Source organism: Taudactylus pleione, unplaced genomic scaffold (genome assembly GCF_031769625.1).
Source record: "Taudactylus pleione unplaced genomic scaffold, aTauple2 ptg000825l, whole genome shotgun sequence".
Lineage (NCBI taxonomy): Eukaryota > Metazoa > Chordata > Amphibia > Anura > Myobatrachidae > Taudactylus > Taudactylus pleione.
In genome coordinates, this window is record NW_028285227.1 from 385,990 (window position 1) to 458,078 (window position 72,089).

At 50.9% G+C, this 72,089-nt stretch overlaps 2 protein-coding genes across 3 annotated transcripts; one reads left to right on the forward strand and one right to left on the reverse strand.

The window, feature by feature from the left end:
- Positions 1–219: 219 nt before the first annotated feature.
- On the reverse strand, positions 220–23,761 carry LOC148474629 (putative deoxyribonuclease tatdn3-B). Of its 2 annotated transcripts, none has more exons than XM_088458327.1 (10): positions 23,506–23,761; positions 13,815–13,847; positions 13,588–13,661; positions 12,598–12,676; positions 10,795–10,857; positions 10,142–10,251; positions 9,128–9,183; positions 8,544–8,656; positions 7,163–7,243; positions 220–2,135 (listed from the first exon to the last, which is right to left on the reverse strand). In XM_088458327.1, the coding sequence occupies exons 1-10, from the start codon at positions 23,677–23,679 to the stop codon at positions 1,995–1,997; spliced, it is 924 nt and encodes a 307-aa protein (XP_088314453.1). In that variant the 5' UTR covers positions 23,680–23,761; the 3' UTR covers positions 220–1,994. The 2 variants fall into 2 exon arrangements, with proteins under 2 accessions (XP_088314453.1, XP_088314454.1); XM_088458328.1 differs by having other exon boundaries at positions 221–2,135; positions 7,163–7,240; positions 23,506–23,756.
- Positions 23,762–23,850: 89 nt separating this feature from the next.
- Positions 23,851–50,345, forward strand: NSL1 (NSL1 component of MIS12 kinetochore complex). Its single transcript, XM_088458325.1, has 6 exons — positions 23,851–25,419; positions 28,732–28,813; positions 42,517–42,647; positions 44,214–44,268; positions 45,503–45,570; positions 48,349–50,345. Exons 1-6 carry the CDS (start codon positions 24,109–24,111, stop codon positions 48,628–48,630), a joined length of 1,929 nt encoding a protein of 642 aa, XP_088314451.1. The 5' UTR covers positions 23,851–24,108; the 3' UTR covers positions 48,631–50,345.
- Positions 50,346–72,089: the final 21,744 nt, after the last annotated feature.

A 72,089-nucleotide genomic window follows, 5' to 3' on the forward strand; every position in this document is an offset into this window, starting at 1 on the left:
TCAGATTACAACTGATGCAGGTCTGGGCATTTCCAAGACGTCACAGTACGGTGTTGCCACCTACGGTTATCTTTACATACTACTATCCTGTGACTTTTGGCACTTCAATGTATACACACACATTAACTTTTCATTCACTCAGAAAGATACATTGTGGAAGCTAATTTTTAAGGTTTGCAGTAAAGTAGAGGACACATTGTTTATTTTAATTTAGGACTGTTACAACTTTGAAAATGAAGCACCCTTAATTACGCTTCACGCTTCACCCCTCTGCAACTTCTCCCCGACACTGTGAAAATAACCTTAGAATTACATATAACTACGTTTTGGAGTGACTTACCCAATTATAATGTTCTTATGGAAGTATGTTTCATGGCGTTACTATTTATACATTTTGTCCAAATATCAGCTTCAGAGAACGGATTTCATATTACGCAGGTTCAGTTCCAAGTTTTCTCCAGGACTCCTGCGACCTATTGAGCACGAGTTCTGCGGCTACTGGGGGAGATCATCCTTCTGTCAGATAGTTATTGGATGGTGTAAACGGAATAAAATAATCTTATTGCAAACGCAGACATCTATTATTACACAACTGTTGTCTGATAAATTAATGTCGCTGCTTATGCGTGTATAACACAACTAATGTGCATCCCGGCTCCTGCAGCACGCGCCATGAACGCTTCAGCCGCCATGACAGGACAGACGACCACACGGAGAAGATAACATGGAGTAAGTATAAAGGAGGGGGCCCAAGGTCAATTTTCCAGTGGGTGTAGGTACAGTAGGTAGATACCGTATTGTGTTAGTTTGTTCAAAAATGCTTCTGAATTTTTTTCTTGCTAAAATATTTTTTTATTCTTTTGAAACATTCCCAGTAACAATTTAAGTGATTTTACTACTAAATATTTGATGGTCAAAAATACAGAGAGAGAAGTTCCGCCATGTTATCCTTTAAGGCGTGAAGGTTTATTTGATGGTGAAATATTACTGATCAATAAACCACTGGCCTATGTCCTATTATGTGTCCCTGTGTTATATATATATATACCAAATACAACAGGCCTACACACTATCAACTTTTTCCTTGTTCTAAGTATGAAAGTGGCCTAATGACTGTTTAATGTGGACTCTTCTATAGTAAAGATGTCTCAGATTCTCCTTCCAGCTCGCCCAGAGCTCCCGGGAGGTTTGTTATAAGAAATAAATAAATGGTGGTTTCATATTTGCCAATAATAAAACTCCAACCAGAACTAAAATTGCAACGTAACAGCCCTTATTCCTAACAAGCAGAACTGAAGGGGCCTAACCCAAGCTAGGGCAGCTGTCACTTCTGCTACCAAAATAACCGAGCATGGAAAGACCTATGAAAGCATTGACGAAGGGACAAGGAAATCCAAATTACAGGTCAACATGTATACAAAGAATAATCATCTTTTTTACACCATTTTCTACAAACTACAAAGTATCCCCAAAGTATCAGCAATGAGAGGTGACAGCACGTTGTCCGTGTCACATATTATGGGCAGACGCGTTCCTCGGATTAGTTACCAATAAAGAAACATTTTCTAGGTGTTCCAGGAAGACAGATCCCTCATTCACTGGGTTTATGGGCCTGGCTGCCATTCAGGAAACCCTGCGAATAAAGGAGATAAGTTCTCCCGAGACTGGAATAGATCTGGACATAAACAGGAACATACAAAACTGGCGTTAGGCTAGAACACGTCTAATCAGTTGTGCCAATGTGGGCACTCCATCCGGGGTGGCTCCAGACGTAAAAGGGAACGCAATGTGCCATCTTCTTCCTCTGTACCTCAAGTGGTGTTGGCGAGGTAACGGAGTGCCTACACCCAGACAAGTGGGGCACTTGCCCTGCCATCAGACCAGCTCCATGCAGCTTGCGTAGGAGCAGTTACTGTGGCAGCCTGTGCCCAGTAGATTTCTGAGCTGGAACCACTTGCGATAGATAAGCCCACACACCGATAAAAGCGTTCTCTTTATTTGTGGACATGTAGCAGCCTAGGGAACAGTCTGAGTGCGTTCTTCGTCGTGACGTCAATCACCGTTTCCAAAGAGACCCCTTTGACTTTGGCGATGTACTCCGCAGAAAAAGTGATGTTTTTAGGTTCATTTCTCACCTGCGAGACAAAGGGAATGAAAGGAACATTTTAGTAAAATTGTCGTCTTTGAATCTGATTTGAAGAGAAAATATATTTATTACTAGCTGGGATACCCGGGGTTGCACGGGTTGAAGACTGGACCCTGAAGTACCCCCTGCAGCCTTTACTTACATTGTCCTCGCCTAGAACCCCATTTCAGTGATCATGAAAAGGATCCCGCTGTTTGCTAACATGCATTCAAACAATGGCGTACCTAACGTGGGTGCAAGGGGTGCGGTTACTATGGTGCCCGAGCTGCCTCTGTGGCCCGCTGCAACCAGTCACGCACATCAGATGGGCCGGACCAGTCAGGGCCGCCGAGGGGGGCCCGGGTGTCAGCAGTGTTGATTTGGTGCCGGCCCACCAGCTGAGTGCCTGCCGGCGCAGTCATGGAGAGACAGCGCCGACGTTCGTGAGGCAATCAGAGTTTGCGGACCGGCAGCCAATCAGCAGTGGCTGCTAGTCCGCACGCTCCGAGCGGCTCCAGATTCAAACTGCGCTGATGGCCCGGCCCCAAATCCTCACTTGCAGGCTGCTGATAACCTTCTGGCTGCGAAGCTGCAAAACACCAGACACAGAGCCCGCCATGGTCCAGAGCCGCCTGAGGAGAAAGTACAGTTGTACAGGTCCTGCGCAATACTAAAGCACCCCCCCATCCCTGGGTGATTTACCTGTGGAAGACATTGACAGCAAGCCAGGGCTGTCCACGTTTGTCTGTATTAGACAACGTGTAAAACGTTTTTTTTTGGGAAATTTTTGCAAATTTAATAAAAAAAACCAACTAAGAAATCACATGCACATAAGTAGTCACAGCCTTTGCTGAATACTTTGTTGATGCACCTTTGGCAGCAATTACAGCCTCAAGTCTTTTTGAATATGATGCCACAAGCTTGGCACACCTATCTCTGGGCAGTTTCGCCCATTCCTCTTTGCAGCACCTCTCATGCTCCATCAGGTTGGATGGGAAGCGTCGGGGCACAGCCATTTTCAGATCTCTCCAGATATGTTCAATCGTATTCAAGTCTGGGCCACAGCGTTGTCCTGAAGCCACTCCTTTCATATCTTGGCTGTGTGCTTAGGGTCGTTGACCTGCTGGAAGATGAACCGTCGCCCCAGTCTGAGGTCAAGAGCGCTCTGGAGCAGGTTTTCATCCAGGATGTCTCTGCACATTGCTGCATTCATCTTTTCCTCTATCCTGACTAGTCTCCCAGCTCCTGCCGCTGAAAAACATCCCCACAGCATGATGCTGCCACCACCATGCTTCACTATAGGGATGGTATTGGCCTGGTGATGATCGGTGCCTGGTGTCCTCCAAACATAACACCTGCCATTGACGCCAAAGAGTTCAATCTTTGTCTCTCATGGTCTAAGAGTCCTTCAGGTGCATTTTGGCAAACTACAGGCGAGCTGCCATGTGCTTTTTACTAAGGAGTGGCTTCCATCTGGCCACTCTACCATACAGGCCTGATTGGTGGATTGCTGCAGAGATGGTTGTCCTTCTGGAAGGTTCTCCTCTGTACACAAAGGAATGCTGTAGCTCTCACAGAGCGATCATCGGGTTCTTGGTCACCTCCCTGACTACGGCCCTTCCCCCCCGATTGCCCAGTTTAGACGGCCGGCCAACTTTAGGAAGAGACCTGGTGGTTCCAAACTTCTTCCATTTACAGATGATAAAGGCCACTTTGCTTATTGGGACCTTCAAAGCAGCAGATATTTTTCTGTACCCTTCCCCAGATTTGTGCCTCGAGACAATCCTGTCTCGGAGGTCTACAGACAATTCCTTGGACTTCATGCTTGGTTTGTGCTCTGACATGCACTGTCAAGTGTGGGACCTTATATAGACAGGTGTACGCCTTTCAAAATCATGTCCAATCAACTGAATTTACCACAGATGGACTAGAAATTAAGCTGTAGGAACATCTCAAGGATGATCAGTGGAAACAGGATGCACCTGAGCTCAATTTTGAGCTTCATGGCAAAGGCTGTGAATACTTATATACATGTGATTTCTTAGTGTTTTGTTTTTTTTTGTTATTCAATTTGCAAAAATCTCAAAAGAAACTTTTACACTTTATCACTATGGGGTATTGTGTGCAGAGTTTTGAGGACAAAAATTAATTTATTCCATTTTGGAATAAGGCTGTAGCATAACAAAATGTGGAAAAAGTGAAGCACTGTGAATACTTTCCGGATTCACTGTATAATCAAATGTACCTTTCAGCCATCTGAATGCCTAAAAGTGGCCATAAAACATTGTTGACATATATAAGTAAAACTTTACCCTCCGGCCAGGCTGCCGTGAATTACTTTGCAATGCAAACTATCCACATGGAAATCATCAGTATCTGCATTACTAGATCAGTGACCCTGTGTCCGCTTCATAGCGCAGAACAGCGAGGGACAGACGAAATCTCACAGGAGTAATCTCAGCCTGGCTCAGTCCCCAGACAGACGGCAAATGAAATAAATAAAAGTGACGAGAGATGAAAATAGTTATAATAGAGCTCACTTGTAGGGGGGACAAGGAGCACAATGTAGGGGGGACAAGGAGCCCAATGTAGGGGGGACAAGGAGCACAATGTAGGGGGGACAAGGAGCCCAATGTAGGGGGGACAAGGAGCCCAATGTAGTGGGGACAAGGAGCACAATGTAGGGGGGACAAGGAGCACAATGCAGGGGAGACAAGGAGCACAATGCAGGGGAGACAAGGAGCACAATGCGGGGGGGACAAGGAGCACAATGCGGGGGTGACAAGGAGCACAATGTAGGGGGGACAAGGAGCCCAATGCGGGGGTGACAAGGAGCACAATGCGGGGGTGACAAGGAGCACAATGTAGGGGGGACAAGGAGCCCAATGCGGGGGGGACAAGGAGCACAATGCGGGGGTGACAAGGAGCACAATGCGGGGGTGACAAGGAGCACAATGCGGGGGTGACAAGGAGCACAATGCGGGGGTGACAAGGAGCACAATGCGGGGGTGACAAGGAGCACAATGCGGGGGTGACAAGGAGCACAATGCGGGGGTGACAAGGAGCACAATGCGGGGGTGACAAGGAGCACAATGCGGGGGTGACAAGGAGCACAATGCGGGGGTGACAAGGAGCACAATGCGGGGGTGACAAGGAGCACAATGCAGGGGTGACAAGGAGCACAATGTAGGGGTGACAAGGAGCACAATGTAGGGGTGACAAGGAGCACAATGTAGGGGTGACAAGGAGCACAATGTAGGGGTGACAAGGAGCACAATGTAGGGGGGACAAGGAGCACAATGTAGGGGTGACAAGGAGCACTATGTAGTGGTGACAAGGAGCACTATGTAGTGGTGACAAGGAGCACAATGTAGGGGGGACAAGGAGCACAATGTAGGGGGGACAAGGAGCACAATGTAGGGGGGACAAGGAGCACAATGCGGGGGTGACAAGGAGCACAATGTAGGGGGGACAAGGAGCACAATGTAGGGGGGACAAGGAGCACAATGTAGGGGGGACAAGGAGCACAATGTAGGGGTGACAAGGAGCACAATGTAGGGGTGACAAGGAGCACAATGTAGGGGTGACAAGGAGCACTATGTAGTGGTGACAAGGAGCCCAATGTAGGGGTGACAAGGAGCCCAATGTAGGGGGGACAAGGAGCACAATGTAGGGGTGACAAGGAGCACAATGTAGGGGGGACAAGGAGCACAATGTAGGGGGGACAAGGAGCACTATGTAGGGGGGACAAGGAGCACTATGTAGGGGTGACAAGGAGCACTATGTAGTGGTGACAAGGAGCACAATGTAGGGGTGACAAGGAGCCCAATGTAGGGGGGACAAGGAGCACAATGTAGGGGTGACAAGGAGCACAATGTAGGGGTGACAAGGAGCACAATGTAGGGGGGACAAGGAGCACAATGTAGGGGGGACAAGGAGCACTATGTAGTGGTGACAAGGAGCACTATGTAGTGGTGACAAGGAGCACAATGTAGTGGTGACAAGGAGCACAATGTAGGGGGGACAAGGAGCACAATGTAGGGGTGACAAGGAGCACAATGTAGGGGTGACAAGGAGCACTATGTAGTGGTGACAAGGAGCACAATGTAGGGGCTGTGATATCACTGGACTTGCCCCTGTGTATGAATACCGCTGAATAGCAAGCCTTACTAGCTGTCAGTCACACCATGCCTGCTTAGATAGAGAAGCACCTCCCTCCTAACATGGCAGCCTGCTGCTGAGGAGCGACTGGGAGGATGGCGGATAGATTTAGGAATGTTTAAACGCTTCAGTAATGTACAGAGTATAATACATATCAAAGTGAAATAATGGTAGTGCTCCAGGATGAAATGAAATATTAAATCAGAACTCAGACTCCAAATACAAAATTGCCCCATTGGGATCCAACTGGTACATTGTTATTATAATAATTATTAGACTTTATTTATAGCGCGCCACAAGTGGCCCGCAGCGCTGTACAGAGTGTAAAACAATAAGACAGTACAGTACAGTAGACAAATAACAAATAGCGCTACAATTCTTAACACAATGCATTGAACCAAGGGGTCTATGCACTAAGCCCTGACCAGGGACAAAGCACCAACCAGACAGCTCCCAACCGTAATCTCTCAATCAAACACAGGGGTCTATTCATCAGACCCTGGACAGAGACAAAGCACCAGCCTACCAGCTCCCAACTGCCATGTCACCGGCTGTGCCTGAAAAATGACAGTTAGGAGCCGATTGGCTGGTGCTTTGCCTGTGGGAATGATTATTTTGTGCTCTAGAAGAAACCCCGTATTTTCATAATTCATTTCTATATAGCAGTATTGGGTCAGGCCCTACAATAGGACCGACAGGGGGAGAGAAGAGGAGTATGGGATAATAGGACAAGGGCACTCTACTGAATGGAGGAAAACTTATAGAAGCCTCAGAAATGATGCCAGCAAGCATATATGTATACATGTATATCCCAATAGCCACACCAGACCGCTATACAGGGAAATAACAATCGGGGTCAGACGGCCTCCACCGTACCTGCTTCTCTGGCCCCAGCGCTGGGGAGTCCGTTTCCAGGCACATGTGGTCTAGCGGCAGCTGCTTCACTAGTTTCTGCTTCTTAAACAAGAGGAGAATGAATCACATATTTATTTGTATGAAACTGATGCTTTGGTTGGAGTTCTCCTTACCCTAAAATACTCTACCCCAGGATTCCACGGCCCGGAGGGCCCCCTGCCCACTGACTGAGGCAGGATGACAGGTGTCGGGCCCCCCTGCCCACTGACTGAGGCAGGATGACAGGTGTCGGGCCCCCCTGCCCACTGACTGAAGCAGGATGACAGGTGTCAGGCCCCCCTGCCCACTGACTGAGGCAGGATGACAGGTGTCGGCCCCCCTGCCCACTGACTGAGGCAGGATGACAGGTGTCGGGCCCCCCTGCCCACTGACTGAGGCAGGATGACAGGTGTCGGGCCCCCCTGCCCACTGACTGAGGCAGGATGACAGGTGTCGGGCCCCCTGCCCACTGACTGAGGCAGGATGACAGGTGTCGGGCCCTTCCTCTGTAGATTTACCATTATGCTTTGTTGGGACTGCAGCGCTGTTGAGGGCAGGGAATTGTCACACCGAAGGCCAGTTACTGTGTATATTATGTTAGTGAACTCTAAATGCTATTTGTATGGAAGGGATAGAATGAGAGGTAACGACAGATGTCTGCAAAACCCTTTACTAGTTTATTTATAGCACAACAATTATCTATAATGAATTCACAAGTCGCTCAGTGCCGCTGGTGGGGGCCAATCAATGCGGTAACCCAGCGCTGTTACCTATAGTAAGCCGGCCACGCATTGGATCACACCTGCTGAGCAAAGAGATCACGTTCCAATATGGCCACATACGTCAAAAGTCAAATGCCATGACCTACGGGGGTTTCCACTCATGCGAAATGGACAACAGTTCCGTAAACACACAGGAGCCGGTTAGTGGTGTAACAAAATGGCCGCACTAAAAGGATGAGGATGATAGCAGCCATTTTCTGGCTGCATTTTAATCACAATACAATTGGGAAACCCGCTCATGTGGGGGCCGCACACAGAAATGGCACAAAGCCGCCTCTCAGACCAGAGACAGATCTTTTCAGACATCCCTGAGACTTGCATAGGGCACCCGGAAAGTGACCGCGCCCATATACCAACCTGTCGCATTAACCAACATGTCCGACATTTACCCAATGGACTCTCACCAGATTATTATAGAGAATGTGGTTTATTTTAAGAGCAGGTGCTGGAATATCGGACCAGTTGCCTGTCATCACCTTGTGTGGCCAATCCCATGTACCGGAACGCGCCATTCTATACCGCAATGATGAAACTCATAGCAGTGTCCAATATGGACGCCTCACACACCTTATACACGTTACCTGCTCACTCCGGATAATGGAGGGAGGGATGGAGAAGAAGAAGCCGGCTTTAACACCTTCCATGGCCACTGATGGCTTCCCATCAAAAGCGTGGAGGAGCACGTTTCCAGCACCTATGATAACCAGCAAGAAAGTACATTGTTCACCATATAGGGAGGCAACCACTTTGTGGGTTAAACCAATATATAAGAGAATGCAACCTATCGATTCACAACTAACTGCTGCCCTGAATGAGACATTTTGTGAAGCACAAGGAAAGCAGCCATTTTGTGCATGAAAACAGTATGCTAATGGCCTAGTGACATCATGGTGCGTCAGTAAGCCTAACAGAACGGCGTCATCTGTATACGTTATAAGGTCCCGCGGTAATGTCAGTGGTTTCTCATGTATGAATAGGCTGCATTCTAAGGAACATTCGGCCAGAGAACCAAATGGTTGTTTTTAGGAGACATTTTTATTTAAGCCCTGAAAGTACAATGTACTCTGTAAATCCAAATGACTGAATAAGGTGGTTTATACAATCCTCAGATAAATACCCCAAACAGGGATGAATTAGAAAACCGATATGTATAAGAAAATTATACCCTGTTCTTTCAGCAGATTGATAGTTGGTCGTCCAGCTGAACGCGAGTGGACATTTCTGGTAGGGAGAAAAAGTGATAATAATAATGTACAAATACTGTATAGAAGGGGTCACTGCCATTAAAACGTTAAACATGAGGTAAACAACATACATTTGCTGTAACCTATAGCAACCAGAGACCAGATTGGGTCAGTTTAGTGCAAATTACACTTTTGAAAGCAATAGTACAACTGGACCAGAACATGTTGTTCCCTGTGATGCGACTTATTGTTAAAATTGCCCTTGGAAAATATGGTAAAGCACAACTGAATATGCTGGTGCTATATAAGTAACTGATAATAAATGATAAAGTCACCAAACCAAGATTATTCCAATTTCCCACAGACTAGTGAGGCCTATGGAGTTTATCATGGAAAATCTATTGTAAGTGGTTTTCATTATAAAAAGCATAAACCATGGATATCTCTGGGGAGCCTTGAGGACCGTGATTGGGAATCTCTGGTCTAGGGGGGTATATTTACTAATGTAAGAGTTTTTAGAAGTAAGGATGTTGCCCATAGCAACCAATCAGCTATTATCTTCTAGAAGGTGCTAGTTAAATGTTAAGTAGAATCTGATTGGTTGCTATGGGCCACATCTCCATTTCTAAAAACTGTCACTTCAGTAAATATACCCCTTGGCATGTTGGGCCGGCTCGCACACAGAGCTGTGATGTGCAGGGGGAGTCGGCTTGGGAGCTAGCACTCTACTCCGACAGCTAGACTGATCTTTTGGGAAGGGCTTCCTCTATGCCTAATAGTCTTCATAGGTGTAGGGCCAATCATGGCCCAGCGAATTAAAGGTTTTCCTTGGTATATCATAGGATGTGGTGAGCGGCGCTCTGTAAATACCTATATTGCTGCATTCAGAGTATATGGCATAGGGGCGGAACATGACCTAATCATTTTAAGGCATTGGAGCCGCATTTGCACTTTACGTCTCATGAGCCATGATGGATACTGAGCTCAGGTCTTACAATGGCAGATCCAGCCGTTTGGCCAGTTGTATCTGTCTGATAAACACTTGTCGCTGCTCCTCCTTCTGGTCCTCTGTGCTCGCTATCCGCGGAGTGAAATCCAGCCCAACCTATGGCGAGAAAAAACGCCAATATTACCCCCAGACACTGAAGCAATGTCTATTATTATCCCTCCAGGCAGATTAACTGCAAAAGCTTCATACAAATCACCTACAGATCACAGAGGTCATATCTAGCAAATAAACCAGTGAGAAGTGCGGCTACCGACCGCCGCCACCCTGCTCGTCACGCGGTGTACACGGCGGTTTCTACCAACCCGTTAGGCTTCACTACGGCTAAATCTGCAGATTTTAATTGGTAAAACTATGAATTATGTGATTAAATGATCAGTTAGATTTACACCTTAATAAAGTAACCCACTAGACGTGGCGGCAGAATAGTGGCGCACTCCGAGCACCGGATCTGAGACACGAGGGTGATAAGTTTCTCTCTCCTGGCTTATATCCAGGCATCTTCTTTGTGTGCGCGCAGGGTCCATGCAGGTGACTGACGTACAGCTTAATACTGGGCTAGTGGGGTTGTGCGATTATTTCCTTCACCACTTAGCGACATGTGATCAGAGGGGAACACACAGCAGGTGACGCATTCAGTACCTCGCCAATAGCCACCAAGTCTTTCTTGTAGCGCTCAATCAGAGGCAAAGCATCTTCTAAGTCCTGGGAATATGAAAAATCACTGTTATCAGATGTTTAGTAATCATTCTAGCTCCCTGCTCCTGCCACAACCCATACAGTACCTCTATCCTGCCTGGGGTGTCGCTCGCTGCTCTGGTGCTTCTAGCACACACAGCTGATGCAACAAACTGATGAGATTCAGCAGTTTGTGTGCTAGAAGCACCAGAGAAGAGAGTGACACCCCAGGCAGGATAGAGGTACTACACGGGTTTTATCTGGTGCAGAGTGCTAGACTGAACACTAGCTGTTAATATACATGGTTTGCATTTACACTTTACCATTAATATATAATACAAAATATAAAGTTATATAAACATAAATAATGACCTGAATGCCCAATAATCCTATTGAAACTGAGCTGATCATTATTGAACACTGGCAAGTCCAGAGGGACGATGACCGATAATACTGGCAAGTCCAGAGGGACGATGACCGATAACTGCTGTCCACTGCCAACACCACCAACAGGCCTCCGTTAAGCAATGAGTGATTCATCCCAATCTCACCATATTAGCCTTATGCTTGTGGGTCACACAGGTTATATTCTCCGCCGATCTACCCAGGTGCTGCCTGTGCCCGGCTTCTTCAGCAGAGCTTCCATTTGTGACGGATGCAGTGAGTGAGCCCACTCGTTACAACTAATCAGACAGGCTGCATTCTTATCAATACTGGTGCAGCGCAGAACATGTCTGCCCGCACTGCGTGCGGCTGACCGGTGCCATGTCTGCCTGCACTGCGTGCGGCTGACCGGTGCCATGTCTACCTGCACTGCGTGTGGCTCACCGGTGCCATGTCTGCCCGCACTGCGTGTGGCTCACCGGTGCCATGTCTGCCCGCACTGCGTGTGGCTGACCGGTGCCATGTCTGCCTGCACTGCGTGTGGCTGACCGGTGCAAGTTTAGGGCTCGATCACATATAGGGGGAGATGTATCAAACCACCTAAGGAGAAATAGCAACCAATCAGCTTCTAGTAATCTTCATTCTAGCACCCTGCACCTGTCACAGCCTGTGCAGTTCCTCTTTTCTGCCTGGGGTGTCGCTCTCTGCTTGGGTGCTTCTAGCACACTGTCTGTATTTCAGCAGTTTGTTGCATCAGCTGAGTGTGCTAGAAGCACCAGAGCAGAGAGCGACACCCCAGGCAGGAAAGAGAAACTGCAAGGGATGTAAGAGGTGCAGGGTGCTAGAATGAACACTATACTAGCTATCATTTATCTTACTCAGCCTATAAAATGACAGTTAGAAGCTGATTGGTTACATTAAGTAACTTCTCCACTTGCTCTCTCTGTCAGGGGGCACTACATCCCCCCCCACACACACACACACTGTAAGGAAATTGGATAAAAATGCATGAAAACTAATGTATGCGTCTTAGCGATATCTTATTAACGTATTTCCAAGCATCATACATTTACTGGTTACATATCTTGTAGAGGTACAGCCACGTGTTACTGTAGCAGGTACGGGTTGTGCCACATTCTAAACGTGGCACTAAAATACTAAAAAGCAACGGTGAGAACATGCCCATGAGAAGCCATTCATCCAACGTCTAATGCGCGCTCCAGGCGTCAAAAGCTGAAAATCCAATTAACAGAGACTGGTAGTGACCAAACCTAAGTCAATGCTACAGGGTTTATGTAACGACAGCCACGCACTACAATTATGACCGACCACAGATCAGAGATTCGGAACGGCTGGAGATAGAGACTGTAGAACCGGCCTTACCTTAAGAGTTGCGCTGCGCTGTTGTTCTGCGCCTTGGACAGGGTGCACGCCTAAACACGGAAACACCAGCCCCGGAAACCTGCGTTTGGTCATGTTACACTGATTAAGCCACTGACGTAATCATGGAGGCACATTGATGCGATTTCCCAGCCACAGACATGAAGACATTTCTATACTAAACAGCAGAAAATGAGATCAGGATCGTTTGAACTGGGCTGGGAATACAGACACATACATGTGCACAGAAGCACCCGTGTGGGTTGGGTCCTGTAATGTAAACAGAGCTGTTATTACACTGGGTGGGAAAACTAGGGGCCCGATTCAGACCCGCTCGCTAGATGCGTTCGCACGCAGCTGTCAAAGTATGCAAATCCGGCGATCGCGCGGCAAGGAATTAGCACGCCGACTATGTCTTGGCGTGCAATCACAGTGTGTATATAGACGCCAACCAGCCTGTCATAAGACAACCACTTTCCCTTAGTAATACACATCATCTCCAGGAAGTGTATTCAATAATCGGTAACATCGGACCAATACCCTACTGCAAGCACTGCGAGTGCTGCTGTGTGTAACTCAGCCATGTCACGTGTATTATGACGCTGCGTCTTAATTATGCATGCCTCTGAAACGGCGTTAAGATGCACAGACACACCTGCGTTTGCACCACCACGCCCCGTTTCCAGGCGGCTATGTGCAACATGTGAACGCTTCCTGATCGCATGGACTAATTAGCGCACACGCACTGCATCTTATACGCATGCGCACATTGCAAACATCGAGCGGGTCAGAATCGTGCCCTAGGTTTCAAGTAGAGTTGTGCATCAAACCTCAGCTCCAGGCCCCTGGATTGCTGGATGGCTCTGGCCATTCACAGAGTATCAGATTCCCACTGCATGGTCCCAGCACTGGAACTGTTGAATAGTTGTAACTGTCCGTCCACCAATCACACACATGTATGACAGCCATACAGACGCCACGCATTCAGCTCACCTCCGAGAAAGATGCATTAATTTGTCAAACTCTGCCGAGTGCTCAGCGACTGCCACCAACGCCTGGACCCCGACCTGAAACCAGGAAACAAATGACGCAGCGGGGGAGGGGAGGGGGCGTCAGAAAGAACGGTCAGCTAAAATACAGGCTGCTAACACATGAAAGCGAAATGTAACACAGCACCATAAAAGCATCAGAAACATGGCATAGGTTATTACAGCACTTACTGCCTTTGCTTCTTCTACAACGGTATCGATGTCCTGTGTAAGATAAAATAATAAGCGCAATAAGTATTTTACTGTTACCTGCGGAGAAAACGATGGCAGCCAACAGCCGAACCCATGCACCCGTGGCACGGTGCGGGCAGCCAAGTTACAGGGAACTAGTGCCATCACCAAGGGATGAGGCGCTCTGGCACTGACGAGTATAGTAGGTCTCTGTGACCCCACATCGCGACCTCGAATTGAATTGATTAAATGTAAAAAACTAACAATTCAAAACAAAGATATACAGGGAAACTCTACAGCAAGCCAGGCCAACCTGTGGATCTCCAGCTGTTGAGAAACTACAAGTCCCAACATGCCTTGCCACAGTTTTGCTTTTAGGAAATACTAAAACAGTAACAGGGAATGATGGGACTTGTAGTTTCACAACAGCTGGCGAGCCACAGGTTGGCCAGGCCTGCTCTACAGCAAGAGATCCATAACTGGAAGATTGGATGTCCCTCCGCCCAGACTAACTTTATCTCCCGACCATTAGTAATTGTTATTGATAACTTTTTGTTGCCTGGGGTGATTGCTAGAGGACAGAGGTCTGTAGTGACTTCAGCAGATTAGAGAACACAACCACAGATGTACAATAAGACGCTATGGGCCCAATTCTCGTGTGCGTCCTTTGCCGGTCACATGTCTGCGACTTTACGCTAATACAGCTACAAGGCCTTCCCGATTCTGCATCCATGCAGATCAATGTGCAATCATGCTTAGTGCGGCTGCACCATAACGACCTGTCATACACCAGCCCTATGCAGGGAGGAAGCTATGGGTTTTGTTCCCCCGAGGAGCGCACATAGGGCCTGATTCAGAGCCGGACGCTATTTGTGCTCGCTCGTTCAGAAAAAGGGGCCGGATATTTAAATAGAGCGCTCGCTCTTTGCGGTCTGTTGACGCCTCTATGTCTGAACGAGCGAACGAAACATGCGCTCGCTATTTTGTAAAGACGCCCCCTGGCCGCTCGCATCATACGTCATCTCCGCTATTTATTAGATTAATCGAGTACATCGAAAGGCGTATGAACTGCTCGCTATTCTTGTGGTAGCATTTTCCTACCGCAATCATGCGAGCAGTTCAGGCTAAAAGACAACCAAGTGACGTGGTCGATGACGCTGCTTTGTTAATTATGCACACCCTTAAAACGCCTGTTTTGACCGTTTGGCACGCCTGCGTTCGGATCTCCACGCCCTGTTTTCAAGCACCTTCCCCTGTTACCACCCACAAACGCCTCATTCTGTCACTCAAATTAGCAGGCACTCGCTGTTTTGCGAGCACACGATTTCCGACCGCACTGACTGGTTGGCGCATGCGCATTACAACCCATACGCATGCGCAGATGTGCGAACATCGCTCGGAGCGAACGAGCGGCCACTGACGAGCGGCTATGAATCAGGCCCATAGACCCCCCTTCCTCCCTGATTGCCTCCCTGCAGTGTTCATTTTGACAAGGAATTGAAATTTTGTTTTAGTCTTAGGGGTCAAATTGCGAGGTGCTATTTTCTCTTCGAATTTGTACAGCGAATTCATTTTGCCATCCAATTAGCAACGTACACTGATCAGTCAGACTGAATTCGCATGTTTCCATTTGCACCTCCCTGAGGGTGAGAGATGGGAAGGAAAATCTTTATTTTAAGGTTAAAATGTCGAGAAACTGTGCTGAACCCCTTGGACACCCCCCGAATGACTAATTAGGCAATTGGAAGTTTCCAGTTAGCTTAATTAGTCCAATAATGACATTTTGGGGCTAAAAATTATAAATTGTCCTCAAATTACCCCAAAAATCAACTTTTCGTTAGGTTAGGGACCCCTAATTTAATTGTAATATTTTTTTAATTGAAAAATAATTGTTTTGTTTATTATCATTTATTTTACAATTTTTTAAGGTGCCCTCAAAGTACCCCAAAATCACCTTTTTTCCAACTTTTTTTTTTGCGTCTTTCGTTTAATTAGTTTGGGATTAACTGAAAAATGTTTTGCTTTTTATCATTTTTTAGGTATTTCACACCATTTAAAAACCTGCTATACCTTCCTATTGCCCACAAACAGCCTTCTATATGGTCCTGCTAACAAAATTATCAATTTTGGGGTGTCCAAGACGGTCTCCCCACTTTTTCATGCACTTCTCTCACATCTCATTTGGCAGTCAATTCGCAAATCTCCGCTGCGAGGACCGCGAATAGGCATTTTTAACTGGATTGGAGAGTTCTCGGGAGCGCGCATCAATGCGAAGTCTGCGAGTTTCAAGAAACAAACTCGCAATTCGCACCTACAGTAATTGGATTGCCCCTTAGTCACTTATTAAAAATTTAACACAGATTTTGTTGTCATTTTCGTTATTAAAATGTTTATATTATTGTTACAATTTAGTCCTGAAAAAAATGTGATTGATTATTACTTTTAGTCAAAACTTTGCAGTGTGCAGAGCCGCAGGGTCACACGGGACACAGGTACAGGGGGCAGGGCTGCAGGGTCACACGGGACACAGGTACAGGGGGCAGAGCCGCAGGGTCACATGGGACACAGGTACAGGGGGCAGAGCCGCGGGGTCACATGGGACACAGGTACAGGGGGCAGAGCCGCGGGGTCACACGGGACACAGGTACAGGGGGCAGAGCCGCGGGGTCACACGGGACACAGGTACAGGGGGCAGAGCCGCAGGGTCACACGGGACACAGGTACAGGGGGCAGAGCCGCAGGGTCACACGGGACACAGGTACAGGGGGCAGGGCTGCAGGGTCACACGGGACACAGGTACAGGGGGCAGGGCTGCAGGGTCAAACGGGACACAGGTACAGGGGGCAGAGCCGCAGGGTCACACGGGACACAGGGGGCAGGGCTGCAGGGTCAAACGGGACACAGGTACAGGGGGCAGAGCCGCAGGGTCACACGGGACACAGGTACAGGGGGCAGGGCTGCAGGGTCAAACGGGACACAGGTACAGGGGGCAGAGCCGCAGGGTCACACGGGACACAGGTACAGGGGGCAGGGCTGCAGGGTCAAACGGGACACAGGTACAGGGGGCAGAGCCGCAGGGTCACACGGGACACAGGTACAGGGGGCAGAGCCGCAGGGTCACACGGGACACAGGTACAGGGGGCAGAGCCGCAGGGTCACACGGGACACAGGTACAGGGGGCAGAGCCGCAGGGTCACACGGGACACAGGTACAGGGGGCAGAGCCGCAGGGTCACACGGGACACAGGTACAGGGGGCAGAGCCGCAGGGTCACACGGGACACAGGTACAGGGGGCAGAGCCGCAGGGTCACACGGGACACAGGTACAGGGGGCAGAGCCGCGGGGTCACACGGGACACAGGTACAGGGGGCAGAGCCGCGGGGTCACACGGGACACAGGTACAGGGGGCAGAGCCGCGGGGTCACACGGGACACAGGTACAGGGGGCAGAGCCGCGGGGTCACAGGGGACACAGGTACAGGGGGCAGAGCCGCGGGGTCACAGGGGACACAGGTACAGGGGGCAGAGCCGCGGGTCACACGGGACACAGGTACAGGGGGCAGAGCCGCGGGGTCACACGGGACACAGGTACAGGGGGCAGAGCTGCGGGGTCACACGGGACACAGGTACAGGGGGCAGAGCTGCGGGGTCACACGGGACACAGGTACAGGTACAGGGGGCAGAGCTGCAGGGTCACACGGGACACAGGTACAGGGGGCAGAGCCGCAGGGTCACACGGGACACAGGTACAGGGGGCAGAGCCGCAGGGTCACACGGGACACAGGTACAGGGGGCAGAGCCGCAGGGTCACACGGGACACAGGTACAGGGGGCAGAGCCGCAGGGTCACACGGGACACAGGTACAGGGGGCAGAGCCGCAGGGTCACACGGGACACAGGTACAGGGGGCAGAGCCGCAGGGTCACACGGGACACAGGTACAGGGGGCAGAGCCGCAGGGTCACACGGGACACAGGTACAGGGGGCAGAGCCGCAGGGTCACACGGGACACAGGTACAGGGGGCAGAGCCGCAGGGTCACACGGGACACAGGTACAGGGGGCAGAGCCGCAGGGTCACACGGGACACAGGTACAGGGGGCAGAGCCGCAGGGTCACACGGGACACAGGTACAGGGGGCAGAGCCGCAGGGTCACACGGGACACAGGTACAGGGGGCAGAGCCGCAGGGTCACACGGGACACAGGTACAGGGGGCAGAGCCGCAGGGTCACACGGGACACAGGTACAGGGGGCAGAGCCGCAGGGTCACACGGGACACAGGTACAGGGGGCAGAGCCGCAGGGTCACACGGGACACAGGTACAGGGGGCAGAGCCGCAGGGTCACACGGGACACAGGTACAGGGGGCAGAGCCGCAGGGTCACACGGGACACAGGTACAGGGGGCAGAGCCGCAGGGTCACAGGTACAGGGGGCAGAGCCGCGGGGTCACACGGGACACAGGTACAGGGGGCAGAGCCGCGGGTCACACGGGACACAGGTACAGGGGGCAGAGCTGCGGGGTCACACGGGACACAGGTACAGGGGGCAGAGCTGCGGGGTCACACGGGACACAGGTACAGGTACAGGGGGCAGAGCCGCAGGGTCACACGTGACACAGGTACAGGGGGCAGAGCTGCAGGGTCACACGGGACACAGGTACAGGGGGCAGAGCCGCGGGGTCACACGGGACACAGGTACAGGGGGCAGAGCCGCGGGTCACACGGGACACAGGTACAGGGGGCAGAGCTGCGGGGTCACACGGGACACAGGTACAGGGGGCAGAGCTGCGGGGTCACACGGGACACAGGTACAGGTACAGGGGGCAGAGCCGCAGGGTCACACGGGACACAGGTACAGGGGGCAGAGCCGCAGGGTCACACGGGACACAGGTACAGGGGGCAGAGCCGCAGGGTCACACGGGACACAGGTACAGGGGGCAGAGCCGCAGGGTCACACGGGACACAGGTACAGGGGGCAGAGCCGCAGGGTCACACGGGACACAGGTACAGGGGGCAGAGCCGCAGGGTCACACGGGACACAGGTACAGGGGGCAGAGCCGCAGGGTCACACGGGACACAGGTACAGGGGGCAGAGCCGCAGGGTCACACGGGACACAGGTACAGGGGGCAGAGCCGCGGGGTCACAGGGGACACAGGTACAGGGGGCAGAGCCGCGGGGTCACACGGGACACAGGTACAGGGGGCAGAGCCGCGGGTCACACGGGACACAGGTACAGGGGGCAGAGCTGCGGGGTCACACGGGACACAGGTACAGGTACAGGGGGCAGAGCCGCAGGGTCACACGTGACACAGGTACAGGGGGCAGAGCCGCGGGTCACACGGGACACAGGTACAGGGGGCAGAGCCGCAGGGTCACACGGGACACAGGTACAGGGGGCAGAGCCGCAGGGTCACACGGGACACAGGTACAGGGGGCAGAGCCGCAGGGTCACACGGGACACAGGTACAGGGGGCAGAGCCGCAGGGTCACACGGGACACAGGTACAGGGGGCAGAGCCGCAGGGTCACACGGGACACAGGTACAGGGGGCAGAGCCGCAGGGTCACACGGGACACAGGTACAGGGGGCAGAGCCGCAGGGTCACACGGGACACAGGTACAGGGGGCAGAGCCGCAGGGTCACACGGGACACAGGTACAGGGGGCAGAGCCGCAGGGTCACACGGGACACAGGTACAGGGGGCAGAGCCGCAGGGTCACACGGGACACAGGTACAGGGGGCAGAGCCGCAGGGTCACACGGGACACAGGTACAGGGGGCAGAGCCGCAGGGTCACACGGGACACAGGTACAGGGGGCAGAGCCGCAGGGTCACAGGTACAGGGGGCAGAGCCGCGGGGTCACACGGGACACAGGTACAGGGGGCAGAGCCGCGGGTCACACGGGACACAGGTACAGGGGGCAGAGCTGCGAGGTCACACGGGACACAGGTACAGGGGGCAGAGCTGCGGGGTCACACGGGACACAGGTACAGGTACAGGGGGCAGAGCCGCAGGGTCACACGTGACACAGGTACAGGGGGCAGAGCTGCAGGGTCACACGGGACACAGGTACAGGGGGCAGAGCCGCGGGGTCACACGGGACACAGGTACAGGGGGCAGAGCCGCGGGTCACACGGGACACAGGTACAGGGGGCAGAGCTGCGGGGTCACACGGGACACAGGTACAGGGGGCAGAGCTGCGGGGTCACACGGGACACAGGTACAGGGGGCAGAGCCGCAGGGTCACACGGGACACAGGTACAGGGGGCAGAGCCGCAGGGTCACACGGGACACAGGTACAGGGGGCAGAGCCGCAGGGTCACACGGGACACAGGTACAGGGGGCAGAGCCGCAGGGTCACACGGGACACAGGTACAGGGGGCAGAGCCGCAGGGTCACACGGGACACAGGTACAGGGGGCAGAGCCGCAGGGTCACACGGGACACAGGTACAGGGGGCAGAGCCGCAGGGTCACACGGGACACAGGTACAGGGGGCAGAGCCGCAGGGTCACACGGGACACAGGTACAGGGGGCAGAGCCGCAGGGTCACACGGGACACAGGTACAGGGGGCAGAGCCGCGGGGTCACAGGGGACACAGGTACAGGGGGCAGAGCCGCGGGGTCACACGGGACACAGGTACAGGGGGCAGAGCCGCAGGGTCACACGGGACACAGGTACAGGGGGCAGAGCTGCAGGGTCACACGGGACACAGGTACAGGGGGCAGAGCCGCGGGGTCACACGGGACACAGGTACAGGGGGCAGAGCCGCGGGTCACACGGGACACAGGTACAGGGGGCAGAGCTGCGGGGTCACACGGGACACAGGTACAGGGGGCAGAGCTGCGGGGTCACACGGGACACAGGTACAGGTACAGGGGGCAGAGCCGCAGGGTCACACGGGACACAGGTACAGGGGGCAGAGCCGCAGGGTCACACGGGACACAGGTACAGGGGGCAGAGCCGCAGGGTCACACGGGACACAGGTACAGGGGGCAGAGCCGCAGGGTCACACGGGACACAGGTACAGGGGGCAGAGCCGCAGGGTCACACGGGACACAGGTACAGGGGGCAGAGCCGCAGGGTCACACGGGACACAGGTACAGGGGGCAGAGCCGCAGGGTCACACGGGACACAGGTACAGGGGGCAGAGCCGCAGGGTCACACGGGACACAGGTACAGGGGGCAGAGCCGCAGGGTCACACGGGACACAGGTACAGGGGGCAGAGCCGCAGGGTCACACGGGACACAGGTACAGGGGGCAGAGCCGCGGGGTCACAGGGGACACAGGTACAGGGGGCAGAGCCGCGGGGTCACACGGGACACAGGTACAGGGGGCAGAGCCGCGGGGTCACACGGGACACAGGTACAGGGGGCAGAGCCGCGGGGTCACACGGGACACAGGTACAGGGGGCAGAGCCGCGGGGTCACACGGGACACAGGTACAGGGGGCAGAGCTGCAGGGTCACACGGGACACAGGTACAGGGGGCAGAGCCGCGGGGTCACACGGGACACAGGTACAGGGGGCAGAGCCGCGGGTCACACGGGACACAGGTACAGGGGGCAGAGCCGCAGGGTCACACGGGACACAGGTACAGGGGGCAGAGCCGCAGGGTCACACGGGACACAGGTACAGGGGGCAGAGCCGCAGGGTCACACGGGACACAGGTACAGGGGGCAGAGCCGCAGGGTCACACGGGACACAGGTACAGGGGGCAGAGCCGCAGGGTCACACGGGACACAGGTACAGGGGGCAGAGCCGCAGGGTCACACGGGACACAGGTACAGGGGGCAGAGCCGCAGGGTCACACGGGACACAGGTACAGGGGGCAGAGCCGCGGGGTCACAGGGGACACAGGTACAGGGGGCAGAGCCGCGGGGTCACACGGGACACAGGTACAGGGGGCAGAGCTGCGGGGTCACACGGGACACAGGTACAGGGGGCAGAGCCGCGGGGTCACACGGGACACAGGTACAGGGGGCAGAGCCGCGGGTCACACGGGACACAGGTACAGGGGGCAGAGCCGCGGGGTCACAGGGGACACAGGTACAGGGGGCAGAGCCGCGGGGTCACACGGGACACAGGTACAGGGGGCAGAGCTGCGGGGTCACACGGGACACAGGTACAGGGGGCAGAGCCGCAGGGTCACACGGGACACAGGTACAGGGGGCAGAGCCGCGGGGTCACAGGGGACACAGGTACAGGGGGCAGAGCCGCGGGGTCACACGGGACACAGGTACAGGGGGCAGAGCCGCGGGGTCACACGGGACACAGGTACAGGGGGCAGAGCTGCAGGGTCACACGGGACACAGGTACAGGGGGCAGAGCCGCGGGGTCACACGGGACACAGGTACAGGGGGCAGAGCCGCGGGTCACACGGGACACAGGTACAGGGGGCAGAGCCGCAGGGTCACACGGGACACAGGTACAGGGGGCAGAGCCGCAGGGTCACACGGGACACAGGTACAGGGGGCAGAGCCGCAGGGTCACACGGGACACAGGTACAGGGGGCAGAGCCGCAGGGTCACACGGGACACAGGTACAGGGGGCAGAGCCGCAGGGTCACACGGGACACAGGTACAGGGGGCAGAGCCGCAGGGTCACAGGTACAGGGGGCAGAGCCGCGGGGTCACACGGGACACAGGTACAGGGGGCAGAGCCGCGGGTCACACGGGACACAGGTACAGGGGGCAGAGCTGCGAGGTCACACGGGACACAGGTACAGGGGGCAGAGCTGCGGGGTCACACGGGACACAGGTACAGGTACAGGGGGCAGAGCCGCAGGGTCACACGTGACACAAGTACAGGGGGCAGAGCTGCAGGGTCACACGGGACACAGGTACAGGGGGCAGAGCCGCGGGGTCACACGGGACACAGGTACAGGGGGCAGAGCCGCGGGTCACACGGGACACAGGTACAGGGGGCAGAGCTGCGGGGTCACACGGGACACAGGTACAGGGGGCAGAGCTGCGGGGTCACACGGGACACAGGTACAGGTACAGGGGGCAGAGCCGCAGGGTCACACGGGACACAGGTACAGGGGGCAGAGCCGCAGGGTCACACGGGACACAGGTACAGGGGGCAGAGCCGCAGGGTCACACGGGACACAGGTACAGGGGGCAGAGCCGCAGGGTCACACGGGACACAGGTACAGGGGGCAGAGCCGCAGGGTCACACGGGACACAGGTACAGGGGGCAGAGCCGCAGGGTCACACGGGACACAGGTACAGGGGGCAGAGCCGCAGGGTCACACGGGACACAGGTACAGGGGGCAGAGCCGCAGGGTCACACGGGACACAGGTACAGGGGGCAGAGCCGCAGGGTCACACGGGACACAGGTACAGGGGGCAGAGCCGCAGGGTCACACGGGACACAGGTACAGGGGGCAGAGCCGCAGGGTCACACGGGACACAGGTACAGGGGGCAGAGCCGCGGGGTCACAGGGGACACAGGTACAGGGGGCAGAGCCGCGGGGTCACACGGGACACAGGTACAGGGGGCAGAGCCGCAGGGTCACACGGGACACAGGTACAGGGGGCAGAGCTGCAGGGTCACACGGGACACAGGTACAGGGGGCAGAGCCGCGGGGTCACACGGGACACAGGTACAGGGGGCAGAGCCGCGGGTCACACGGGACACAGGTACAGGGGGCATGTAGACACACACAGGGGAGCACAGGGCCTGAGGACTCTTACATGGCTGAAGTCAGCAGCAGAGAGGTGGCAGTGACAGTCCACAAGAGCCCCCCTGGGCCAGTCCATGGTGACCCCGCTGCTGCTGGTGGTCCCCTGTATGGCTGTATCCAGTCCTGACAGCTGGGCTGAGGAGGCGGCGCTCTCACTGCGCATGCGCAGAGGCCTCCCCGCCATCTTACTACACCCACACCTACAAGCCAGCGTTGGTAACTGAACGCTCAGTGGCAGATAACTAGACTGCTAATAGAAGCTATAGAACAAATGGCTCACACATCGGAAATGTAGAACAATTCCTCTCCTGAGTGCCGCAAGACTGATATGAACAAGTCTTGGGAGTAGCAAGATGGCGGCGCTGTGACTTCCGGTGTGCAGTTCTGTGGTCCGAAACCTGGGTGTTCTTCTCGGTGTCACCGGGTGATGCAGCACTGTGAGACGCTGGTAGATGGCAGCCACAGGGTCGGGCCATGGGAAAGACATCCATAGTCCCAGACACACGTCCCCCGCTTGCGGAACCAATGTGCGGTGTTCGATGTGCCCGGGGGACTGGATTCCGTGTGACACTTCCGGTTGGGTAGCCGCGGCTTCCCCGGGAGTTTTTTGAATATGGCGGCAAGTGTTGACACCCCGAGACGGAGGAGTCCCCGGCTGGCGCTAGAGGGCGGGGCCGCTGACAACGCCCCAGCGACACCCGATGCCCGGGCCCTGGGGCCCCGCACCCGGCTGTCTGAGGGCAGCAGGAGCCTGAGGTCCTCCGCACAAAAGAGCGGGGTCAGGTCCCCTAGGAGAGTGTCAAACGGGTCCGGGGGGCGGGGGAAGTGGAGCCCCTCCACCAGGAGCAGGACCCGGGGTCACTCAGGAGATGGGCCCCCAGGGGTGAGGGGCCCGCCTTCAGGACCCTCCCAGGGGCCCGTCAGAGCTGGACACCCCACTGAGATCATGACCCAGAGCCCGTCGGCCGCTAGCGAGAACCCAAATTCTGTTCATAATGTCGCTGTAAAGCCAAGAAGAAGCCGGGAGTGCTCCCAGGTCAATGGCGGAGCGAGCTGCGGGGACGCCGGCTCACCCATTAGCGGATCAGTCCTTGGGAAGGCAGCGCCCTCCACCGTGGCCAAAGGAACAGATAATTTGGGACCTGGACCCTACACTGTGGCCAAAGGAACAGATCATTCGGGACTTGGACCCTCCACCGTGGCCAAAGGAACAAGTCCTGTAGGACGTGGACCCTCCACCTTGGCCAAAGAAACAGATAATTTTGGATCTGGACCCTCTACCGTCCCCAAAGGAACAAGTCATGTAGGACCTGGACCCTCCACCGTCCCCAAAGGAACAAGTCATGTAGGACCTGGACCCTCCACTGTGCCCAAAGGAACAAGTCATGTAGGACCTGAACCCTCCACCGTGACCAAAGCTACAGATAATGTGAGGACTGAACCATTCATGGTAGCTAAAAGAACAGATCATGTGCTACCGGGACCCTCCACTGAAAGAAAAGGAACAAATCCTGAGGGACCTGGACCTTCAACTCTGGCCAAAGAAATGGACTACAGAATGCCAGTCACGCAGAGCGGGAGAGTGGGGCTTTTCACGGGGACCACAGTAAAAGATCTTGAAAAGGCTGGCCCCTCAAGTCACCGCAAGAGTAAGAAAACGGGTCCCTCCAGGCTGAATGCTTCAAGGGAGAAGTTAAAGGCTGACCAGTCTGCTCACTGTAGTCCTGTAAAACATAAAAACCTGCCACCGGCTGGCGCTACATCAGGCCCTGCTTTTCCAAGAAACCACAAGGTGCACTGTGGCTCTAAGAAGTGGTTGCAGCAGGTTTTGGCAAGGTGCACTGAAATCGGCAGAGAGGTTCTGGAGAGCCAACAACAGCTGAGCCAGGAGCGGAGGCAGCTGGAGCACAGGAACTTTGTCCGGGTGAGCACTGTGTGGACAAGGAAATAGATCGCTAGCTTTGCCAAAGATTCTGTAGATCACTGCTTGTTAGTTGCCCAAGCTGGCGGACACTTGCATAGGGATTCTCTAATGGCACACATCCACTTGCAGACATCAAAACGACTGAACGATTGCGACTTTGTAATCGTGCAGTCGTTTGTCAGTCTGTGCTGTGCCTACACTGGCACATCTACCATCCACTACCATGCTGAACCTGACCTTTGCGTCAGGTTGTACATTTTTTTAGTGCGATGATTGATGTCGGAAACGACCGGCGGGAGCGCGCATCGCTGGTCGTTTCCGACATAAGTGCACGACTACTGGGCGATTGCACGATTACGATATTGTAAACGCGCAATCGCTCAGTATTATGGATAAGTGGATTTGTGCCTTAAGGGGTTCAGCATTACCATTAATGAGACTAAATAAATTAAAATGCATTTACAGTGTAAGATAACAAATCTGGCAGAGTAAGAATACCGCGCCGGTATGGGTTCCTTTATCTGTAATATCGTAATCCCGCAAGTTGTGAAAAGCATCTGAAGAGCAAGGTTACATAATTGCTGCTGCTCAGTGATCGTTACACCCACAGACATTCTCAGGAAGCACTTCCTCCTGGCGTCACTGCGAGGAGCACTGCTAAAAATGTTCTAATGAGGATGGTACTGCCAAGGCAGCGTAGGCAAAGATTCAGTTTAATACATTTTATGGATGGTCACACTAATACCTCTTTTCCACCAAAAACCCAGGTCCGACCTGGGTTTTTGGACATGGTTCCAACCCTGGTCAGACCCATTTACACTGCACCTTTGATCTGGGTTACTCCCAGGTCAGCCCTGTTCACACTGAACTCAGGTCTGCCATGCTAAACCTGTGAGGTCATAAAAAGTGGGAGGTGAATGCTCCACAACCACCAATCCTCTCATTTTAGGCATGATCCAGGTCAGATAACCTGGGTTGCACCGTTTACACTGCACCATTACCTGGGTCCAACCCTGGTAGCTACCTGGGTTGGATTGCAGGGTCACTTGACCCAGGTTATTTTTCAGAGACCCTTTTACACTGAGCTGCGACCCGGGTAGACCCAGAAAAAACCCAGGTTTTTGCTCTGTGTAAAAGGGGTATTAGTCGCATATTTACCAGAAAACAGATTCCATACAAGTTACAGCGGCACTAGGTTATTGACCGATCCCTGGAGAAATTGCCATACACATAGGGACATATCCAATTAGGTGCGAGTTTACCAAAAATCTCGCACCTGCTGGGGTTTCCCCTCAGGTGTGAGATTTTTGGTATTTAATGGGGTGTGGGGTTTTGATTTCTCTTTTATTTTTGAGCGCCTCCAGAGCACGTCCAACATCCAATTTTACCAAAAGTCTATATTTTTAAGGAAAAATTGCCGACACTTGCTGAGGAACCCTTTGGGCACCAACACTAATGACTAATTAATCAATTAGAAGTTTCAAATTGGCTTAGTCCCTAATTACTAGGCTGAGTAAAAGGAAAAAAAAAAAAATTCCCTCCCGCAGGATTTCATCTGCAAAAAAACACTGCAACCAAGTAATTTTTTTATACTGTTATCAGGAGCGTGCATCCCCAAGGTAATCCAATATTGGTCGCAAATGCAACAAAGCAAGTAACTTTGCACCCGGACAAACTATGCAGCAATACAAAGGGGGTAAATACATTTATTATATTGCTGTCAGGGTAAATACTGGCTGCTGTTGCAAGTGGCACACAAGTGCCGGAACAGCTTTATTCTTACACTGGAATTTAGATCTGAAGTTGGACACGCCCCTCCCAAATGTATATCTCTCTGTACATTGTACATCGGTAAGGTATATTTCCTCTTCTGATTTTGTACCTGGAAGTGACGTGAGTTAGAGCGGAAGTGCAGTTTTCTACCCATACTGCCCCTAAAAAGAAGAAAGTTGTCCCCTCGCGGGCTCGCCACAAGAATCTGTTCCCCCTCTATGCCCACGTGGATGGTAGGGAATGATGTTGGACAGTATTGTAAAAAGTTGTATTTGCTATAATACCAGCCCTTGCTGGCTATTTTTACACCGTTTTCAAAAAATGTAAAAAGTAACCATTGGCACCATATAACTGCCTCCAGTACTTGCTTATGGCCACTAACAGCCTTTGACACTGCCCTGCTATGTTCTTTGCTGCTATTTGGGGATTCAGAATGACTGCCCCACTTCACATAGGTCACGCACTGTAGAAATAACGTGCACCATCGATGCGATGTCCACAGATTGTCATTTACAATTGATTAACGTCATTGCACGCTTTAAGAGTGTGCGCGGTCTCTAAGCCGTGATTTTACAGTATGGAATTAGTTTCTTACTGAGCTGAGCACTGAGAGCAGGTAACGCAGTTCGGGAACCTGATACGCAGGCAGCCTTTCTCCGACACACGCCTTCTGGCTGCGACAATTCTCTATAGTGCCTCATAGATGTCACTAATTCCTAGTTAGGCTTTTTTTTCTTCTAAACATTCAGAATATTACAGTATCATGAAATAACGGAACGTTGTGTACAGTATACAGGGAATATTACGGTATCCTGAAATAACGGAACGTTGTGTACAGTATACAGGGAATATTACGGTATCCTGAAATAACGGAACGTTGTGTACAGTATACAGGGAATATTACGGTATCCTGAAATAACGGAACGTTGTGTACAGTATACAGGGAATATTACGGTATCCTGAAATAACGGAACGTTGTGTACAGTATACAGGGAATATTACGGTATCCTGAAATAACGGAACGTTGTGTACAGTATACAGGGAATATTACGGTATCCTGAAATAACGGAACGTTGTGTACAGTATACAGGGAATATTACGGTATCCTGAAATAACGGAACGTTGTGTACAGTATACAGGGAATATTACGGTATCCTGAAATAACGGAACGTTGTGTACAGTATACAGGGAATATTACGGTATCCTGAAATAACGGAACGTTGTGTACAGTATACAGGGAATATTACGGTATCCTGAAATAACGGAACGTTGTGTACAGTATACATCGAATATTGCGGTATCCTGAAATAACGGAACGTTGTGTACAGTATACAGGGAATATTGCGGTATCCTGAAATAACGGAACGTTGTGTACAGTATACAGGGAATATTGCGGTATCCTGAAATAACGGAACGTTGTGTACAGTATACAGGGAATATTACGGTATCCTGAAATAACGGAACGTTGTGTACAGTATACAGGGAATAGTACGGTATCCTGAAAGTAACCGATTGGTGTTTGACTGTGTTTAATTTCAGGATTTTGAAACAGCCTTTCAGGAGAACATCAGTATTAATGGACAGTCCTGGCATGAAGCCCCAGACCCAGACGAAAAGGCTGGTAAGAAATTCATTCTAGTGCAGGTCTGGACGGATCCAGAAGTTAGGGCCCAACAATGTTGTAATGAACAATGTGTGAGCATCATAACTTCAGTGATCAGCGTCGGCCTGCACGGTAATCCGCCAAATGCCCAGGCTATTATATGCCCTGTACCTGTAATGGAATTGGTATGATTTACCACCGAACCCCTGGTCGGTGGTTCAATTCCCGACAGCGGCTGCCCGAACAGGATGAAAATCCGATCGTCCCCAGGTAAGTATTCACTAACCTATTCCCCCTACCCTAACCCTCCTTTGGGGTGCCTAACCCTAACCTTCCCCCCTCCAGTGCCTAACCCTAATCCCCCCTTCCTAATAAGTGTCTAATCCTAACACCCCCCCCCCCCCCCCCTTCCCCGCCGCCTCCACCTAAGTCCCCCGGTGGGTGCCTAACCCTAAATCCCTCCCGGGGGTCCTTAATCCTAACCCTCCCTCCCCTAGCCTAACCCTAACCTCCCAGGGGGGGTGCCTAACCCTAAGTCCTCCCCCGGGAGCCCTAAACCTAATTTCTACTTCAGGGTCCATAAGGGGTCCACAGGGTTGACCTTGGGGTATAGCTGGATCTGGATCCACGGGCACCACGCAGTTAAAGCTTTGCTGCTCCCAGGATGCACTTGGGTCCGTCCTCCTCTATACCCCGCCCCCGGCCACAGGCACCTCAGTTTTAGTTGGTGCCCGGCCGGAGTCGGGTCACCCTGCGCAGTGGAGCTGCATAAGCAGCCCCTAAGCTTTATTTATTTATTTAAAAAAAAAAAAAAGAAGATAGAAGATTTATTATTATTTTTTTTTTTTACTCTTCAGAGCGGCAGCAAGGGACTGTCCATCTGGACGTCCACACTGCCGCTCCACCAAGCCCCGCTGGCGCTGCGACGCCGGTACTGATACGGGGATCGCAGCGGGACCCCGGAGTCAGTACAAGCGTGGCTCCGGGACCTCCCAAGGACTGCTGCCGGACTGAAGGGGCCAGGTAAGCCGCGCTTGCGTTGTGTGCGGGGATTATGCAGTCTTGTAGCCGCCGGCCTCTGGGGACAGACCGGCGGCGCTAGTAGCGGCGGCGGGTTCCCCCCTCTGTGGAATATCCCGCGTGTCTGCTGACCTCCAGGGTGTAAGACCAGCGGGGAACCGGCTTCCCTGGGGGTTTCATACTAGCAGGGGAGGCAGCCTTCCCTGCTCCTCCCCTCAGCCCAGCGCGCCTTCTCTCAAGCGTGCTGGCGTCGCTGGGCTGTGCTCTCCTGGCCACTCCTCCTCTGTGCTCTCCGGCGGCCATCTTCAGGCAGCATCGCAGAGCTCCCAGGCAGGCTTACAGTGGACCGGTCCGCCTGCGTACCTCTCCCCTGATCAGGACAGTGTTCGCAGCGCTATAGCCCTCCCAGACACTGAATCTGGGAGGTTGATTGTAGCGGAAGGTGCAATGAGTATATCTTCCTGCATGGTATGTGACTATTGCTAGTGCTGCTGTCTGTGCTTATTTCTACTTACTGTCAGCTGTTTACCTATCCCTTTCCTTCTCTTACGGCCCGCAGGTGCGTGGGGGAGGGGTGTTCTTTCTGTGTAACCTCACTTATATAAATCTACGTATTTGTGAGGTCCGTCACATACTGCGGTGTGCTCCTCAGTACCATATTGTGGGCTGTTTGGGTTGCATACTTGGGAGTGCGTGGGTGTTTTACGCCTTACCTCGTTTTGGTGATACGCTTTTATTGCGAAAAGTTTGTGTCCTGTCTGATGAGAATGTGCGCTCCGAGGCTCCTGTGCTTTTTTCCTGCCGACGCTGTTCGGCAGGGGTTGACAGGGCAGATTTGTCTCAAGACGGTCTGTGCGGGCGGTGCCAGCTGGTACCTGATCCCTCTAAACCCCCGGTGGCGCAGGATCCTCCGTGGGCGATGTTTACGCAAGTCCTGGCATCGATCGCGGACCGGCTTGCGGTCCCGGCTGCGGCCCCTTCTAGGGCGTTGCCCCAGCCTACCATCCCCCGTTCCCCGGGTGTGACGCGTCTGGTGCAGTCTCCTCCCGGGTCTCAGACTGTGGGTCCTTATGCGGGTTTGCCTGTATACGTGCAATCCCCTACGGTGCCGCAGCAGTCGATGGTACCTTTTCAGGGGTATCCTCAGGCGGCACCCCCTCCTTGGGTGGACGTTCTCTCCAGCTCCGTTCAGAGCCTGGCGGCTTCGTCATCGGACTTTCAATCTATGTTGCACAGTGATTTGCCCCCACGGGCGTCCAAGCGACCCGTTCCGGCTTCACTGGCGACTCTGTACACGGACGTGTCTTCGGATGACGGGGAGATCCATGAAGACTCTGACTCGGATGCCGGGGCCCAGGAGGTGGAGGCTAAGTCCTCCATCAATGTGCCGGCGTTGGTTCGGGCAGTGCGGGCCATCCTTCATATTGAGGAGGATGTGCCGGCTCCCAGGTCGAAGTACCCTAACTTTAAGAAGGCCAAGGTGACTTCGACGGTTTTTCCCCTGTCTGACCAGTTAACTGATCATATGGCAGGGGCCTGGCAGTTGCCCAGCAAGAGGTTCCAACCGCAGAAGCGGTTGGCTTCCAACTATCCGTTTCCGGAGGCTCATTGCAGGAAGTGGGAAACTCCGCCTGCGGTGGATTCCCACGTTACCCGCTTGATTAAAAGCGCTACTCTGCCTTTGCCGTCGATCTCCTCCCTGAAAGATCCCACGGACAGGAAAGTGGAGACTTGTTTAAAGTCTATCTACTCTCTCTCGGGGGCAGTGGCCCGTCCGTCCATGGCCATCTCTTGGGTGGCTAAGGCCATCGAGAGCTGGGCCAATGCTTTGGAGGATACCTTTCCGGAGGATTCTCCGGAGATCCAGAGAGCGTTGATAGGCCAAATGAGGGATGCGGCTTCCTATATTGGAGAAGCATTGTTAGATGCAAGCCTGCTGACCTCTCGGGTGTCGGCTGCAGCGGTGTCGGCACGTCGGTCCTTGTGGCTGAGATCTTGGAGAGCTGACGCTGATTCCAAGAAGGGACTGGAGGCCTTACCTTTTAATGGGGAGTTGCTTTTTGGTCCAGACTTGGACAAAATTGTAGACACTCTGGCTAAGTCTAAGTCAGCCTTTCTCCCTTCGGCTTCTGCACCTACCAAGGTACGGAGCTCTGCCTTTCGGTCCTTTCGGGTTCAGGGCAAGGCCAAAGGTCAGTCCTTCCCGAGGCAGTCGACGTCCAAGGCCGCTTCTAAGCCCAAGAAGCAGGCCTGGAGTGCCAGGCGTCCTTCTTCCAAACAGGAGGATAAACCTTCTGCCTGATGGGACGGGTCTCCCTCTGGGGGACCCCAGAGTGGGAGGCCGACTTCTTCTATTTGCCCAGTGCTGGCACAATACCACCACGGATGCCTGGGTTCGAGAAGTGGTCTCCCAGGGGTACGCCCTGTCTTTTCGGCACAGACCGCCCCACCAGTTTTTCTGCGCGAGTCCTTCTCAGGATACGACCAAGTCTTTTACAGATTCAGGAAGCTATACAGTCCTTGCTGACAGCAGGGGTCATTGTTCCCATTCCTCAATTACAACGAGGGACGGGGTACTATTCTTCTCTGTTTCTGGTGCGGAAACCCAATGGTTCTCATCGCCCTATCCTCAACTTGAAGTCTCTGAACAAATTCCTCAGAGTTCCCAAGTTCAGGATGGAAACATTACGTTCCATCATTCTGGCGATGGAACCGGGGGATTACATGGTGTCCCTGGATATCCAGGACGCCTACCTCCATGTTCCGATAGCACCTTTGCACCAGCGGTATCTGAGGTTCGCTATCCTTCAACACCATTACCAGTTCCGGGCGCTACCCTTTGGTCTCTCCACGGCACCGAGGGTGTTCCCGAAGATTATGGCGTTCATGGCCGCACATCTTCGGAACCAGAATGTACGGCTACTACCGTATCTGGACGACCTCCTGTTGCTGGCGAGTTCCCCGGAGGTACTGCTTCAACATCTCCACTTGACGGTTGCTTGCCTGCAAGCGCACGGGTGGCTGATAAATTGGAAAAAGTCCTCCCTGATTCCATCTCAGCGGGTGGTTCATTTGGGAGCCCTGCTGGATTCTCGTCAGCAAAGGATCTTCCTGACCCCGGAGAAGGTCTCCTCCCTGCAGCTGAGGATACACAGTTGCCTGAGCAGTTGCCGCTTGTCGGTCCATTCGGCTATGAGGGTTTTGGGCTCCATGGTGTCAACATTCGACATGGTGGAATTTGCCCAGTTCCATTCCCGGCCCCTGCAGGGGGCTGATTCTATCGGAATGGAACAGGTTACCTCACCGGATCCGCTCTCAGCTGCTGGTGTTGTCCCCGGAGGTTCGGCAGTCTTTGGCTTGGTGGCTTCAGACAGCTCATCTGGTCGAGGGGCGCCCCTTTTGGATCCCGGACTGGGTCCTGCTCACGACGGATGCCAGTCTTCGGGGTTGGGGGGCAGTGACCGGCTTGTTGTCACTTCAGGGTCGTTGGTCTGCGGAAGAAGCTCTTCTTCCCATCAACATTCTGGAACTGCGGGCAGTTTATTGGGCCCTGCAGTCGTCCGGTCCCGCTCTTCACGGTTCAGGTGCAGTCCGACAACGCCACCACGGTGGCGTATATCAACCACCAAGGAGGAACTCGCAGTCGGGCAGCAATGTCGGAGGTGTCTCGCATCCTTGCTTGGGCGGAGTGTCACATGCCAGCGATCTCGGCAGTCTTCATTCCCGGAGTCCTCAATTGGGAGGCGGACTTCCTCAGCCGTCACGACATGCATCACGGGGAATGGTCGCTTCACCCAGAGGTGTTTCAGCTACTCGTAGACAGGTGGGGGCTGCCGGAGCTGGACTTGATGGCCTCCCGTCACAATCACAAGTTGCCCGTTTACGGGTCAAGGACAAGAGACGCAGGCGCCAGTCTGGTAGACGCGCTGTCGGTGAAATGGACGTTTCACCTGGCGTATCTGTTTCCTCCGATATCCTTACTTCCTCGGGTTCTGCGGAAATTCAAGCAGGACGGCGGCAGGCTCGTGCTGGTTGCTCCGGCGTGGCCCAGACGTCCTTGGTACTCCGATCTGAGGTGTCTCTCCATCGACGCTCCGTACCTTCTTCCTCAGCGTCGGGACCTGTTGTCTCAAGGGCCCTGCCTTTACCCGGATCTGGGTCGGCTGTCTTTGACGGCGTGGCTCTTGAGACAGCCGTCTTGAGGTCTAGGGATTTCTCCAGTTCGGTCATTGGTACCAAGCTTAGGGCACGCAAGCCTGCCTACGCACGGATTTACCACAGGGTGTGGCGCACTTTCAGTGGTGTGAATCTAGAAACTATGATCCTCAGGTGTTCCGGGTTTCCAGAATCTTGGAGTTCCTTCAATCAGGTTTGGACCTCGGCTTACGCCTGGCCTCTCTGAAGGTTCATGTGTCTGCTTTGTCCGTGTGGTTTCAGCGACGGATTGCTACACTACCGGATGTTCACACCTTTTTCCAGGGTGTTCTCAGGATCCAGCCTCCCTTCGTGCCTCCTGTGGCTCCTTGGGACTTGGCGGTGGTGCTATGGGTCTTGCAGGGTCCTCCTTTTGAGCCTCTTGGGGTGGTGGACGTTCAAGACCGTTTTTCTCCTAGCAATTGCTTCTGCCAGGAGGGTGTCAGAGTTGGGGGCACTTTCCTGTCGCCCCCCCTTTTCTGATTTTTCATCAGGACAGAGCGGTGCTCCGCACTCGTCCTGAGTTTTTGCCCAAAGTGGTCTCAAAGTTCCACATTAATCAGGAACTTGTTGTGCCAGCTTTTCAGTCACCTGATCTTTCAGCTGGTGAGGCTTCCTTAGATGTAGTCCGGACACTTAGAATCTATGTGGATCGGACTGCTTCGGTTAGGAAGTCGGATTCTTTGTTTGTCCTCTTCGGTTTTCACAAGAGGGGTTGGCCTGCCAACAAGCAAACGTTAGCCCGTTGGCTTCGTTCTGTTATTTGTGAGGCTTATGCACAGGAGGGTTTACCTGTGCCTGCCTCTGTTAAGGCTCATTCCACTCGTTCTGTGGGTCCCTCTTGGGCTGCTAGACGTGGCGCCTCCGCTGTTCAGCTGTGTAAGGCGGCCACTTGGTCTTCAATTCAAACGTTTTTGAGGTTCTATGCGTTTGACACCTTCGCCTCTCAGGATGCATCCTTTGGGCGCCGGGTACTCCTTTCAGCACAGGAGCGTCCCCGCCCTTAGTTGAACTGCTTTGGGACATCCCCAAGGTCAACCCTGTGGACCCCCTATGGACCCTGAAGTAGAAAACAAGAGATATGGTAAGAACTTACCTTTGTTATCTCTGTTTCTACGAAGTCCATAGGGTCCACAGGGCGCCCGCCCTGACGCACCTGGCTTCAAATGGGCTGTGTGGCTGGTCACCGGTTTTCCGTCTCCCATTTCTGTGAGTATGGTTTCTTGTGTGTTCCAGTCTTCCTTCTCTCTGTTTAGTCTCCTCCTCCGGCCTTAGCTGCTTACCAACTGAGGTGCCTGTGGCCGGGGGCGGGGTATAGAGGAGGAGGGACCCAAGTGCATCCTGGGAGCAGCAAAGCTTTAACTGCGTGGTGCCCGTGGATCCAGATCCAGCTATACCCCAAGGTCAACCCTGTGGACTTCGTAGAAACAGAGATAACAAACGTAAGTTCTTACCATATCTCTTGTTGTTCCTGGGTTACACCAGGAGAGCACAGTAGTATATGTTAGGAAAAATATGAGATATGGTAAGAACTTACCCTTGTTATCTCTATTTCTACGAAGTCCATAGGGTTCCACAGGATACCTTGGGGTATAGGTGTGACGTCAGTCGCAGGGCACCAAAGAGTTAAGCTTTCAGCCTCCCAGGATGCACTAGGTCCCCCTCCTATACCCCGCCCCCGGGCCAAGGCACCTCAGTTAGTTACCAAGCCATAGGCCGGAGGAGGAGAAGGAAGAGAGAGAACAAAGATCTGGACACATACAAGAATCACATTCTCACCAGAGGGAGACGGAAAACCGGTGACCAGAGCAAAGCCCATCTGCAGCACAGGTGCGACAGGGCGGGAGTCCTGTGGAACCCTATGGACTTCGTAGAAATAGAGATAACAAGGGTAAGTTCTTACCATATCTCATATTTTCTACTTCAGGGTCCATAGGGTATCCACAGGATACCTTGGGGATGTCCCAAAGCAGTATCCTTTAAGGGTGGGGACGCTCCTGTGCAGAAAGGAGAATCCGCCGCCCGAAGGAAGCATCCTGAGAGGCGAAGGTGTCAAACCTGTAATACCTCACGAAGGTATGGACAGAAGACCACGTAGCAGCCTTGCAGATCTGAACTGCCGAGGCACCACGTCGAGCTGCCCACGAAGGACCCACAGACCTAGTGGAATGAGCCTTCAGAGAAGGAGGGACCGGTAGGCCTTCATGAAGATAAGCTTCAGAAATAGCCATACGGATCCAGGCTGCCAAAGTTTGCTTTGAAGCAGGCCAACCCTTTTTACGGAAGCCATAGAGGACAAACAAAGCGTCCGACTTCCTAAACGAAGAAGTGCGGTCAACATAAGTCCTTAAGGCCCGCACAACATCCAAAGAGGCCTCACCCACGGAAAGACCCGGTGAGTTAAAGGCCGGAACAACTATTTCCTCGTTAACATGAAACTGGGAAACAACTTTGGGAAGAAACTCGGGCCGAGTGCGGAGCACTGCCCTGTTCCCATGAAAAACCAAGAAAGGGGGTCTACAAAAAAGAGCCCCTAACTCAGAAACACGTCTGGCCGAAGCAATGGCCAGAAGGAAAACAGTCTTAGCTGTTAGCCATTTAATATCCACTGAGCCCAGTGGTTCAAACGGTGGTCCTTGGAGAGCCCTCAGGACCACAGCCAAATCCCAAGGCGCCACAGGTGGAACAAAGGGCGGCTGAATACGGAGAACACCTTGCATAAAGGTGCGCACATCCGGGATTGTAGCAATCCTACGGTGAAACCAGACAGATAGGGCCGAAACCTGTACCTTCAAAGAAGCAAGGCGAAGCCCATGATCTAGTCCCGCTTGCAGGAAGGCGAGAATCCGAGACAGACGAAACTCCCGTGGTGCATAACCTCTCGGTCGACACCACTGGAAGAACGTATGCCACACGCGATGGTATATCCTCGCGGAAGACGGTTTCCGAGCTCGTAACATGGTACGCACCACAGAGCTAGAAAACCCCCGGGACCTCAGCATGGTCGTCTCAACAGCCACGCCGTCAAAGACAGCCGAGTCAGGTCCGGGTGAAGACAAGGACCCTGAGACAGAAGGTCCGGTCGTAGCGGCAACCGCAGAGGACTGTCCACGGACAGACCCTGAAGGTCTGAGAACCAGTGCCGTCTGGGCCACGCGGGAGCTATCAACAGGAGCGTCCCTCCTTCCTGTTTGAATTTCCGGATTACCCATGGAAGAAGGGAGACCGGAGGGAACAGGTATGCGAACCGGAACGTCCACCGGACGGACAGAGCATCCACCAGAGACGCCCCTTCGTCTCCTGTGCGAGACCCGTACACCGGCAACCTGTTGTTGTGCCGGGACGCCATGAGGTCGATTTCTGGAAGACCCCACCTGTCCACCAGTAGTTGAAAAACGTCCAGGTGCAGGGACCATTCCCCTTGATGAACGTCCTGGCGACTTAGAAAGTCCGCCTCCCAATTTAGCACTCCCGGGATGAAGACCGCTGATATGGCCGGAAGATTGCGCTCCGCCCAAACCAGGATCCGAGAGACCTCTACGAGAGCCGCCCGACTGCGAGTTCCTCCTTGCTTGTTTATGTAGGCCACTGTGGTAGCATTGTCCGACTGGATCTGCACCGGGTGACCCTGGAGAAACCGCTGTGCCTGCAGGAGAGCATTGAAGACCGCACGGAGTTCCAAGATATTTATTGGAAACTCCGCTTCTGTCGGCGTCCACCTGCCCTGGAACAAGTGTGGACCCGAAACTGCTCACCAGCCCCGAAGACTGGCGTCCGTTGTCAACAGGACCCAATTTGGAACCCAGAACGGACATCCCTTGTTGAGGTGGGTCGTGTTTAACCACCACGCAAGGGACAGGCGAACCTCCGGGGTGAGCACAATCGTCTGGGACTTCAGAGACTGAGGCAGCCCGTTCCACTTGGACAGGATCAGGTGCTGCAGAGGTCTGGAGTGAAACTGGGCGTATTCCACCATGTCGAACACCGACACCATGGAGCCCAGTAACCTCATCGCCGAGTGTAAGGACACCCGGCGGCTGTGCAGACAACTGCGCACCCTTGACTGTAAAGCAGAGATCTTGTCCTCCGTCACGAAGATCCTTTGCTGTCCCGAGTCCAATAAGGCTCCAAGATGCCGAATCCTCCGAGACGGGATTAGAGTGGACTTCTGCCAGTTGATTAGCCAGCCGTGCCGTTGCAGCCGTGCAATGGTCAGGTCCAAGTGGTGTAACAGGAGCTCTGGAGATCCTGCCACCAATAACAGGTCGTCCAAGTACGGCAATATGCGGACTCCTTGCAGCCGCAGAGAAGCCGCCATGACCGCCATCACCTTGGTGAAAACACGTGGTGCTGTCGCCAGGCCAAAAGGTAACGCCCGAAACTGGAAGTGGTCGCTGCGGATTGCAAACCGAAGGAACTCTTGATGGCGCAAAAGAATAGGGACATGCAGGTAAGCGTCCTGTATGTCCAATGACACCATGTAGTCCCCAGGTTCCAGCGCCAGAATGATGGACCGTAGGGTCTCCATCCGAAACTTCGGGACCCGCAAAGACTTGTTGAGTGCTTTGAGGTTGAGAATCGGACGATATGACCCATTGGGTTTCTGTACCAAAAATAGATTTAAATAGAAACCCTGGCCCCTCTGGGAGAATGGAACAGACACTATAACTCCAGCCTGGAGCATAGTGTGCAATACATTCCGCAGCTCCGTAGCCTTGTTCCGGTCTGATGGTAGACCCATGGTGAAGAATCGAGCCGGGGGTCTGTGCCGGAAGGAGAGGGCGTACCCGTGGGAGACCACCTCCAGAACCCAAGTGTCTGTCGTAGTGAACGACCAACACCGGGAGAACTGCAGCAGGCGGCCTCCCACCCTGGGATCCCCCAAGGGGAGACCCGGACCGTCAGGCCGCAGGCTTGTCATCTGGCTTGGGGGCCGGACGTCTAGTACTCCATGCCTGTTTCCGGGGCTTGACCGATTTCTTAGGGCCAGCCTGTCGAGGAAACGACTGTGGTTTGGGCCTGCCCTGGGCCCTAGATGACCGAAAGGACGATGGTCCAGAACCAGAAGGAGCAGCGGCCGACGGAAGACAAGCAGATTTGGCTGCCGCCAGCGTGGCCACAATCTTATCCAGATCCGGACCGAAGAGAACTTCTCCGGTAAACGGCAACGCTTCCAGACCTTTCTTGGAATCTGCGTCCGCCTTCCAGGATCGCAGCCACAAGGTGCGACGAGCAGCTACCGCTGCTGAAGAAATTCTAGACACCAGAGTACTAATGTCTAGAGCCGCCTCGTTGATGTAGGTGGCCGAATCACGGAGATTGCCAATCAACTCTGCCTGTTCGGCCGGACAGTCGGATTCAAAAGAAGCCTCTAATGAATCCGCCCAGCGCTCCATCGCTCTGGCAACCCAGCAAATGGCCATAGCCGGCCGTGCTGCCCCCCCTGCAAGGGAATAAGTGGACTTCAGGCAGATTTCTACCTTGCGGTCCGTAGCATCCTTAAGGGAGGACATGGATGGCATCGGCAATGTGGCACTACGGACAAGACGGGTCACGTTAGAATCCACCTGTGGAGGGGATTCCCACTTAGCAAAATAATTATCCGCGAACGGATAAGCCACCGCCAGGCGTCTCTGCGGCTGGTATCTTTTGCCAGGTTGTTTCCACGCCTCCTCTAAATGGTCCACTAACTGACCCGAAAGAGGAAAGACTGTGGCATCGCCCTTCACATCTTTGAAAAAGGCATACTTAGATTTAGCCGCTGGGGGAACTTCGTCCTCAATCACCAAGGCCCGAATAAGTCCAGGAATATATACTTTGGACTTAGCATCAGCGTCCTTAGTATGGAGAGGTTCCTGATCGTAAGGATCCAGAATCTCCCCATCATCAGACGTCCCTTCGTCATCCTCATAAGGAGCGGACAGAGACGCCACCGGCCTTTTATGAGGCCGCATCACAGACTCCCCTTGCAACACATCCGACAAGTGCTGTACTGAACTCGTCAGGGAGTTAACCCACGCCGGCTCCTGAGAACCCGGGAGCGGGGAAATAGGGAGACTGTGGGGTACCACCAATTGTCGTGGGAACCCCTGCATGGGTGACGACACCACAGACTGCTGGGACAAACCCATCGGAGTAAACGCGGGCTGCGGAGCTAACTGGCCCACTAAAGCTGTTAACGCCTGAGCGAAACAAGCCCAGGGCGGCTCCTGTACCGGTGCTGTAACCGTAATAGGCCGCACCATGGACAAACACTGCCGGCAAAGGCCCTCCGCGCTTCCCTCCCCCTCCGCTAACGGTACTTTGCACGTGGTACACTGTAGCCGGAGGGGAAAATCACTTTCAGACATGATGGCACCACGTATGTGACCTCTCTCACCAATTAAGTATTAAATAGGCGAGAGACCACCCTGCAGCACCGCACCGCAAGGGCTTTAGCAGAAAGAACAGGGACAGTAATAAAGCTGACAGTTTAGAGAAGAAAAGTTACAGGCAGCGCTAGCACAGTCACATACAATGCAGAGAAATAACAATTCCTGCACTAACAGCGCTGATCACTCAACTACACAGACACAGGGCCTGGTAGGACACAGCGCTGCATACACAGACCTGAGCCACAGCGGAGGAGAGGTATGCGGGGGGACCCAGACCACGATGCTTCCTTCCAGACTTCCAGCAGCGTTCACCATGCGTTGCAGAGAAGATGGCCGCCGAGGAGCAGAGAGAAGCTGGCCTGGGGGAGGAGCGCTGACACAGGACCAGTCAGCACAGTGCAGAGAGGGCTGTGTGCAGCGGGGGAGGCGCCGGCTGTGAGACAGGGAAGGCGCGCTCCCCTGGCATGCATTTAACCCCTGGGACGCCGCAGCGCTACCGCTCTGCTGCGGTCCGCTGTCCCAGGGGGTAGTGGAAAGCGCAGGTTCAGTACCTGGCTCCACGCTGCAGCCAGTCCCCAGGGAGCTCCCTGCCTGGGGACTCAGGACCATTTGACCAGCGGGGACCCACCGCGGGACCCCGCTGCTTACCTTTGTCCCCCTTGGATCCGGCCATGGTCCGGAACATCTGGGGTCACCGCTAGCTGTGACCCCAGATGCTCACCAGCATCCCCGGATCGGTACCGGCGTTCTGGTACCGGCGGGGGTGTAGGGAAGACAGCATGGACGTCAGGACTGACTGTCCATGCTGTTCATCCAGATGTGCAGCCACAGCTGCACTGAAGAAAGCTTCAGGGGCTCTTCTAGCCCCCACTCCGACAGGTGCACCCGACGCCGGCCGGGCACCAAACTAAACTGAGGTGCCTTGGCCCGGGGGCGGGGTATAGGAGGGGGACCTAGTGCATCCTGGGAGGCTGAAAGCTTAACTCTTTGGTGCCCTGCGACTGACGTCACACCAAACCCCAAGGTATCCTGTGGATACCCTATGGACCCTGAAGTAGAAAGCTAAAGTCTAAACTATAGCCATGCTTATGGCGCTAAAACATTTTAAGCATGGCTATAGTTTAGACTTTAGCTTTTTCTAGCTTTTATCCTGTTAACTGGGAAGGGACCCAGGTTGCTTAAACGGCTGCTGAACATTTAACTACTTACCCCAAAAGGTCTTGTGCAGATAGTCTCATTTGTACAGTAGTATATGTGTCTGGGTTACACCAGGAGAGAGCAGTAGTATATGTGCCTGGGTTACACCAGGAGAGAGCAGTAGTGTATGTGCCTGGGTTACACCAGGAGAGAGCAGTAGTGTATGTGCCTGGGTTACACCAGGAGAGAACAGTAGTATATGTGCCTGGGTTACACCAGGAGAGAACAGTAGTATATATGTGTCTGGGTTACACCAGGAGAGAACAGTAGTGTATGTGCCTGGGTTACACCAGGAGAGAACAGTAGTATATGTACCTGGGTTATACCAGGAGAGAACAGTAATATATGTCCCTGGGTTACACCAGGAGAGAACAGTAGTATATGCGCCTGGGTTACACCAGGAGAGAACAGTAGTATATGCGCCTGGGTTACACCAGGAGAGAACAGTAGTATATGTGCCTGGGTTACACCAGGAGAGAACAGTAGTGTATGCGCCTGGGTTATACCAGGAGAGAACAGTAATATATGTCCCTGGGTTACACCAGGAGAGAGTAGTAGTATATGTGCCTGGGTTACACCAGGAGAGAGTAGTAGTATATGTGTCTGAGTTACACCAGGATATGTGCACATTGATGGTAGTAAATGCTAATATTACATTACATCAGTGCGGGCTCGTGAACCATTTTGCCGCATCTGATTGTGACTAAGACACATTTTTGGACATAAAAGACGCTCAGTGTAAGATATGTCGCAAGGGAACTGGAGCGCAGAGAGGGGCTGTATGACGCGACTGCAGCATTAGTATCTGAGGACCCTCCTGTATTCACCACCTGCGTTTAGTTAGTGACCCCAGTCTTTCTTTTATATAGAGAGATCTGCTGCCTATATAATATACCGTATTCATATCCTAAACCTCTGTATGTGGCCACTTTGCAGAACCCGATATTAAGATACTAGAAGACCAGCTTGATGACGCCATAGTGGAGACTGCAATGAAAAGAAGACGATACCCGAATAAAGTGCTGAGACAGTTTGTGAAGGGGCTGAAGGTGGAGCGAGAGCTGCTGGTATGTCTCCCAGCCGTACGCTATATCTTATCCTTTGTGCCCTGACATTTAATATCTCTGTAATGAGCTTAGAAGTGTTTTCTGTAAGTATTATCTACTTTACGGCCAATGTATGTAATAATAATTCGATAATTAAAATTATGCCCTCTACCTGCAAATTTGTTTAATTTGTTAGTTACAATACCTATCAGGTAATGGGAAGACTACATGCCTTAGTACAGCGCTTCCCAACATCGGTCATCAAGGCACTAACAGTCCAGGTTTTAAGGATAAGCCATACTTGAGCACAGCTGCGTTGGGAAAACACAGATTTTTAACTACATTTTACTGCAAAATATATTGATTTAATTTATCTGCATTTATTAATTCCTGAAATAGCTTTTTTTTCTTTCCATACATTCCTATAGAACAGCGTCCCCTAGTGGCCAGGTATATACTGCCCTTCTCCAAAAATGCCAATCATAGGCGGTTAGTTATTTGTTACCAGTGGACCAATCAGATTCATATCCATCATTTGATTAGTACAGTGAAAATAAAGACCAGCGTCTTCTTGCTCTGGGATGTGCAACAGTTTTTCGCAGTAACCTCTGGGATGTTTTTCCTAAATATCCCCTATATAGTTTCCAAAAATGGTGTTCTGGTTAATGTAGTGCATTTTGCCCGCGACGTTGCTAGCTATCAGAGTGTCCCTAAAATTGGCCAGCGCTGACCGCTGGCATGCAATAGGGATCAAGACCCCCTCACAAATGATGTTTATCTTCCTCTGTCCCTTGTTCCAGAAGCGCAGACCTAGGACCTGATTCAGAGCCGCTCGCAAGCGCTGTGCGCTGGCAAGTGGCCCGAATATATGCATACGTGCATGCGCATGCTTCGTTCTGCACGTGCGCTAACTACTCTGTGCGATCGCAGCCCGCTCGCTCGCCCAGCAGAGACAGCCCAGTGTAATGAGTGACTGGAGAGGCCGTTTGTGGGTGGTAACGGGCAGGACACTAATAACGGGGGTGTGGAGGTGCGAACGCAGGCGTGCCTGAGTGTTTCAATGCTGCTTTTAAGGCGTGCGTAATCATCAGGCAGCGTCATAGTACATGTCACATGCCTGTTTTTTACACTGAAGTCCTCGCAGTGCTTGCGGCAGGGTAAGGCAACCACAAGCGCAGCGATCGCAACCAATGGTGCTCGATGTACCAATGTTTTAATGCACTTCCTGGAGATGACGTGTGCTAGTGGGCGTCTCTACTTATGCTAGTGGGTGTCTGCATACACAGAGCGATCGCTCGCACAGCCAAAGTGGTCGTGCTTATGCCTTGGTGAGCGATCGCTTCCTATGGCGTCACTTTGACAAATTTGCTTTCGTTGGATGCGAATGGCTCTGAATCAGGTCCCTAGTCTCATGTGTCAGTGATGGGGAACGGTCCTGGGGGAGTGTTACGCACGCAACGTCATCTGAACAAAACAACCATTTATTAATGTCCGCTACTTTGAAACTATTTGCGTCATTTTACGAATGTGCACTCTTTAGTAATGATCTATTAGTGTTATTTTGATTGTTCTTTGTTTTACTTTCAGGATCATTATAAACCGGTTATCAGACCACAGAATATAAAGCTTGATGTAGCACAAGGTGAGTGACATCTGCCAGTGATATCAGCGTCTAGCGATGATACCAGCCGTGGCTCCTACACTGGTAGCATCTGATATAGTGGACGTGGCCTGCCTGACCCGCGAGCATGTCACTTTTACTTTGGGACCCCCACATACCCTGGCTGCTAGAAGATAACCCCCCACCTAGCGCATTCATTTATAAGTTACAGCTACTGGTAGGAACCTGTACCCATGTAAGCTGTGAGCGATTCCTAGCTGGCGGCCCTGGCGACCTGCAGTACTCGTCCACTAGAGAGTTAAACAAACGCCGCTGCTGCCTGATGCCCAATGTCAGGGAACTGAAACTGTCGGCCGAATCTTCTCTTCTCACTTAGAGATTGCCCAGCCGGTATACGTTTAGGAAGCCGGCGGAAGGAATGCCGACCGCCGGCTTCAAGACAATTTAATCCCGACGAGGGACGAATGACAGGCGTCCAAATCTAGTCGCCTGCCATTTTACCGATTCTGGGAGACCGGCGCCCGGCATCCCGATCGTGCGGATGTCGGGCGCCGCAGCGGTCAGCCGCAGGGGGGGAGGGATAGGTTTAGGGCTCCCGGGGGGGGGGGACAGGGTTAGGCACCCCCCGGGAGGTTAGGATTAGGCTATGGGGAGTTAGAGTTAGGCACCCCCGGGTGGACTTAGGTCTAGGCGGTGGGGAAGGGGGGGTTAGGTTTAGGCACTTGGAAGGGGGGTTAGGCATGGGGGGAGGCTAGGGTTAGGCACCTTAAAGCAGGGTTAGGGGGCAAAATAGGTTAGTTTATACTTACCTAGGGATGATCGGGATTTCCTCCTCTGTCGGCCAGCCGCTGTCGGGATTTGAACCGCCGGCCAGGGGTCCAGTGGTAATTCATACCGATTCCGCCCAGCCAGGTGACAGACAGCGGGGAGAGAGGTGGCTGAAACTAGCATCACAATCACTGGAGATGGGAATGGCAGCTGCTAAATCATACTGTGGACATGAGAATGTACCTACACTAAGTCACCGTGTAAACATACATCCACTGATTGCCCTTAATGTGGCAGGAATTACCAGAAACCCAGGAATATAGTAATATTGTGAACCCCTTGGCGTAGTTTCCCCTGGTGACCATAAGCGAACGGGATTGTGACATTGCGCCAAAACTCCCGAGAGACTTTCCTGAGTTGGCAGAGTCACTATCCGTTATTTTATAATGTGTAAATAATTAACCATCTGTTTCCTGTGACTTCCTAGAGTTCTCCAGGATGTGTCTAACGGATAAGGCTGACGTCGTATTTCAGCAGATCAGCGAAACGATGAAGGTAAGTCTAAGGAAGAACTCTGCCATCACTGCGATTATAGCGCTCCCCTCCCCATAACTAGCAGAGCCATGGAGGTCTGGTGTCCACAACGCCAGCTGTCTGTGCCATGTGCTCCTCCTGGCACCTCCACTGCCCTACTGTCACACACAGGTGTTGGCAACGTGCCCGTCTTTCTGCAGCGTGAGATCCGCCAGGGTGAGATCTGACAATGCCGGACCCCGGCTTCTACTAGTTGAGGGATTCAGGATGTTACACTGTAATATTGGTTTAGTTCATGTGCTTGGGATCCTACGGGGCAACATCCAGCGCTGAAATGAAAATACTTGAATTCACTGGTTTTCTTAGAGCGCTTTAATGTGGTCAAGCTCTACAGGTCCCTACTCCTATATAGTAATATATAATAATTACAGGTCCCTACTCCTACATAGTAATATATAATAATTACAGGTCCCTACTCCTATATAGTAATATATAATAATTACAGGTCCCTACTCCTACATAGTAATATATAATAATTACAGGTCCCTACTCCTACATAGTAATATATAATAATTACAGGTCCCCTACTCCTACATGGTAATATATAATAATTACAGGTCCCTTCTCCTACATAGTAATATATAATAATTACAGGTCCCTACTCCTACATAATAATATATAATAATTACAGGTCCCTACTCCTATATAGTAATATATAATAATTACAGGTCCCTACTCCTATATAGTAATATATAATAATTACAGGTCCCTACTCCTATATAGTAATATATAATAATTACAGGTTCCTACTCCTATATAGTAATATATAATAATTACAGGTCCCTACTCCTAGATAGTAATATATAATAATTACAGATCCCTACTCCTACATGGTAATATATAATAATTACAGGTCCCTACTCCTGCATAGTAATATAGAATAATTACAGGTCCCTACTCCTACATAGTAATATATAATAATTACAGGTCCCTACTCCTATATAGTAATATATAATAATTACAGGTCCCTACTCCTATATAGTAATATATAATAACTACAGGTCCCTACTCCTATCTAATAATTACAGATCCCTACTCCTACCTAGTAATATATAATAATTACAGGTCCCTACTCCTACATAGTAATATATAATAATTACAGGTCCCTTCTCCTACATAGTAATATATAATAATTACAGGTCCCTTCTCCTACATAGTAATATATAATAAATACAGGTCCCCTACTCCTACATAGTAATATATAATAATTACAGGTCCCTACTCCTACATAGTAATATATAATAATTACAGGTCCCTACTCCTACATAGTAATATATAATAATTACAGGTCCCTACTCCTACATAGTAATATATAATAATTACAGGTCCCTACTCCTACATAGTAATATATAATAATTACAGGTCCCTACTCCTACATAGTAATATATAATAATTACAGGTCTCTACTCCTACATAGTAATATATAATAATTACAGGTCCCTTCTCCTACATAGTAATATATAATAATTACAGGTCCCCTACTCCTATATAGTAATATATAATAATTACAGGTCCCTTCTCCTACATAGTAATATATATTAATTACAGGTCCCCTACTAATTATTATATAGTAATATATAATAATAGTAATATATATATATATTATATAGTAATATATAGTAATATATAATAATTACAGGTCCCTACTCCTATATAGTAATATATAATAATTACAGGCCCCTACTCCTATATAGTAATATATAATAATTACAGGTCCCCTACTCCTATATAGTAATATATAATAATTACAGCTCCCTACTTCTACATAGTAATATATAATAATTACAGGATCACAAATTCAGAGGCATTAGTAATATGGGTTTGCGTTTGGCATCCCAGTGGTCGGGATGCTGCCCCTTACCGGCGCCAGAATACCAACGCTGGTCAATCCCGGCGCCGGCATCTTGACCGCTGGGATGCTGAATGTAAGTAACTGTGGGGGGAGGGGGGGACTTAGGTTTAGGCACGAAGAGGGGAGGGTTGGGTTTAGGGTGTTTTGAAGGGGGAGGCTAGGTTCAGGCACTAGGGGGGGAGGTTAGGGTTAGGCACCAAAGAGGTAGGGTTAGGGTAGGGAGAGGATTAGGACACCGACCAACAAGTGTCTGTTTGTTAACCCTTTTGGGATTCCGTAATCTGAACCTGTAACCGGACGGTGAAGCTGGCCTGCGATGGTTGACCTAAGTTACCAGCCATTGTTTAGTAAATTGATGGATGGGGGGCCTGTACTACACCTCTGTACCCTGTGCATAATATCTGACCTATGCCTATTATAATGCCAAGACCTCTCCATAAGCTTCGCAGTAGGAAACTGGTTGGGTAAGTTGGCACCTGTCACGCTGAAGAGACACAAAATGTAGATGTACCATTCCTGCCACCAGATGGCGCTGTGCCACAAAGATATAAATCACTGGAATTGTAATTTGCAGACTGAGTACCAATCAACCTAATCGTGTATTTGCTGATGTATAAATTACGCACAATTTTGGCAGGAGGGTTTTCTATAAGAATACAGTGGTGTAATAAATTCTCTATTAGTCTTTCAATTATTTGGGCAGTAGAGGCGCGTGCCTGCCGCCCCCCCTCGCCTTTAGAGGCGCGTGCCTGCCGCCCCCCCTCGCCTTTAGAGCCGCGTGCCTGCCACCTCCCATCGCCTTTAGAGCCGCGTGCCTGCCGCCTCCCCTCGCCTTTAGAGCCTTGTGTCTGCCGCACATTGACCTCTACCATTATTTTATTTCCCAGGCGCTTCCAATTCAGCTGGAGAAGGCAGAGGGGTTTTCCCAAGTCCTGAGTTTGCAGCCTGTTCTGGAGGCATCTCGTGTGAGACAAGACATCTTCTCCAGTCGTGTTGTGGTTGAGGACGTGGCAAAGACTCAACCAAAACCACTAGAAACCACGCCTTGTGAAAATGAGCCCCAGACAAATACCGCCCCGGCGCTGAAACTCAAAAGACAGCAAACTCCTTCCAACCAAAATATTTTATATCCATTGCGTTCTAAGAGAAAGATTAGTCTGGAGGCATGAGTGCTTTTACTCATTGTGCCGTATAAGCCCAGAGACGCTCGTGTCCATCAGAAATTTGTGCTTCATTGTATATTTTTAATTTATTTTTTGTTGAAATGCCAACATGACCACCAGAATTGTATAAACCCCTCACTGAGTGGCTAAGAAGTGGCGATTATTGGACCGTACGTTCAGCCGCGGCGCTTTTATCCAGTTATGTCCGCTTTACGTTTCTTCGGAGGAGTACAAACTAAGACGTTTTACTAGCCCAGTCCCCATGGCGGTCATGTTACAGTGTCTGCCCAGCAAACCGCCTAATAACCGGTGAGTCCGTCCATGGTCTGCACCAGCTACAGCTCTCATCGTCTTAACTCGGACAAGGAAAGAAGATCTTTATATTCTGGTAAATTGCAGATTTTGCCAACTAACAGTCCAACATATGAGAACTAACGTGCGACCTCTACATATACAAAGAGAATTGAGTGACTTAGATCAGGCGCTTTCTCTGCCCAAGTTCCGTTCATCTTGTGTGCGCTCAGTGGGATCAAAACGCAACTGAAGTCTAAGGAACATCTCGCCCCCTATGGAGATAATCTGGTCAGTACAGAACGTCCTGCAGCGATGGATCACCATAGAAAAATAGAGGGACAATTTCCCCTAATCTGAGGTTTCTTCTGGTTGCACTTTGGTTGTAGCTATAAAACACTAATGCATAAATAGTGGCCATTTATAGCAACCCTGTTATGGTTAGAATTGACAAGAAAGTTGTTTTTCACAGTTATTAAAATGTTACTCCAACCGAAAATGACTTTTTCCTATAACCTGCTAATTCAATTTGTTGGAATAACTCTAGAAACTCGAAATAAGACTTCTGCCTGAAATTCCCTCCCTAAAACTCAAATATGCCATTGCTGTAACTTTATGGGCTTTAAATACTGATAGGTCTTAGAACCATGGAAACAGACTGTACTAGTTACTTGCAGATATTGCCTCGATGTGTCATGTGACAGCAGCAGTGTGTTTCTGCCTATTGAGGAGGCATTTTGAGGCAGAAGCCCTATTTCGGGTATTAGGAATTATTCCAGCAAGTTGGAGTGAGCAACATAATAAAATTGAATTTGAGCACAGGTTCTCAGACTCGGTCCTCGGGACCCCAAACAGTGCATGTTTTCCAGGTCTACTCACAATCACAAGTGAAAGTCCTGTGGATCTATTTAAAATGTGTCAGTGAGTAATGACTACACCTGTGCACCTGCTGGGTGACCTCCTGTAAAACGTGACCTGTGTGGGGCCCTGAGGACCGAGTTTGTGAACGACTGAATTAGACAATATAATATGATTTTAATTTGAATTATTTAATTCCTTTAGCACAATATAAGTTCCAGAGCACTTTGCACTGGAGGGATGGACAGACTGAGACAGGAAATAATGTGTCCTCTGTGAATTTAACATGTTAAAATGTTTTTCCATATAAAGTTGTCAATTATATGTAAAGTTGCCATAATTTTAAGTTTAGGTCCCCCAGCGGAGAATGCCTTGTACCTCTGTGTTAGGACTTAGATTTTAGCTTCTGTTTTAGTTCAGCCATGTGAGATGATCGCCCACAGTATATGATATTATCGGTCACTCTATTATCTCACAGTTACACCCTGTAATTACGCACAATATAATCTGTAGATTTGTAAATAGGAGATTTGTTATTTTTACCTGAGCATTAAAAGTATAATTTTTCTGTTGTTGAGTTGTCAGCCCCCAAACTTCCCAGGATCGCCTGCGAGAACCGGCCCGTCCTCTGTCGTGATGGTGCCAAGATAACCTGTGCGCTAATGCGCTCTTCCTTTGTGTGTTTAAAGCGGGAGCATCTCGGCGCCTAATTGTATTCCTGCATGTCTGACAAGTCTCCAGTGTGTCAGCCAATCAGAGTATCAGAAAGCTCATTGTGACCGGCCTTTATACTTATGTTTTTAATATACGACCTATAGTGCATCATTCTGGAAATATGGACCTCATTCAGAGGCGCTCGCAAAAAGCGAGCGCTCGCTCTGAATCAGGGCGGCCGATTTTTTTATTTTTTTTAACCCGGCCTCCTGCTAAGCTGTGGGTGACCACCCACAGCTTTTGCGAGCGGCCAGGTGATGGTCGCGATAATCGGGGGGCCATCGGGCTTGCGACGAGACCCTTGTGGTAGGGTCTTGTCTGCCGCAAGCCCCAGTGAGCTTCCTGCTCAAATAGAGCAGGAAGCTCACTACTGACACGAGTGATGTCAGTAGGGCCGCCCACAAACGACAGGCGTTCCTTCAGAAACGCCTCCGTTTGACTAGCAACCCCCCCCGCCTATAAAACGGGGAGAGCTGTCGATCAACACCGACAGCCGCCCCGTTTGTAGCGAGCCCCGGAACGAGTGAATTTCTCACTCGCTACGGGGCTTGCGCACGGGCGCTGCACACGCGCAGTGCCCCACCATCGACCCGCTTGCGAGCGGGTCTGAATGAGGTCCTATGTGTGGCAAAAATGAAACATTGTGCGTATACTGGTTTATGTAGGTGTGTAGAGATAAAGTACCAACCAATCAGCTCCTAACTCCTTTTTAAAACAGCCTATAAAGCGACAGGAGCTGATTGGTTGGTACTTTAGCTCTCTCCAAGGCTTAGTGAATAGACCTGATAGTGCCTCTGTAAATATACATCTAATGCATTGAAACTGGCTCACTCTGTATATAAGCACTGTTATTGTGATTTGTTCTGTGTATACAGAGACCCTTCCCTTTTTTTGTTGTTGCTTGTTAAATCTAATCTAGGAGCTTTGTCAAAAAATAATATATTACCGGTTCTGTATATAGTGCCAGCATATTGCACACTCTACATCTGGGAACACAACAGTAATAACAGAAGCCTGGGTAATAGACAGACAGAGAAGTAAGAGGACGCTGCTTTTAGGATGTTATATCACCGATTGGCTGCTAGAGGGCGCCGTTTTCATACAGTCTGAGCGCAGGTCATGTTTTACGATGGGAGAATATTTGATTTTCCACTTCTATGACCTGTGACCGGTTCCATCTTCAGTGTATTTGGAGGGACGTCTGTGTATATACTGGACAGTGATCTGGTTACTAGCTGCCTGTGTACCTGTAGCTTAAATGACCACTAAACTGAAAATACACTGTACATTATACCCTCTCTACACCAGTGCATACCGCTGATGAGCATCCCAAACACTTAGCACAATGTTCTAATGGGATCTGACACAGGTGAAAAAAAGCTGAGGCTGCAGGGGTTTGAGCTGCTGTGACATCACTGTCCCTGGGTATGAGTCCACCAATCCAGTCAGTACATTCCCTCTGATCCTCCTCTAGCAGGCCTATGGAAACCTCCTGACATGCAGCATAGATCAGCTCAGGAACCTCCTCAGTATCCAGCGTGTGCAAAATATAGAACTGCCCCTATAAGTGCAATCTCTGTGCCCCCTTTGCTGGGTGTCCCCTCCTACTGTGTCTATATCAGCTGTCCCATTATGCTCCCAGCTCACCCCTTGTTTTATCCCCGCATATTAAATGTATCTTGAGCGTCAGGACTGCCACAACCAGACACTACTCTGTGTTGGGAATGAAGTCTTGTGTTTGCAGGTGTGTAATTGTGTCAGAGATAGACCCACATGGCGTCACGGATCCGTCTGTCTATAGCCGTAGTCATTACCAGTGGCTGCTGCAAATACACACTGACGGCGATGGCGGACATAAGAAACAGAAGAAAGATGATACCGGCTGGCGATGTAGTCACAATACCGACATGTGAAATGCTGACATTCTGCATGGACCATCAGTGGAGGGTTGGGGCTAGGCATACGTACCGCCCAAAGTGTTGTAGGACCCGCCTGTAAGTCATCTCTTCCACGCCGGAGAACAACGCTGGAATCACTGTATCCGCCGTACCAGGGAAGTCACCACTAGACCACCCAGGACATTCTAATCATGGCCGCATTTCACCCGTGTTGACGTGGTCAATGTGCTAAGGCCAAGCGTGTCCACATTACAACCACGTTGACAGTGAATGTTGACAAAATGTGCCCCACCCAATACCCTATTTACATGTGTATCTTTTTAGAGTGTTTTTATTCAAGAAAGTATTTGGACCTGTGGTCAACTCGTCACCAGCCCCTGAGAGAGCACTAACGTCCGCTCCTCTGTATATTCATAGTATAATGGCATGATGCGTCATGTTACGCCATTTTTAGGACTTTAGCTATTTTCTATGAAGTCTGTAGCACTCGGCTCCCTATGAACTGCTGCTATGTGACTGTAGCCGCTGGGTGATGCCTAACGCGGCGATTCCTCTGCTATGTGACTGTAGCCGCTGGGTGATGCCTAACGCGGCGATTCCTCTGCTATGTGACTGTAGCCGCTGGGTGATACCTAACGCGGCGATTCCTCTCTGTGCTAAGCGCCAGCGGCTCGCTATGGGCTTGACAAGCTGCAGGGAACGTAGGGGCCGTACTGTCTGTATCATCTTCACATTATTTTTTCAAAAACAATCCTATTAAGTTTTGCAATGCGTTAAAAATGTTAACGGCGGAATGTAACAAAAGGTTTAGGAACAACGTCACATTGTGAAAGCCACTGTGGGTTTGCGAAACTAGTTTCGGGATGCGGTATTTATTTTTATCGCAAATTTGTTGACCGACACCCTGGAATCTGAAGCATTGCGCATGTGCTGGGAAAGAAGCGGAGCGTGCGCAATCATCACATCCACAAGCAACTCCCTCGTGCCGTCGCCCCATGGAGGAGGAAGAGAAGCTTAATGGATTTATTCAAATATATATTGTGGTTGCATTTACTTACACGTGTCATCATAATTAAAGGTTCAGTAGAAGAGGACTGAGATGAAGGCTCCTGCTCACTAGTAACAAGGAGGCCAAGGAGAAGGAGGATCTGCACTACATGGGAGGTCTCATACATGGGAGGTCTCATATACTACATAGGCGGTCTTCTCAGACACTACATGGGTGGTTTTCTCATACATGGGTGGGCTCTCATACATGGGAGGTCTCATACATGGGTGGGCTCTCTTACATGGGAGGTCTCACACTACATGGGCGATCTCATACATGGGTGGTCTCTTACATGGGAGGTCTCATACACTACATGGGCGGTCTTCTCATACATGGGAGGTCTCATGGGTGGTCTCTTACATGGGAGGTCTCATACACTACATGGGCGGTCTTCTCATACATGGGAGGTCTCATGGGTGGTCTCTCACATGGGAGGTCTCATACACTACATGGGCGGTCTTCTCATACATGGGAGGTCTCATACGAGGGTAGGCTTTCATACATGGGTGGTCTCATACATGGGAGGTCTTCTCATACATGGGTGGGCTCTTATAATTGGGAGTTCTCATACATGGCTGGACTTTCATACATGGGTGGGCTCTAATATATGGGAGGTCTCATACGTGGGTGGGTTCTTATACATTGGAGGTCTTCTCATACATAGAAGGTCTCATACATGGATCCCCCTCTCCTAAACCTTATATAAAAGCTATTTCCGCACCATGTGAGGCATCTGATAAACAGGAGCAAGAAAATCCGCTAAATATTTGTGACATTTGAATGTATCATATTCACATTTCTACTATTTTTCAATTTCTAGACGGAGGTTATGATCATCTTCCATGAAAAACTTTTCATTTCCTGCTTAATACATATGACTGACAGTAATACTACATTATCACATTTCTCATGCCATAATTATGCGAAATCCGGCTTGATACATCGGCCCCTAACTTTTAAATAATGCGACTAAGGCAATAAAGTGTCTGTTACATATCTTTAGTTCCTTAGAGGATTGATGGGTAGTACAGGCACTGGAGAGTAATACAAACATTATTATTACTATATATACATATGTTTGCTATGCTAGGTTTGAAAAATAATTGTATATGTAAAGATATAGGGTCTCATTCTGAGCGCTGAGCGCTCGCAACTGGGTCGATGTTACGGCCCTGCGCACGCGCAGCGGCTGCACTGCCGTGCGCAAGCCCCAGAGCGAGAGAGAAAATCACTACAAAAGGGGCGACTGTCGATGTTGATCGACAGCTCGCCCCGTTTTGTAGGCAGGGCGGCTACACAAACGGAGGCGTTCCTGACGGAACGCCTGCCGTTTTGTGGGTGGCCGCACTGACATCAGCAGTGATGTCAGTGGGGAGCTTCCTGCTCGATCAGAGCAGGAAGCTCCCTAGGGCTTGCGGTTGCCGAGACCCAACCTTAGGGTCTCGTTGCAAGTTGCGATGGTCTTGACCACAGCGACCATCACCCTGGTCGGTCGCTAAAGCTGTGGGTGGTAACCCACAGCTTAGCTAGTGACCAGGAGGCCGCACTTGAAAGTGAAGCGGCCGCCCTCACTGAGATAAAGTACCAGCCAACCCGCTCCTAACTGTCATTTTTCAAACCTGTGACATGGCAGTTAGGAGCTGATTGGCTGGTACTTTCTCTCCATTCACTTTACCTCCATCCTAGGTTTAGTAAATAGACCCCTAATCCTTGGAGAGAGAGAAATTGGCGAACGATAACTCCCAGCCAATCAGCTCCTAACTCAGTTTATAGGCTGTGTTTAAAAAATGACAGGAGCTGATTGGCTGGGACATTTCTTATCTGTCATTAAACCCCTAACGGCGCAGTAGTGCTTCCTCTCTCATTACTTATATAGAAGGGGAATGTGGTTCCCAAGCTCTGTCCTCAGGGCACCCTTAGAGCCCTGGGGTCTATTTACTAAGCCTTGGATGGAGATAAAAGTACCAACCAACCAGCTCCTAACTGTCATTTTTCAAACACAGACATGACAGTTAGGAGCTGTTTGGCTGGTACTTTATCTCCATCCAAGGCTTAGTAAATAGCCCCCTGTGTTTGGGACACACTGTGCTGAGAAATACTGATGCGGAGACATGAATGCCAGCTCACCACAGCAAACTGCTCATTACATGGTGTTATGTAGATTTCTCTACATCCAGAATAAAGAAAAAATAAAAGCTGCAGCTACACCATTGTTTGTTCAGTTCCCTTCTGCATATTATTCCGGTAAAGCCGGTTATTGCTGTGTCACTCTGTGCTGCTGGTATGAGTACTTGTGGTATAGGCGGTAACAGCACCATCATCTGTAGCCAGGTATCTGCCCATTCTCTGCATAGGGGACGATCTCTGCTTGAAAAAATGAATAAATGTTGGTTGTAATAAGAGTTTGAGGGGAAATTCATCACAATTCGGAATGATCAGATCCGTCCGCTGAGGCTACAACCTGAGTAACCACAGACATCGCTGTGAGAATGTATATTTATTATAAGCAGCCTGTGACTAAGATGCCAACGCAGAGCGGGCACCCAACAAACTGCAGAGACCTAGTATATGTCAGGAAAATGTTCACCGTGTGATTATACAGATGTGTAAGATGCTGGATTTGGAGGCGCGCGGTAATATAGCGGTGACCTGGATACCATGTGGCTACAGGTGTAGGGTTGGCACATATACCAGCATGCTATGCCAGTCTCTGACTCCCTACCCTGCCTGATCACATTAATGGTGCTGTCAGAGCTCTCCAGGACCAACCTGGTGCCCTAGGTAAGATTCAGCTGGTGTCCCTTATATTGCAGCCAGCACTGTGTTGCCTGTTGGGCACCCCCCTGGCACAGTGACGCCCTAGGCATTAGCCTGTACAGCCTCTGCAGTATGACCAATGGATGCTTTTTCCCCACATAGGATAATAAGCATTTCTTTCGGATTCGCTGCTGCGATAATATGCAAATGCTAGTCTCAGCCTTCCGCTTCTGTAACCGCGAGCGTCGGAGATCCTTCCGCTTCTGTAACCGCTAGCGTCGGAGATCCTTCCGCTTCTGTAACCGCAAGCGTCGGAGATCCTTCCGCTTCTGTAACCGCGAGCGTCGGAGATCCTTCCGCTTCTGTAACCGCGAGCGTCGGAGATCCTTCCGCTTCTGTAACCGCGAGCGTCGGAGATTGCAAGTCGTGTGAACCCACTTTCAATGTCTGTGGTCAGTGCAAATCCGCCGGTTGACTTAACCATTGTCGCACCATAGCGATGACCAGCGGCACTGACAAGGTGGTTGTGTTTGAGAACAAAGCCGCGTTCACTGACACGCCCGTAACATTCACGTAACACGCCTCCCAGGAACGTCCATGGTGGTGAGCGCAAACTCTTTTCCAAGCGTCTGAGTTCACAGCCGAGGTCTCTGCGTGCACTCAGTGGTACGCAAGCGCCGTAGGGGTTTTTCAGACTTGCACATGCGGAGTAGGAAATAATCACTCAACTGCACAAACAACGACACTGCGTCCACCTCTGAATCATACCCTTAGGGGCTTATTTATCATTAAATATTTGCGGCATATTCCCCGAAAACACCTGGTTATTGGTGATACCCGCAGATACAAGTCTCCCCTAGGCCAGGGATGTTTCATGCAGGAATCCTTCCATTCCGGACAGCAGTCACAACTCCCATTACCGGGAAGAACCCTCTCCGCCAATGGCCACCGGGCATACGCAGGCAGGCCTGGCGACAGGGGTACAAAGGGTGCACCTGTCCCGGGCCCCGAGGTTGAGAGGGGAATCTAGCAGGGCCGTGGCACCTAAATGCGATTTACCTTCTGACCGCACCGGCCACTCATCTGGCGCTGTGCAAAGAAATGCTGCCAGTCAGTGTAACACCCTCCCGCCCGCAGTGACCCACCCCATGGTGACTACCTTCCCCGATGCCCCCTCCTCCTCAGCTAACCCTGTCACCTGATGTGCCATATCAGGTGACAGTGCCCTGCAGGGGCGTCATTACTTGCAACGGTGCGCGGTCTCATCTGACGGTGCGCGGTCTCTTCTGACGGTGCGCGGTCTCTTCTGACAGTGCGCGGTCTCTTATATCTCCCTGCCTCCATGCAGCTGCGGCCACCTAGGGAGAGATAAAGGAGGCGGGAGCAATCTTGCCCCGCGACCTGACACCTTCCCGACCCCTGAGGCAACGAGCATGTGGTAAGTGTATTGTTGCTTGTTTATAGATACAGAATATAAATACATATATATATATAGTCAAAAGAGGGCACTCACCAGTTCAGGTTTTGCAAAGTTTTTCTCAAGACAACCAGCGATTACAGCATGGTACAGGGTCATTTTAGTTTCTGGTGACCCTGTACCATGTGATCGCTGGATGTCTTGATAAGAGTCCTATAGGAACGAAATGCATGTGACCCTGCATATGACCTTGTGACACTGCATGTGACCCCGCATGTGACCCTACATGTGACCCTGCATGTGACCCTACATGTGACCCCGCATGTGACCCTACATGTGACCCTGCATGTGACCCTACATGTGACCCTACATGTGACCCTGCATGTGACCCCACATGTGACCCCGCATGTGACCCCGCATGTGACCCCCACATGTGACCCCCGCATGTGACCTTACATGTGACCCTGCATGTGATGTGAGTTTATCATAAAGAAACTTTTGCACAACTTGCACTGTGAGTGATCTCTCTATTGACTGTATTTGTTTTGGACCAATGAATTTGGAAATTCCTGTGTGGTGTACCCCTCAGCTGGCTACCACTGGATGTGACTGCAGATGACATGGGACTATATATATATATATATATATATATATATATATATATATATATATGTGTATATATATATATATATATATATACATACAAAAAGAGATGCCCTTATTTTGCGATAAGATGTATATGCTGCACCTCAGAATGAACCCCTCTTAGTGGGAACAAAAAATTCTAAACAACAAAAATAAAAATATGAGGGCGCAAATCACAAAGATATCGTAAACATTAATTGAATGCTTAGAAAGATTTCAGACGTTTTCACACCAATGGAATGTCCTATATGATCCCTTTATAGGAAAATTTCATTCAAAACAGTTCACTTTTCCTCTTTAATGGACTGGACCAACTTCAACGTGGATGTTAGTAAATTCCATAGGCTCCAAATAAACTTTTCTAGAAAAGACCCACTCACCAAAAAGACACCCAAAATGAAATGGCCCATTGTTAGATCTTTGAACAATGAATTTATTCAAAGTTTTTGTCAACTTGACATATAATTTTTTTTATATATATTTATAGATATAGATATAAATATAAAACTGCTTACACAATTTCTTCAATGATTATAACAGAAGAAGATAATATAAGACCTGCTGTTACCCCTGGGGGCCAGATTTTCAATATGCAGGTTTCTCCCTTCTGATAATTGATTTTAGTTCACAACCCAGGGTTGGCCCATCGATCCGACATATTGTACCGCGGGTACACATCTAAATACTGTAATGGATGATAGAACGATCACTTGTTCTATACTTCATTAACATGAATGGGGCGTCAGGTTTGATGTGCAGCACACTAAACCTGAGGACGTTGCATGCAACCGCGGGAGCGCGCACATCGTGCATACATAGCGCGCATATCGTGCATACACAGCGCACATATCATGCATACACAGCGCACATATCGTGCATACACAGCGCGCACATCGTGTATACACAGCGCACATATCATGCATACACAGCGCACATATCGTGTATACACAGCGCACATATCGTGCATACACAGCGCACATATCGTGCATACAAAGCGCACATATCATGCATACACAGCGCACATATCTTGCATACACAGCGCACATATGTATACACAGCGCACATATCGTGCATACACAGCGCACCCATCGTGCATACACAGCGCGCACATCGTGCATACACAGCGCACATATCGTGCATACACAGCGCACATATGTATACACAGCGCACATATCATGCATACACAGCGCACATATTGTGCATACACAGCGCACATATGTATACACAGCGCACATATCGTGCATACACAGCGCACCCATCGTGCATACACAGCGCACACATCGTGCATACACAGCGCGCACATCGTGCATACACAGCGCACACATCATGCATACACAGCGCACATATCGTGCATACACAGCACACATATCGTGCATACACAGCGCGCACATCGTGCATACACAGCGCACCCATCGTGTATACACAGCGCACATATCATGCATACACAGCACACATATCGTGCATACACAGCGCGCACATATCGTGCATACACAGCGCGCACATATCATGCATACACAGCGCGCACATATCGTGCATACACAGGGCACATATCGTGCATACACAGCGCGCACATCGTGTATACACAGCGCACATATCATGCATACACAGCGCACATATCGTGCATACACAGCGCACATATCGTGTATACACAGCGCACACATCATGCATACACAGCGCGCACATCGTGTATACACAGCGCGCATATCGTGTATACACAGCGCACATATCGTGCATACACAGCGCACATATCATGCATACACAGCGCACATATGTATACACAGCGCACATATCATGCATACACAGCGCACATATCGTGCATACACAGCGCACATATGTATACACAGCGCACATATCATGCATACACAGCGCACACATCGTGCATACACAGCGCACAAATCGTGCATACACAGCGCACATATCGTGCATACACAGCGCACATATGTATACACAGCGCACATATCATGCATACACAGCGCACATATCGTGCATACACAGCGCACATATGTATACACAGCGCACATATCATGCATACACAGCGCACATATCGTGCATACACAGCGCACATATGTATACACAGCGCACCCATCGTGCATACACAGCGCACACATCGTGCATACACAGCGCACATCGTGCATACACAGCACACACATCATGCATACACAGCGCACATATCGTGCATACACAGCGCACACATCGTGTATACACAGCGCACATATGTATACACAGCGCACATATCATGCATACACAGCGCACATATCATGCATACACAGCACACATATCGTGCATACACAGCGCGCACATCGTGCATACACAGCGCACACATCGTGAATACACAGCGCACATATCGTGCATACACAGCGCGCACATATCATGTGTACACAGCGCACATATCGTGCATACACAGCGCACCCATCGTGTATACACAGCACGCACATATCGTGCATACACAGCGCACACATCGTGTATACACAGCGCACATATCGTGCATACACAGCGCGCACATATCATGTATACACAGCGCACATATCATGCATACACAGCGCGCACATATCGTGCATACACAGCGCGCACATATCATGTGTACACAGCGCACATATCGTGCATACACAGCGCACCCATCGTGTATACACAGCACGCACATATCGTGCATACACAGCGCACACATCGTGTATACACAGCGCACATATCGTGCATACACAGCGCGCACATATCATGTATACACAGCGCACATATCATGCATACACAGCGCGCACATATCGTGCATACACAGCGCGCATATCGTGCATACACAGCGCACATATCATGCATACACAGCGCGCATATCGTGCATACACAGCGCACACATCGTGCATACACAGCGCACACATCGTGCATACACAGCGCACATATCATGCATACACAGCGCACATATCGTGCATACACAGCGCGCACATCATGCATACACAGCGCGCACACATCGTGTATACACAGCGCACATATCGTGCATACACAGCGCGCACACATCGTGTATACACAGCGCGCACACATCGTGTATACACAGCGCGCACATCATGCATACACAGCGCACATATCGTGCATACACAGCGCGCACATCGTGTATACACAGCGCACATATCGTGCATACACAGCGCACACATCGTGCATACACAGCGCACATATCATGCATACACAGCGCACATATCATGCATACACAGCGCACATATCGTGCATACACAGCGCGCACATCATGCATACACAGCGCGCACACATCGTGTATACACAGCGCACATATCGTGCATACACAGCGCGCACACATCGTGTATACACAGCGCGCACACATCGTGTATACACAGCGCGCACATCATGCATACACAGCGCACATATCGTGCATACACAGCGCGCACATCGTGTATACACAGCGCACATATCGTGTATACACAGCGCACACATCATGCATACACAGCGCGCACATCATGTATACACAGCGCACATATCATGCATACACAGCGCACATATCATGCATACACAGCGCACATATCATGCATACACAGCGCACATATCGTGCATACACAGCACACCCATCGTGCATACACAGCGCACACATCGTGCATACACAGCGCGCACATCGTGCATACACAGCGCACATATCGTGCATACACAGCACACATATCGTGCATACACAGCGCACCCATCGTGCATACACAGCGCACACATCGTGCATACACAGCGCGCACATCGTGCATACACAGCGCACACATCATGCATACACAGCGCAAATATCGTGCATACACAGCGCGCACATCGTGCATACACAGCGCGCACACATCGTGTATACACAGCGCGCACACATCGTGTATACACAGCGTGCACATCATGCATACACAGCGCACATATCGTGCATACACAGCGCGCACATCGTGTATACACAGCGCACATATCGTGTATACACAGCGCACCCATCGTGCATACACAGCGCACACATCGTGCATACACAGCGCGCACATCGTGCATACACAGCGCGCACATCATGCATACACAGCGCACATATCGTGCATACACAGCACACACATCGTGTATACACAGCGCACATATGTATACACAGCGCACATATCATGCATACACAGCGCACATATCATGCATACACAGCACACATATCGTGCATACACAGCGCGCACATCGTGCATACACAGCGCACACATCGTGTATACACAGCGCACATATCGTGCATACACAGCGCGCACATATCATGTGTACACAGCGCACATATCGTGCATACACAGCGCACCCATCGTGTATACACAGCACGCACATATCGTGCATACACAGCGCACACATCGTGTATACACAGCGCACATATCGTGCATACACAGCGCGCACATATCATGTATACACAGCGCACATATCATGCATACACAGCGCGCACATATCGTGCATACACAGCGCACATATCCGTGCATACACAGCGCGCATATCGTGCATACACATCGCGCATATCGTGCATACACAGCGCACATATCATGCATACACAGCGCGCATATCGTGCATACACAGCGCACACATCGTGCATACACAGCGCACATATCATGCATACACAGCGCACATATCATGCATACACAGCGCACATATCGTGCATACACAGCGCGCACATCATGCATACACAGCGCGCACACATCGTGTATACACAGCGCACATATCGTGCATACACAGCGCGCACACATCGTGTATACACAGCGCGCACAAATCGTGTATACACAGCGCGCACATCATGCATACACAGCGCACATATCGTGCATACACAGCGCGCACATCGTGTATACACAGCGCAGATATCATGCATACACAGCGCACATATCGTGCATACACAGCGCACACATCGTGCATACACAGCGCACATATCATGCATACACAGCGCACATATCATGCATACACAGCGCACATATCGTGCATACACAGCGCGCACATCATGCATACACAGCGCGCACACATCGTGTATACACAGCGCACATATCGTGCATACACAGCGCGCACACATCGTGTATACACAGCGCGCACACATCGTGTATACACAGCGCGCACATCATGCATACACAGCGCACATATCGTGCATACACAGCGCGCACATCGTGTATACACAGCGCACATATCGTGTATACACAGCGCACACATCATGCATACACAGCGCGCACATCATGTATACACAGCGCACATATCATGCATACACAGCGCACATATCATGCATACACAGCGCACATATCATGCATACACAGCGCACATATCGTGCATACACAGCACACCCATCGTGCATACACAGCGCACACATCGTGCATACACAGCGCGCACATCGTGCATACACAGCGCACATATCGTGCATACACAGCACACATATCGTGCATACACAGCGCACCCATCGTGCATACACAGCGCACACATCCTGCATACACAGCGCAAATATCGTGCATACACAGCGCGCACATCGTGCATACACAGCGCGCACACATCGTGTATACACAGCGCGCACACATCGTGTATACACAGCGTGCACATCATGCATACACAGCGCACATATCGTGCATACACAGCGCGCACATCGTGTATACACAGCGCACATATCGTGTATACACAGCGCACCCATCGTGCATACACAGCGCACACATCGTGCATACACAGCGCGCACATCGTGCATACACAGCGCGCACATCATGCATACACAGCGCACATATCGTGCATACACAGCGCACACATCGTGTATACACAGCGCACATATGTATACACAGCGCACATATCATGCATACACAGCGCACATATCATGCATACACAGCACACATATCGTGCATACACAGCGCGCACATCGTGCATACACAGCGCACACATAGTGTATACACAGCGCACATATCGTGCATACACAGCGCGCACATATCATGTGTACACAGCGCACATATCGTGCATACACAGCGCACCCATCGTGTATACACAGCACGCACATATCGTGCATACACAGCGCACACATCGTGTATACACAGCGCACATATCGTGCATACACAGCGCGCACATATCATGTATACACAGCACGCACATATCGTGCATACACAGCGCACACATCGTGTATACACAGCGCACATATCGTGCATACACAGCGCGCACATATCATGTATACACAGCGCACATATCATGCATACACAGCGCGCACATATCGTGCATACACAGCGCACATATCCGTGCATACACAGCGCGCATATCGTGCATACACAGCGCGCATATCGTGCATACACAGCGCACATATCATGCATACACAGCGCGCATATCGTGCATACACAGCGCACACATCGTGCATACACAGCGCACATATCATGCATACACAGCGCACATATCATGCATACACAGCGCACATATCGTGCATACACAGCGCGCACATCATGCATACACAGCGCGCACACATCGTGTATACACAGCGCACATATCGTGCATACACAGCGCGCACACATCGTGTATACACAGCGCGCACACATCGTGTATACACAGCGCGCACATCATGCATACACAGCGCACATATCGTGCATACACAGCGCGCACATCGTGTATACACAGCGCAGATATCATGCATACACAGCGCACATATCGTGCATACACAGCGCACACATCGTGCATACACAGCGCACATATCGTGCATACACAGCGCACATATCATGCATACACAGCGCACATATCGTGCATACACAGCGCGCACATCATGCATACACAGCGCGCACACATCGTGTATACACAGCGCACATATCGTGCATACACAGCGCGCACACATCGTATATACACAGCGCGCACACATCGTGTATACACAGCGCGCACATCATGCATACACAGCGCACATATCGTGCATACACAGCGCGCACATCGTGTATACACAGCGCACATATCGTGTATACACAGCGCACACATCATGCATACACAGCGCGCACATCATGTATACACAGCGCACATATCATGCATACACAGCGCACATATCATGCATACACAGCGCACATATCATGCATACACAGCGCACATATCGTGCATACACAGCACACCCATCGTGCATACACAGCGCACACATCGTGCATACACAGCGCGCACATCGTGCATACACAGCGCACATATCGTGCATACACAGCACACATATCGTGCATACACAGCGCACCCATCGTGCATACACAGCGCACACATCGTGCATACACAGCGCGCACATCGTGCATACACAGCGCACACATCATGCATACACAGCGCAAATATCGTGCATACACAGCGCGCACATCGTGTATACACAGCACGCACATATCGTGCATACACAGCGCACATATCGTGCATACACAGCGCGCACATATCATGTATACACAGCGCACATATCGTGCATACACAGCGTGCACATATCATGCATACACAGCGCACATATCATGCATACACAGCGCGCACATATCGTGCATACACAGCGCGCATATCGTGCATACACAGCGCGCACATATCGTGCATACACAGCGCGCATATCGTGCATACACAGCGCGCACATATCATGCATACACAGCGCACATATCATGCATACACAGCGCGCACATATCGTGCATACACAGCGCGCATATCGTGCATACACAGCGCGCACATCGTGCATACACAGCGCACCCATCGTGTATACACAGCACGCACATATCGTGCATACACAGCGCACACATCGTGCATACACAGCGCGCACATTTCATGTATACACAGCGCACATATCGTGCATACACAGCGTGCACATATCATGCATACACAGCGCACACATCGTGCATACACAGCGCACATATCATGCATACACAGCGCACATATCATGCATACACAGCGCACATATCGTGCATACACAGCGCACCCATCATGCATACACAGCGCGCACATCGTGCATACACAGCGCGCACATCGTGCATACACAGCGCGCTTATCATGCATACACAGCGCACATATCGTGCATACACAGCGCACACATCGTGCATACACAGCGCACACATCATGCATACACAGCGCAAATATCGTGCATACACAGCGCAAATATCGTGCATACACAGCGCGCACATCGTGCATACACAGCGCACCCATCTTGTATACACAGCACGCACATATCGTGCATACACAGCGCACATGTCATGCATACACAGCGCGCACATATCATGTATACACAGCGCACATATCGTGCATACACAGCGCGCACATATCATGCATACACAGCGCACATATCATCCATACACAGCGCGCACATCGTGTATACACAGCGCACATATCATGCATACACAGCGCACATATCGTGCATACACAGTTCACATATCGTGTATACACAGCGCGCACATCTTGCATACACAGCGCGCACATCGTGTATACACAGCGCACATATCGTGCATACACAGCGCACATATCGTGTATACACAGCGCACATATCGTGTATACACAGCGCACATATCGTGCATACACAGCGCACATATCATGCATACACAGCGCACATATGTATACACAGCGCACATATCATGTATACACAGCGCACATATCATGCATACACAGCGCACATATGCATACACAGCGCACATATCGTGCATACACAGCGTACATATGTATACACAGCGCACCCATCGTGCATACACAGCGCAAACATCATGCATACACAGCACAGTGCGCACATCATGCATACACAGCGCACATATCGTGCATGCACAGCGCGCATATCGTGCATACACAGCGCACATATCGTGTATACACAGCGCACATATCGTGTATACACAGCGCACATATCGTGTATACACAGCGCAGATATCATGCATACACAGCGCACATATCGTGCATACACAGCGCGCATAACGTGCATACACAGCGCGCATATCGTGCATACACAGCGCGCATATCATGCATACACAGCGCGCATATCGTGCATACACAGCGCACATATCTTGTATACACAGCGCAGATATCATGCATACACAGTAAACATATCATGCATACACAGCGCTCAACATATCGTGCATACATAGCGCACATATCGTGCATACACAGCGCGCACATCATGCATACACAGCGCACATATCGTGCATACACAGCGCACATATCGTGCATACACAGCGCGCATATCGTGCATACACAGCGCACATATCGTGCATACACAGCGCACATATCGTGTATACACAGCGCACATATCGTGTATACACAGCGCAGATATCATGCATACACAGCGCACATATCGTGCATACACAGCGCACATATCGTGCATACACAGCGCGCACATCATGCATACACAGCGCACATATCGTGCATACACAGCGCACATATCGTGCATACACAGCGCACATATCGTGCATACACAGCGCGCACATCGTGCATACACAGCGCACATATCGTGCATACACAGCGCGCATATCGTGCATACACAGCGCGCATATCGTGCATACACAGCGCTCATATCGTGTATACACAGCGCACATATCGTGTATACACAGTGCTCATATCGTGTATACACAGCGCTCATATCGTGTATACACAGCGCACATATCATGCATACACAGCACACATATCGTGTATACACAGCGCTCATATCGTACATACACAGCGCACATATCATGCATACACAGCGCTCATATCGTGTATACACAGCGCTCATATCGTGTATACACAGCGCACATATCGTGTATACACAGCGCTCATATCTTGTATACACAGCGCTCATATCGTGTATACACAGCTCTCATATCGTGTATACACAGCGCTCATATCGTGTATACACAGCGCACATATTATGCATACACAGCACACATATCGTGTATACACACTGCACAATATGCAAGATATGTTGTTAACATTTGGCCAAATCATAACAACATCGCCCCAGTGTGTACCGGGTATTACAGTATTACTATGTCTTATATTTGTTGGTTAATGTAGTAGCACATGCAGGGGAGGGATGGGTGCTTGCAGGGGTCGAGGGTGGGGAGTGGAAGGGTGGTCAAGGCCCCCCCCCTCGAGACATCTGTACAGGGCCCCAAGATTTCTGTTGCCAGCTCTGGGCTTAATTCAGACCCGCTCACGAGCGCTGAGCGCTCGCAAGCGGGTCGATGTTGGACCAGTGCGCATGCGCACGAGGGAGCCGGCTCCGTCGTGCGCATGCCCGAGACCCGTTTAGCTACGGGTAAGCCGTCGCTATGGGTCTCGCACCAAAGGCGGCGTGCTGTCGATGGTGAGTGACAGCACGCCCCCTTTGGTGGGCGTGCCGGGGGCGTTGCTGCCCAGACGGAAGCGTTCCCATGGCGTTCACTCGCCATCGACAGCACGCCCCCTTTGTAGCGAGACCCATAGCAACGGCTTGGCCGTCGCTATCTGGGTCTCGCGCATGCGCACGACGGAGCCAGCTCCCTCGTGCACATGTGCACTGGGCCAACATCAACCCGCTTGCGAGCGCTCAGCGCTCGCGTCTGAATTAGGCCCTCTGTGAAGAGGCCACTGATGGGCTCCTTCCAGACCCCCTGTCCCTGCGGAGGGTATTTACTACATCCCAGCACTATGATCGCATCCTGCAATGTGATCATGGGCGCTAATATCACGTCCTGAACGCATTGAGTATGCGATTATTGATAAAAGGGATTTTTGATGAATAGGATCGAACTGTAACCATTCTCTGTAACCATTTGTTGATTGCGCGATTGTTTTCTGCCAAGGACGCAATCTCCGGAAAACAACCGTCGGCATGAAGAAAGCAGTAGTGGCAGCCATTGGTCGCAGGCCATTGAAATGAAAAACCGTCACCATCCACCACAAACATCGATGGTTACGAACAATCGATGGCTGTCCCTAGTGTTAATTTGAAAGCGCCAATCTGGTGCTGTAACTGTGAACAGGTCCTTACAGAGAACATACGGTATATAACCCGCAATGCTACAATGTCTTCTAATATTCATTGTATTTGTATCAGCTGAGAGATTTGCTTTGTCAGATCAGAATGTAACAGACCAAGGCCCTCATTCAGAGCCGCTCGCTATTTGCGGTCGTTCGTTCTAAAACAAGGGGTGGCTATTCAAATGAACTGTTCGCTAATTGCGGTCTGTTCACGCCTCTAAGTCTGAACGTGCGAGCAAAACTTGCGTTTGTAATTTGGAAAAATACGCCCCCTTGCCGCTCGCACCATACGTCATGCCCGCTATTTATTAGATTAATCGAGTACATCGAACAGCGTATGAACTGCTCGCTATTCTTGTGGTTGGTTTTTTCAACCGCTATTTTGCGAGCAGTTCGGAGTAAAAAAAAAACAAGTGACGTGGTCAATGACGCTGCTGTATTAATTATGCACTCCCTTAAAACGCCCGTTTTGACCTTTAAGCACGCCTGCGTTCTGATCTCCACTCCCCGTTTTCAAGCACCTTCCCCTGTTACCACCCACATACGCCTCCTTCTGTCACTCAAAATAGCAGGCATTCGCTATATAGCGAACAAACGATTTTCGGCCGCACTGACTGGTTCGCGCATGCGTATTAAAATCCGTACGCATGCGCAGATGTGCGAACATCGGTCAGAACGAACGAGCAGCCGCTTACGAGCGGCTCTGAATCAGGGTCCAAATATGAAGAAATGAGTCTTCTCTGCTCCAGTCTGTGTCACCCATAACACGCCCGTTTTGACCTTTAAGCACGCCTGCGTTCTGATCTCCACTCCCCATTTTCAAGCACCTTCCCCTGTTACCTCCCACATACGACTCATTCTGTCACTCAAAATAGCAGGCACCCGCTATATTGCGTACAAACGATTTTCGGCCGCACTGACTGGTTCGCGCATGCGTACTAAAAACCGTACGCATGCGCAGATGTGCGAACATCGCTCGGAACGAGCGTACTGCCGCTAGCGAGTGGCTCTGAATGAGGGCCAAAGTGCATAGACAAATGAGCACACAAGAAAAACAGTTATTAACAGTACAGACAATACAGGACAAATACACAATTTATACATTGCTGTATACCACTTAAATAAGCAACAGGGCGTCAGCAACCAAGGGTTGGGTGCTGTTGTAAATTAAAGTAGAAGTAAGTGAAGGAGAAGCACATGAGGGAAGGGGGTCCTGCTCGTGAGAGCTTACATTCTAAAGGGGAGGGGGCAGACAAACAGGGGTGACACAGATGGGCTGGATTGTGAGGAAGGAACATTGAGTAGTGGGTTAGGATGAGTGCTGGAAAGTTTTGAGGAAGAGGGGGGTCTTGAGAGCCTATTTGAAGATTAGGAGCCAAGTAGCAAAGTTAACATGGAATTTTGAGTTGAGGCCAGGGGGACGAGGAAAGTCAGCTACTCGAGGAAGTTGGAAAAGGCAACTGATATGAGCATTGGATGCAATTAATGAAGTGGAGAGTTTAGAAGGTAAGAGTAGGTGGGAGTGACCAGATGATAGAAGTACCCCAACACCAACACTGTGGCAACCTTCAGGACAGGGAGTGTGAAAGAATGTGAGGCCCCCAAAGGAGATAGCTGCAGGAGAAGTGGTGTCAGATGGGTAAGTCCTGGATTTGGTGATGGCTAGGAGATTGAAGGAGTTGAATATGAAGCCGTAATGGACAGGGACCAGTTGATTATAGACAGGACTGGCTTTCCAGAGGAGACAGGAGAGAGGGACAGAGTTGGGAGGAGAGAGAAGGAGATTGTTAGGGTTGCTGTAGTGTGGGGTTGAGATTGATTTAGAGCAGGGGGATAAGGAGAGTGTGGGTATGTGGTGGGCTTCTGAGTGAGTAAGGGTGACAGCAGGTGGTGGGCAAGGTGGAGGTTTAGTGTGGTGTGGGTTGAGAAGAAGAGGTGTAACTTGGAGAAAAGGGAGGGTGTAGGGCTTAGGAGTTATGGAAGATGCGGTGGAGAGTACTAGATGGGATGAAGGGAGATAGAGGAGAGGAAGGAGCTAGAGGAGAAAGTGGAGGAGACTATGGAGGGAGAAAAGAAATGGGAACTGGTGGTAGAGGAAAGTATTATGTAGCTTCTGAGTGGGAGGGGGGAGTAGAAGAAAGAGAGACATTGCGTAGATGAGGGATTAGGGGGGGAAGGAAACAGCAGTAGTAGTGTTGAAAGTGAGATACAGGAATAGTACAGTTAACATTTTTAGAAATCAGATAAAAGGAAGAACAGTGTTAGTAGATGTATAGGCACAACTACAATAGTATATACTAATCAAAATGAGTTTAGAGCTGTTAAAGTTGCAGGACTTTAAATTAAGGATAAAGCATTCTTACAAAGGAGAAGGTGTAAAAAAAATGGTAGATACTACAGTGGTGTAGAGATAAATTGATAGTGGTATAGGAATAATATAAACAGTGTAGGGTCAAAAAACATACATTCAAAAATTAAAATGCAGCAATCCAACTGGTAGTTGCTTGCAATGCTGAAGCAGGCTGTTGGCAAAAGGTGTGTTCAGGTTATAATGAAATCTGGTGGCTGAGTTGCAGGGTACCCAGAAGCTCAGAAGATCCTTTTCAATTGTTTTCAAGTTGTAAAGAGTTCTTTATTAAATGTTGTCCTCCTGTGTTCCTCATGTTTAACTCCTGTCTAACTCTTTAAATTATGCTGTGCATATAATACCACTTAGAAAAAAAACCCACTTTGAAATAAAAACCTATGCAGCTTTGTAACAGGCCTGCAGCCTGTAACCTAATTATCCTACCAGTATATTATTGGAGTGTTAATTATTTGTGTGCAGCAAGATACTGTTACCATAGAGTTGGGAGGGCTTGCTGCATTCACCATGAGGTAGATGCCGCTGACTGGACTTCAAATAAAATGCTATTCTTTTATGTATTACATGGTTCCCTACTGTGTTTCAGCCCTTAGAACATGGGTCTAATTGCTGTAAACTGACAAATAT

Excerpts from the sequence above, each read along its gene's own strand:
- LOC148474629 (XM_088458327.1), bottom strand. The coding sequence starts at position 23,679 with ATGGCGGGGAGGCCTCTGCGCATGCGCAGTGAGAGCGCCGCCTCCTCA. Across the intron at positions 13,662-13,814 it reads TTGTAGAAGAAGCAAAGGCA|GTCGGGGTCCAGGCGTTGGT; the intron begins GTAAGTGCTGTA and ends TCCTGGTTTCAG. Across the intron at positions 2,136-7,162 it reads CGCTGGGGCCAGAGAAGCAG|GTGAGAAATGAACCTAAAAA; the intron begins GTACGGTGGAGG and ends TTTGTCTCGCAG.
- NSL1 (XM_088458325.1), top strand. The coding sequence starts at position 24,109 with ATGGCGGCAAGTGTTGACACCCCGAGACGGAGGAGTCCCCGGCTGGCG. Across the intron at positions 28,814-42,516 it reads AGACCCAGACGAAAAGGCTG|AACCCGATATTAAGATACTA; the intron begins GTAAGAAATTCA and ends GCCACTTTGCAG. Across the intron at positions 44,269-45,502 it reads AAAGCTTGATGTAGCACAAG|AGTTCTCCAGGATGTGTCTA; the intron begins GTGAGTGACATC and ends GTGACTTCCTAG.